The sequence below is a fragment of the Nothobranchius furzeri genome, chromosome 1, assembly GCF_043380555.1.
Source record: "Nothobranchius furzeri strain GRZ-AD chromosome 1, NfurGRZ-RIMD1, whole genome shotgun sequence".
NCBI classification, from domain to species: Eukaryota; Metazoa; Chordata; class Actinopteri; order Cyprinodontiformes; family Nothobranchiidae; genus Nothobranchius; species Nothobranchius furzeri.
In genome coordinates, this window is record NC_091741.1 from 3,482,576 (window position 1) to 3,554,664 (window position 72,089).

The following is a 72,089-nucleotide window of genomic DNA, read 5'->3' on the forward strand; positions in this document are numbered from 1 at the left end:
AGTCCAGTTACACATTTGTGGGCTTATAACTTGGCTTCTGAATGTCCTAGAGAGGTCAGGCTTGTTTTAGTGTACTCCAATCAACAGCCCCTACAACCACAAAAAGGAATGGAGTCATTAGCACTTATGGTTTGTAAATGGCACCCAGAATTATGTTGCACGAAGCACAATTTCACATCATTCTGGGTCCATTTGTGTGTAAACAAGGTCCAATCAGGCTGAAACGCTACAAGAAGGTAGAATCTATTGAGTTGTAAGTGATCTGAACGTTTCATGATGATCGCACTTTCCTATAGGGGGTCAAACCATTTCCAATAAGGTCACCGGGCCTGGTGTCACTTTAAAGAAGTAGTCCAGCTACACCTTTGTGGGCTTATAACTTGGCTTCTGAATATCTTAAAGAGGTCAGGTTTGTTTTAGTGTACTCCAATCAACAGCCTCTACAACCACAAAAAGGAATGGAGTCATTAGCACTTATGGTTTTTAAATGGCACCCAGAATTATGTTGCACGAAGCACAATTTCACATCATTCTGGGTTCATTTGTGTGAAAACAAGGTCCAATCAGGCTGAAACGTTACAGGAAGGTAGAATCTATTGAGTTGTAAGTGATCTGAACGTTTCATGATGATAGCACTTTCCTAAGGGGGTCAAACCATGTCCCAAAGGTCACCGGATCTGGTGTCAATTTAAAGAAGTAGTCCAGTTACACATTTGTGAGCTTATAACTTGGCTTCTGAATTTCCTAGAGAGATCAGGTTTGTTTTAGTGTACTCCAATCAACAGCCCCTACAACCACAAAAAGGAAGGGAGTCATTAGCACTTATGGTTTGTAAACGGCAGCCAGAATTATGTTGCACGAAGCACAATTTCACATCATTCTCGGTCCATTTGTGTGAAAACAAGGTCCAATCAGGCTGAAACGTTATAAGAAGGTAGAATCTATTGAGTTGTAAGTGATCTGAACGTTTCATGATGATAGCACTTTCCTAAGGGGGTCAAACCATGTCCCAAAGGTCACCGGGCCTGGTGTCACTTTAAAGAAGTAGTCCAGTTACAACTTTGTGGGCTTATAACTTGGCTTCTGAATATCCTAAAGAGGTCAGGTTTGTTTTAGTGTACTCCAATCAACAGCCTCTACAACCACAAAAAGGAATGGGGTCATTAGCACTTATGGTTTGTAAATGGCACCCAGAATTATGCTGCACGAAGCACAATTTCACAACATTCTGGGTCCATTTGTGTGAAAACAAGGTCCAATCAGGCTGAAACGTTACAAGAAGGTAGAATCTATTGAGTTGTAAGTGATCTGAACGTTTCATGATGATCGCACATTCCTATAGGGGGTCAAACCATGACCCAAAGGTCACCGGGCCTGGTGTCACTTTAAAGAAGTAGTCCAGTTACACCTTTGTGAGCTAATAACTTGGCTTCTGAATATCCTAAAGAGGTCAGGTTTGTTTTAGTGTACTCCAATAGACAGCCTCTACAACCACAAAACGGAATGGAGTCATTAGCACTTATGGTTTGTAAATGGCACCCAGAATTATGTTGCACGAAGCACAATTTCACATCATTCTGGGTTCATTTGTGTGAAAACAAGGTCCAATCAGGCTGAAACGTTACAGGAAGGTATATTCTATTGAGTTGTAAGTGATCTGAACGTTTCATGATGATAGCACATTCCTATAGGGGGTCAAACCATGTCCCAAAGGTCACCGGATCTGGTGTCAATTTAAAGAAGTAGTCCAGTTACACATTTGTGGGCTTATAACTTGGCTTCTGAATGTCCTAGAGAGATCAGGTTTGTTTTAGTATACTCCAATCAACAGCCCCTACAACCACAAAAAGGAATGGAGTCATTAGCACTTATGGTTTGTAAATGGCACCCAGATTTATGTTGCACGAAGCACAATTTCACATCATTCTGGGTTCATTTGTGTGAAAACAAGGTCCAATCAGGCTGAAACGTTACAGGAAGGTAGAATCTATTGAGTTGTAAGTGATCTGAACGTTTCATGATGATAGCACTTTCCTAAGGGGGTCAAACCATGTCCCAAAGGTCACCGGATCTGGTGTCAATTTAAAGACGTAGTCATGTACCAACATTTGTGGGCTTATAACTTGGCTTCTGAATGTCCTAGAGAGGTCAGGCTTGTTTTAGTGTACTCCAGTTAACAGCCCCCATTACCCCAAAAAGTAATGGAGTCATTAGCACTTATGGTTTTTAAATGGCACCCAGAATTATGTTGCACGAAGCACAATTTCACATCATTCTGGGTTCATTTGTGTGAAAACAAGGTCCAATCAGGCTGAAACGTTACAGGAAGGTAGAATCTATTGAGTTGTAAGTGATCTGAACGTTTCATGATGATAGCACTTTCCTAAGGGGGTCAAACCATGTCCCAAAGGTCACCGGATCTGGTGTCAATTTAAAGAAGTAGTCCAGTTACACATTTGTGGGCTTATAACTTGGCTTCTGAATGTCCTAGAGAGATCAGGTTTGTTTTAGTGTACTCCAATCAACAGCCCCTACAACCACAAAAAGGAATGGAGTCATTAGCACTTATGGTTTGTAAATGGCACCCAGAATTATGCTGCACGAAGCACAATTTCACAACATTCTGGGTCCATTTGTGTGAAAACAAGGTCGAATCAGGCTGAAACGTTACAAGAAGGTAGAATCTATTGAGTTGTAAGTGATCTGAACGTTTCATGATGATCGCATATTCCTATAGGGGGTCAAACCATGTCCCAAAGGTCACCGAGCCTGGTGTCACTTTAAAGAAGTAGTCCAGTTACACCTTTGTGAGCTAATAACTTGGCTTCTGAATATCCTAAAGAGGTCAGGTTTGTTTTAGTGTACTCCAATCAACAGCCTCTACAACCACAAAAAGGAATGGAGTCATTAGCCCTTATGGTTTGTAAATGGCACCCAGAATTATGTTGCACGAAGCACAATTTCACATCATTCTGGGTCCATTTGTGTGAAAACAAGGTCCAATCAGGCTGAAACGTTACAGGAAGGTAGAATCTATTGAGTTGTAAGTGATCTGAACATTTCATGATGATAGCAAATTCCTATAGGGGGTCAAACTATGTCCCAAAGGTCACCGGATCTGGTGTCAATTTAAAGAAGTAGTCCAGTTACACATTTGTGGGCTTATAACTTGGCTTCTGAATGTCCTAGAGAGGTCAGGCTTGTTTTAGTGTACTCCAATCAACAGCCCCTACAACCACAAAAAGGAATGGAGTCATTAGCACTTATGGTTTGTAAATGGCATCCAGAATTATGTTGTACGAAGCAGAATTTCAAATCATTCGGGGTCCATTTGTGTGAAAACAAGGTCCAATCAGGCTGAAACGTTACAGGAAGGTAGAATCTATTGAGTTGTAAGTGATCTGAACGTTTCATGATGATAGCACTTTCCTAAGGGGGTCAAACCATGTCCCAAAGGTCATCGGATCTGGTGTCATTTTAAAGTAGTCCAGTTACACATTTGTGGGCTTATAACTTGGCTTCTGAATGTCCTAGAGAGGTCAGGCTTGTTTTAGTGTACTCCAATTAACAGCCCCTACAACCACAAAAAAGAATGGAGTCATTAGCACTTATGGTTTGTAAATGGCACCCAGAATTATGTTGCACGAAGCACAATTTCACATCATTCTGGGTTTATTTGTGTGAAAACAAGGTCCAATCAGGCTGAAACGTTACAGGAAGGTAGAATCTATTGAGTTGTAAGTGATCTGAACGTTTCATGATGATAGCACTTTCCTAAGGGGGTCAAACCATGTCCCAAAGGTCACCGGATCTGGTGTCAATTTAAAGAAGTAGTCCAGTTACACATTTGTGGGCTTATAACTTGGCTTCTGAATGTCCTAGAGAGATCAGGTTTAATTTAGTGTACTCCAATAAACAGCCCCTACAACCACAAAAAGGAATGGAGTCATTAGCACTTGTGGTTTTTAAATGGCACCCAGAATTATGTTGCACGAAGCACAATTTCACATCATTCTGGGTTCATTTGTGTGAAAACAAGGTCCAATCAGGCTGAAACGTTACAGGAAGGTAGAATCTATTGAGTTGTAAGTGATCTGAACGTTTCATGATGATAGCACTTTCCTAAGGGGGTCAAACCATGTCCCAAAGGTCATCGGATCTGGTGTCATTTTAAAGTAGTCCAGTTACACATTTGTGGGCTTATAACTTGGCTTCTGAATGTCCTAGAGAGGTCAGGCTTGTTTTAGTGTACTCCAATTAACAGCCCCTACAACCACAAAAAAGAATGGAGTCATTAGCACTTATGGTTTGTAAATGGCACCCAGAATTATGTTGCACGAAGCACAATTTCACATCATTCTGGGTTTATTTGTGTGAAAACAAGGTCCAATCAGGCTGAAACGTTACAGGAAGGTAGAATCTATTGAGTTGTAAGTGATCTGAACGTTTCATGATGATAGCACTTTCCTAAGGGGGTCAAACCATGTCCCAAAGGTCACCGGATCTGGTGTCAATTTAAAGAAGTAGTCCAGTTACACATTTGTGGGCTTATAACTTGGCTTCTGAATGTCCTAGAGAGATCAGGTTTGTTTTAGTGTACTCCAATCAACAGCCCCTACAACCACAAAAAGGAATGGAGTCATTAGCACTTATGGTTTGTAAATGGCACCCAGAATTATGCTGCACGAAGCACAATTTCACAACATTCTGGGTCCATTTGTGTGAAAACAAGGTCCAATCAGGCTGAAACGTTACAAGAAGGTAGAATCTATTGAGTTGTAAGTGATCTGAACGTTTCATGATGATCGCACATTCCTATAGGGGGTCAAACCATGACCCAAAGGTCACTGGGCCTGGTGTCACTTTAAAGAAGTAGTCCAGTTACACCTTTGTGAGATAATAACTTGGCTTCTGAATATCCTAAAGAGGTCAGGTTTGTTTTAGTGTACTCCAATAGACAGCCTCTACAACCACAAAAAGGAATGGAGTCATTAGCACTTATGGTTTGTAAATGGCACCCAGAATTATGTTGCACGAAGCACAATTTCACATCATTCTGGGTCCATTTGTGTGAAAACAAGGTCCAATCAGGCTGAAACGTTACAGGAAGGTAGATTCTATTGAGTTGTATGTGATCTGAACGTTTCATGATGATAGCACATTCCTATAGGTGGTCAAACCATGTCCCAAAGGTCACCGGATCTGGTGTCAATTTAAAGAAGTAGTCCAGTTACACATTTGTGGGCTTATAACTTGGCTTCTGAATGTCCTAGAGAGATCAGGTTTGTTTTAGTATACTCCAATCAACAGCCCCTACAACCACAAAAAGGAATGGAGTCATTAGCACTTATGGTTTGTAAATGGCACCCAGAATGATGTTGCACGAAGCACAATTTCACATCATTCTGGGTTCATTTGTGTGAAAACAAGGTTCAATCACGCTGAAACATTACAGGAAGGTAGAATCTATTGAGTTGTAAGTGATCTGAACGTTTCATTATGATAGCACTTTCCTAAGGGGGTCAAATCATGTCCCAAAGGTCAACGGATCTGGTGTCAATTTAAAGAAGTAGTCCAGTTACACATTTGTGGGCTTATAACTTGGCTTCTGAATGTCCTAGAGAGATCAGGTTTGTTTTAGTGTACTCCAATCAACAGCCCCTACAACCACAAAAAGGAATGGAGTCATTAGCACTTATGGTTTGTAAATGGCACCCAGAATTATGCTGCACGAAGCACAATTTCACAACATTCTGGGTCCATTTGTGTGAAAACAAGGTCCAATCAGGCTGAAACGTTACAAGAAGGTAGAATCTATTGAGTTGTAAGTGATCTGAACGTTTCATGATGATCGCACATTCCTATAGGGGGTCAAACCATGACCCAAAGGTCACTGGGCCTGGTGTCACTTTAAAGAAGTAGTCCAGTTACACCTTTGTGAGATAATAACTTGGCTTCTGAATATCCTAAAGAGGTCAGGTTTGTTTTAGTGTACTCCAATAGACAGCCTCTACAACCACAAAAAGGAATGGAGTCATTAGCACTTATGGTTTGTAAATGGCACCCAGAATTATGTTGCACGAAGCACAATTTCACATCATTCTGGGTCCATTTGTGTGAAAACAAGGTCCAATCAGGCTGAAACGTTACAGGAAGGTAGATTCTATTGAGTTGTATGTGATCTGAACGTTTCATGATGATAGCACATTCCTATAGGTGGTCAAACCATGTCCCAAAGGTCACCGGATCTGGTGTCAATTTAAAGAAGTAGTCCAGTTACACATTTGTGGGCTTATAACTTGGCTTCTGAATGTCCTAGAGAGATCAGGTTTGTTTTAGTATACTCCAATCAACAGCCCCTACAACCACAAAAAGGAATGGAGTCATTAGCACTTATGGTTTGTAAATGGCACCCAGAATGATGTTGCACGAAGCACAATTTCACATCATTCTGGGTTCATTTGTGTGAAAACAAGGTTCAATCACGCTGAAACATTACAGGAAGGTAGAATCTATTGAGTTGTAAGTGATCTGAACGTTTCATTATGATAGCACTTTCCTAAGGGGGTCAAATCATGTCCCAAAGGTCAACGGATCTGGTGTCAATTTAAAGAAGTAGTCCAGTTACACATTTGTGGGCTTATAACTTGGCTTCTGAATGTCCTAGAGCGATCAGGTTTGTTTTAGAGTACTCCAATCAACAGCCCCTACAACCACAAAAAGGAATGGAGTCATTAGCACTTATGGTTTGTAAATGGCACCCAGAATTATGTTGCACGAAGCACAATTTCACATCATTCTGGGTTCATTTGTGTGAAAACAAGGTCCAATCAGGCTGAAACGTTACAGGAAGGTAGAATCTATTGAGTTGTAAGTGATCTGAACGTTTCATGATGATAGCACTTTCCTAAGGGGGTCAAACCATGTCCCAAAGGTCACCGGGCCTGGTGTCACTTTAAAGAAGTAGTCCAGTTACAACTTTGTGGGCTTATAACTTGGCTTCTGAATATCCTAAAGACGTCAGGTTTGTTTTAGTGTACTCCAATCAACAGCCCCTACAACCACAAAAAGGACTGGAGTCATTAGCACTTATGGTTTTTAAATGGCACCCAGAATTATGTTGCACGAAGCACAATTTCACATCATTCTGGGTTCATTTGTGTGAAAACAAGGTCCAATCAGGCTGAAACGTTACAGGAAGGTAGAATCTATTGAGTTGTAAGTGATCTGAACGTTTCATGATGATCGAACTTTCCTAAGGGGGTCAAACCATGTCCCAAAGGTCACCGGATCTGGTGTCAATTTAAAGAAGTAGTCCAGTTAAACATTTGTGGGCTTATAACTTGGCTTCTGAATGTCCTAGAGAGATCAGGTTTGTTTAAGTGTACTCCAATCAACAGTCCCTACAAACCACAAAAAGGAATGGAGTCATTAGCACTTATGGTTTGTAAATGGCACCCAGAATTATGCTGCACGAAGCACAATTTCACAACATTCTGGGTCCATTTGTGTGAAAACAAGGTCCAATCAGGCTGAAACATTACAAGAAGGTAGAATCTATTGAGTTGTAAGTGATCTGAACGTTTCATGATGATCGCATATTCCTATAGGGGGTCAAACCATGTCCCAAAGGTCACCGAGCCTGGTGTCACTTTAAAGAAGTAGTCCAGTTACACCTTTGTGAGCTAATAACTTGGCTTCTGAATATCCTAAAGAGGCCAGGTTTGTTTTAGTGTACTCCAATCAACAGCCTCTACAACCACAAAAAGGAATGGAGTCATTAGCCCTTATGGTTTGTAAATGGCACCCAGAATTATGTTGCACGAAGCACAATTTCACATCATTCTGGGTCCATTTGTGTGAAAACAAGGTCCAATCAGGCTGAAACGTTACAGGAAGGTAGAATCTATTGAGTTGTAAGTGATCTGAACGTTTCATGATGATAGCACTTTCCTAAGGGGGTCAAACCATGTCCCAAAGGTCATCGGATCTGGTGTCATTTTAAAGTAGTCCAGTTACACATTTGTGGGCTTATAACTTGGCTTCTGAATGTCCTAGATAGGTCAGGCTTGTTTTACTGTACTCCAATTAACAGCCCCTACAACCACAAAAAAGAATGGAGTCATTAGCACTTATGGTTTGTAAATGGCACCCAGAATTATGTTGCACGAAGCACAATTTCACATCATTCTGGGTTTATTTGTGTGAAAACAAGGTCCATTCAGGCTGAAACGTTACAGGAAGGTAGAATCTATTGAGTTGTAAGTGATCTGAACGTTTCATGATGATAGCACTTTCCTAAGGGGGTCAAACCATGTCCCAAAGGTCACCGGATTTGGTGTCAATTTAAAGAAGTAGTCCAGTTACACATTTGTGGGCTTATAACTTGGCTTCTGAATGTCCTAGAGAGATCAGGTTTGTTTTAGTGTACTCCAATCAACAGCCCCTACAACCACAAAAAGGAATGGAGTCATTAGCACTTATGGTTTGTAAATGGCACCCAGAATTATGCTGCACGAAGCACAATTTCACAACATTCTGGGTCCATTTGTGTGAAAACAAGGTCCAATCAGGCTGAAACGTTACAAGAAGGTAGAATCTATTGAGTTGTAAGTGATCTGAACGTTTCATGATGATCGCACATTCCTATAGGGGGTCAAACCATGACCCAAAGGTCACTGGGCCTGGTGTCACTTTAAAGAAGTAGTCCAGTTACACCTTTGTGAGCTAATAACTTGGCTTCTGAATATCCTAAAGAGGTCAGGTTTGTTTTAGTGTACTCCAATAGACAGCCTCTACAACCACAAAAAGGAATGGAGTCATTAGCACTTATGGTTTGTAAATGGCACCCAGAATTATGTTGCACGAAGCACAATTTCACATCATTCTGGGTCCATTTGTGTGAAAACAAGGTCCAATCAGGCTGAAACATTACAGGAAGGTAGATTCTATTGAGTTGTAAGTGATCTGAACGTTTCATGATGATGGCACGTTCCTATAGGGGGTCAAACCATGTCCCAAAGGTCACCGGATCTGGTGTCAATTTAAAGAAGTAGTCCAGTTACACATTTGTGGGCTTATAACTTGGCTTCTGAATGTCCTAGAGAGATCAGGTTTGTTTTAGTATACTCCAATCAACAGCCCCTACAACCACAAAAAGGAATGGAGTCATTAGCACTTATGGTTTGTAAATGGCACCCAGAATGATGTTGCACGAAGCACAATTTCACATCATTCTGGGTTCATTTGTGTGAAAACAAGGTCCAATCAGGCTGAAACGTTACAGGAAGGTAGAATCTATTGAGTTGTAAGTGATCTGAACGTTTCATGATGATAGCACTTTCCTAAGGGGGTCAAATCATGTCCCAAAGGTCACCGGATCTGGTGTCAATTTAAAGAAGTAGTCCAGTTACACATTTGTCGGCTTATAACTTGGCTTCTGAATGTCCTAGAGCGATCAGGTTTGTTTTAGAGTACTCCAATCAACAGCCCCTACAACCACAAAAAGGAATGGAGTCATTAGCACTTATGGTTTGTAAATGGCACCCAGAATTATGTTGCACGAAGCACAATTTCACATCATTCTGGGTTCATTTGTGTGAAAACAAGGTCCAATCAGGCTGAAACGTTACAGGAAGGTAGAATCTATTGAGTTGTAAGTGATCTGAACGTTTCATGATGATAGCACTTTCCTAAGGGGGTCAAACCATGTCCCAAATGTCACCGGATCTGGTGTCAATTTAAAGACGTAGTCCAGTACCAACATTTGTGGGCTTATAACTTGGCTTCTGAATGTCCTAGAGAGGTCAGGCTTGTTTTAGTGTACTCCAGTTAACAGCCCCCATTACCCCAAAAAGTAATGGAGTCATTAGCACTTATGGTTTTTAAATGGCACCCAGAATTATGTTGCATGAAGCACAATTTCACAACATTCTGGGCCCATTTGTGTGAAAACAAGGTCCAATCAGGCTGAAACGTTACAAGAAGGTAGAATCTATTGAGTTGTAAGTGATCTGAACGTTTCATGATGATAGCACTTTCCTAAGGGGGTCAAACCATGTCCCAAAGGTCACCGGATCTGGTTTCAATTTAAAGAAGTAGTCCAGTTACACATTTGTGGGCTTATAACTTGGCTTCTGAATGTCCTAGAGAGATCAGGTTTGTTTCAGTATACTCCAATAAACAGCCCCTACAACCACAAAAAGGAATGGAGTCATTAGCACTTATGGTTTGTAAATGGCACCCAGAATTATGTTGCACGAAGCACAATTTCACATCATTCTGGGTTCATTTGTGTGAAAACAAGGTCCAATCAGGCTGAAACGTTACACGAAGGTAGAATCTATTGAGTTGTAAGTGATCTGAACGTTTCATGATGATAGCACTTTCCTAAGGGGGTCAAATCATGTCCCAAAGGTCACCGGATCTGGTGTCAATTTAAAGAAGTAGTCCAGTTACACATTTGTTGGCTTATAACTTGGCTTCTGAATGTCCTAGAGCGATCAGGTTTGTTTTAGAGTACTCCAATCAACAGCCCCTACAACCACAAAAAGGAATGGAGTCATTAGCACTTATGGTTTGTAAATGGCACCCAGAATTATGTTGCACGAAGCACAATTTCACATCATTCTGGGTTCATTTGTGTGAAAACAAGGTCCAATCAGGCTGAAACGTTACAGGAAGGTAGAATCTATTGAGTTGTAAGTGATCTGAACGTTTCATGATGATAGCACTTTCCTAAGGGGGTCAAACCATGTCCCAAAGGTCACCGGATCTGGTGTCAATTTAAAGACGTAGTCCAGTACCAACATTTGTGGGCTTATAACTTGGCTTCTGAATGTCCTAGAGAGGTCAGGCTTGTTTTAGTGTACTCCAGTTAACAGCCCCCATTACCCCAAAAAGTAATGGAGTCATTAGCACTTATGGTTTTTAAATGGCACCCAGAATTATGTTGCACGAAGCACAATTTCACATCATTCTGGGTTCATTTGTGTGAAAACAAGGTCCAATCAGGCTGAAACGTTACAGGAAGGTAGAATCTATTGAGTTGTAAGTGATCTGAACGTTTCATGATGATAGCACTTTCCTAAGGGGGTCAAACCATGTCCCAAAGGTCACCGGATCTGGTGTCAATTTAAAGAAGTAGTCCAGTTACACATTTGTGGGCGTATAACTTGGCTTCTGAATGTCCTAGAGAGATCAGGTTTGTTTTAGTGTACTCCAATCAACAGCCCCTACAACCACAAAAAGGAATGGGGTCATTAGCACTTATGGTTTGTAAATGGCACCCAGAATTATGCTGCACGAAGCACAATTTCACAACATTCTGGGTCCATTTGTGTGAAAACAAGGTCCAATCAGGCTGAAACGTTACAAGAAGGTAGAATCTATTGAGTTGTAAGTGATCTGAACGTTTCATGATGATCGCACATTCCTATAGGGGGTCAAACCATGACCCAAAGGTCACCGGGCCTGGTGTCACTTTAAAGAAGTAGTCCAGTTACACCTTTGTGAGCTAATAACTTGGCTTCTGAATATCCTAAAGAGGTCAGGTTTGTTTTAGTGTACTCCAATAGACAGCCTCTACAACCACAAAAAGGAATGGAGTCATTAGCACTTATGGTTTGTAAATGGCACCCAGAATTATGTTGCACGAAGCACAATTTCACATCATTCTGGGTTCATTTGTGTGAAAACAAGGTCCAATCAGGCTGAAACGTTACAGGAAGGTATATTCTATTGAGTTGTAAGTGATCTGAACGTTTCATGATGATAGCACATTCCTATAGGGGGTCAAACCATGTCCCAAAGGTCACCGGATCTGGTGTCAATTTAAAGAAGTAGTCCAGTTACACATTTGTGGGCTTATAACTTGGCTTCTGAATGTCCTAGAGAGATCAGGTTTGTTTTAGTATACTCCAATCAACAGCCCCTACAACCACAAAAAGGAATGGAGTCATTAGCACTTATGGTTTGTAAATGGCACCCAGATTTATGTTGCACGAAGCACAATTTCACATCATTCTGGGTTCATTTGTGTGAAAACAAGGTCCAATCAGGCTGAAACGTTACAGGAAGGTAGAATCTATTGAGTTGTAAGTGATCTGAACGTTTCATGATGATAGCACTTTCCTAAGGGGGTCAAACCATGTCCCAAAGGTCACCGGATCTGGTGTCAATTTAAAGACGTAGTCATGTACCAACATTTGTGGGCTTATAACTTGGCTTCTGAATGTCCTAGAGAGGTCAGGCTTTTTTTAGTGTACTCCAGTTAACAGCCCCCATTACCCCAAAAAGTAATGGAGTCATTAGCACTTATGGTTTTTAAATGGCACCCAGAATTATGTTGCACGAAGCACAATTTCACATCATTCTGGGTTCATTTGTGTGAAAACAAGGTCCAATCAGGCTGAAACGTTACAGGAAGGTAGAATCTATTGAGTTGTAAGTGATCTGAACGTTTCATGATGATAGCACTTTCCTAAGGGGGTCAAACCATGTCCCAAAGGTCACCGGATCTGGTGTCAATTTAAAGAAGTAGTCCAGTTACACATTTGTGGGCTTATAACTTGGCTTCTGAATGTCCTAGAGAGATCAGGTTTGTTTTAGTGTACTCCAATCAACAGCCCCTACAACCACAAAAAGGAATGGAGTCATTAGCACTTATGGTTTGTAAATGGCACCCAGAATTATGCTGCACGAAGCACAATTTCACAACATTCTGGGTCCATTTGTGTGAAAACAAGGTCCAATCAGGCTGAAACGTTACAAGAAGGTAGAATCTATTGAGTTGTAAGTGATCTGAACGTTTCATGATGATCGCACATTCCTATAGGGGGTCAAACCATGACCCAAAGGTCACCGGGCCTGGTGTCACTTTAAAGAAGTAGTCCAGTTACACCTTTGTGAGCTAATAACTTGGCTTCTGAATATCCTAAAGAGGTCAGGTTTGTTTTAGTGTACTCCAATAGACAGCCTCTACAACCACAAAAAGGAATGGAGGCATTAGCACTTATGGTTTGTAAATGGCACCCAGAATTATGTTGCACGAAGCACAATTTCACATCATTCTGGGTCCATTTGTGTGAAAACAAGGTCCAATCAGGCTGAAACGTTACAGGAAGGTATATTCTATTGAGTTGTAAGTGATCTGAACGTTTCATGATGATAGCACATTCCTATAGGGGGTCAAACCATGTCCCAAAGGTCACCGGATCTGGTGTCAATTTAAAGAAGTAGTCCAGTTACACATTTGTGGGCTTATAACTTGGCTTCTGAATGTCCTAGAGCGATCAGGTTTGTTTAAGTGTACTCCAATCAACAGCCCCTACAACCACAAAAAGGAATGGAGTCATTAGCACTTATGGTTTGTAAATGGCACCCAGAATTATGTTGCACGAAGCACAATTTCACATCATTCTGGGTTCATTTGTGTGAAAACAAGGTCCAATCAGGCTGAAACGTTACAGGAAGGTAGAATCTATTGAGTTGTAAGTGATCTGAACGTTTCATGATGATAGCACTTTCCTAAGGGGGTCAAATCATGTCCCAAAGGTCACCGGATCTGGTGTCAATTTAAAGAAGTAGTCCAGTTACACATTTGTGGGCTTATAACTTGGCTTCTGAATATCCTAGAGCGATCAGGTTTGTTTAAGTGTACTCCAATCAACAGCCCCTACAACCACAAAAAGGAATGGAGTCATTAGCACTTATGGTTTGTAAATGGCACCCAGAATTATGTTGCACGAAGCACAATTTCACATCATTCTGGGTTCATTTGTGTGAAAACAAGGTCTAATCAGGCTGAAACGTTACAGGAAGGTAGAATCTATTGAGTTGTAAGTGATCTGAACGTTTCATTATGATAGCACTTTCCTAAGGGGGTCAAACCATGTCCCAAAGGTCACCGGATCTGGTGTCAATTTAAAGAAGTAGTCCAGTTACACATTTGTGGGCTTATAACTTGGCTTCTGAATGTCCAAGAGAGATCAGGTTTGTTTTAGTGTACTCCAATCAACAGCCCCTACAACCACAAAAAGGAATGGGGTCATTAGCACTTATGTTTTGTAAATGGCACCCATAATTATGCTACACGAAGCACAATTTCACAACATTCTGGGTCCATTTGTGTGAAAACAAGGTCCAATCAGGCTGAAACGTTACAAGAAGGTAGAATCTATTGAGTTGTAAGTGATCTGAACGTTTCATGATGATAGCACTTTCCTAAGGGGGTCAAATCATGTCCCAAAGGTCACCGGATCTGGTGTCAATTTAAAGAAGTAGTCCAGTTACACATTTGTGGGCTTATAACTTGGCTTCTGAATGTCCTAGAGCGATCATGTTTGTTTTAGAGTACTCCAATCAACAGCCCCTACAACCACAAAAAGGAATGGAGTCATTAGCACTTATGGTTTGTAAATGGCACCCAGAATTATGCTGCACGAAGCACAATTTCACAAAATTCTGGGTCCATTTGTGTGAAAACAAGGTCCAATCAGGCTGAAACGTTACAAGAAGGTAGAATCTATTGAGTTGTAAGTGATCTGAACGTTTCATGATGATCGCACATTCCTATAGGGGGTCAAACCATGACCCAAAGGTCACCGGGCCTGGTGTCACTTTAAAGAAGTAGTCCAGTTACACCTTTGTGAGCTAATAACTTGGCTTCTGAATATCCTAAAGAGGTCAGGTTTGTTTTAGTGTACTCCAATAGACAGCCTCTACAACCACAAAAAGGAATGGAGTCATTAGCACTTATGGTTTGTAAATGGCACCCAGAATTATGTTGCACGAAGCACAATTTCACATCATTCTGGGTTCATTTGTGTGAAAACAAGGTCCAATCAGGCTGAAACGTTACAGGAAGGTATATTCTATTGAGTTGTAAGTGATCTGAACGTTTCATGATGATAGCACATTCCTATAGGGGGTCAAACCATGTCCCAAAGGTCACCGGATCTGGTGTCAATTTAAAGAAGTAGTCCAGTTACACATTTGTGGGCTTATAACTTGGCTTCTGAATGTCCTAGAGCGATCAGGTTTGTTTAAGTGTACTCCAATCAACAGCCCCTACAACCACAAAAAGGAATGGAGTCATTAGCACTTATGGTTTTTAAATGGCATCCAGAATTATGTTGCACGAAGCACAATTTCACATCATTCTGGGTTCATTTGTGTGAAAACAAGGTCCAATCAGGCTGAAACGTTACAGGAAGGTAGAATCTATTGAGTTGTAAGTGATCTGAACGTTTCATGATGATAGCACTTTCCTAAGGGGGTCAAATCATGTCCCAAAGGTCACCGGATCTGGTGTCAATTTAAAGAAGTAGTCCAGTTACACATTTGTGGGCTTATAACTTGGCTTCTGAATATCCTAGAGCGATCAGGTTTGTTTAAGTGTACTCCAATCAACAGCCCCTACAACCACAAAAAGGAATGGAGTCATTAGCACTTATGGTTTGTAAATGGCACCCAGAATTATGTTGCACGAAGCACAATTTCACATCATTCTGGGTTTTATTTGTGTGAAAACAAGGTCCAATCAGGCTGAAACGTTACAGGAAGGTATATTCTATTGAGTTGTAAGTGATCTGAACGTTTCATGATGATAGCACATTCCTATAGGGGGTCAAACCATGTACCAAAGGTCACCGGATCTGGTGTCAATTTAAAGAAGTAGTCCAGTTACACATTTGTGGGCTTATAACTTGGCTTCTGAATGTCCTAGAGAGATCAGGTTTGTTTTAGTATACTCCAATCAACAGCCCCTACAACCACAAAAAGGAATGGAGTCATTAGCACTTATGGTTTGTAAATGGCACCCAGAATTATGTTGCACGAAGCACAATTTCACATCATTCTGGGTTCATTTGTGTGAAAACAAGGTCTAATCAGGCTGAAACGTTACAGGAAGGTAGAATCTATTGAGTTGTAAGTGATCTGAACGTTTCATTATGATAGGACTTTCCTAAGGGGGTCAAACCATGTCCCAAAGGTCACCGGATCTGGTGTCAATTTAAAGAAGTAGTCCAGTTACACATTTGTGGGCTTATAACTTGGCTTCTGAATGTCCTAGAGAGATCAGGTTTGTTTTAGTGTACTCCAATCAACAGCCCCTACAACCACAAAAAGGAATGGGGTCATTAGCACTTATGGTTTGTAAATGGCACCCAGAATTATGCTGCACGAAGCACAATTTCACAACATTCTGGGTCCATTTGTGTGAAAACAAGGTCCAATCAGGCTGAAACGTTACAAGAAGGTAGAATCTATTGAGTTGTAAGTGATCTGAACGTTTCATGATGATAGCACTTTCCTAAGGGGGTCAAATCATGTCCCAAAGGTCACCGGATCTGGTGTCAATTTAAAGAAGTAGTCCAGTTACACATTTGTGGGCTTATAACTTGGCTTCTGAATGTCCTAGAGCGATCAGGTTTGTTTTAGAGTACTCCAATCAACAGCCCCTACAACCACAAAAAGGAATGGAGTCATTAGCACTTATGGTTTGTAAATGGCACCCAGAATTATGTTGCACGAAGCACAATTTCACATCATTCTGGGTTCATTTGTCCTTCTGCTGGTGATAGGGGCTGTTAATTGGAGTCATTTAAACCCAACCTGACCTCTCTAGGACATTCAGAAGCCAAGTTATGAGCCTCCAAAGGTTTATCCGGACATTTTTCTTTAAGGCAGAAGTGATCCGCTGACCTTTGTGACATCATCTGACCCCCTTAGGAATGTGCTGTCATCATGAAACGTGCAGATCACTTACAACTCAATAGATTCTACCTTCCTGTGGTGTTTCAGCCAGATTGGTCCTTGTTTGAGGGAACTGGAACCAAAATTATGTGAAATTGTGCTTGGTGCAACATAATTCTGTGTGTGCCATTTAAAAACTGTACATCCTATCCACTCCACTCCTTCTGTTATCGATACAGACCATTAATTGGAGTATCTTAAAACAAATTTGACCTCTCTAGGACATTCATAAGCCAAGTTATGAGCCTCCAAAGGTGTATCCGGACATTTTTCTTTAGGTGACACCATGCTCGGTGACCTTTGGGCCATGGTTTGACCCCCTTAGGAAGGTGCTATCATCATGAAAAGTTCAGATCACTTATAACTCAATAGATTCTACCTTTCTGTGGTGTTTCAGCCTGATTGAAGCTCTTTTTCAGAGAACTGGATCCATAATAATGTGAAATTGTGCTTGGTGCAACATAGGTCTGGGGTCTGGGTCCCATTTAAACCCCATAAGTGCTATTGACTTGATTCCTTTTTCTGGTAGTAGGGGCTGTTAATTGGAGTATTTTAAAACAGACCTGATCTCTCTAGGACATTCAGAAGAAAAGTTATAAGCCCACAAATGTGTGATACGAACGACGCCTTTAAAGAACAAGTGATCCGATGACCTTTGTGACACCATTTGACCATCTTAGGAATGAGCTATCATCATGAAACGTTCAGATCACTTACAACTCGATAGATTCTACCTTCCTGTAACGTTTCAGCCTGATTGGACCTTGTTTTCACACAAATGAACCCAGAATGATGTGAAATTGTGCTTCGTGCAACATAATTCTGGGTGCCATTTGAAAACCATAAGTGCTAATGACTCCATTCCTTTTTGTGGTTGTAGGGGCTGTTGATTGGAGTATATTAAAACAAACCTGATCTCTCTAGGACATTCAGAAGCCACGTTATAAGCCCACAAATGTGTAACTGGACTACTTCTTTAAATTGACACCAGATCCGGTGACCTTTGGGACATGGTTTGACCCCCTTAGGAAAGTGCTATCATCATGAAACGTTCAGATCACTTACAACTCAATAGATTCTACCTTCTTGTAGCGTTTCAGCCTGATTGGACCTTGTTTTCACACAAATGAACCCAGAATGATGTGAAATTGTGCTTCGTGCAACATAATTCTGGGTGCCATTTAAAAACCATAAGGGCTAATGACTCCATTCCTTTTTGTGGTTGTAGGGGCTGTTGATTGGAGTACACTAAAACAAACCTGATCTCTCTAGGACATTCAGAAGCCAAGTTATAAGCCCACAAATGTGTAACTGGACTACTTCTTTAAATTGACACCAGATCCGGTGACCTTTGGGACATGGTTTGACCCCCTTAGGAAAGTGCTATCATCATGAAACGTTCAGATCACTTACAACTCAGTAGATTCTACCTTCCTGTAACGTTTCAGCCTGATTGGACCTTGTTTTCACACAAATGAACCCAGAATGATGTGAAATTGTGCTTCGTGCAACATAATTCTGGGTGCCATTTACAAACCATAAGTGCTAATGACTCCCTTCCTTTTTGTGGTTGTAGGGGCTGTTGATTGGAGTACATTAAAAAATACCTGATCTCTCTAGGACATTCAGAAGCAAAGTTAGAAGCCCACAAATGTGTAACTGGACTACTTCTTTAAAATTGACACCAGATCCGGTGATCTTTGGGACATGGTTTGACCCCCTTAGGAAAGTGCTATCATCATGAAACGTTCAGATCTTTTACAACTCAGTAGATTCTACCTTCCTGTAACGTTTCAGCCTGATTGGACCTTGTTTTCACACAAATGGACCCAGAATGATGTGAAATTGTGCTTCGTGCAACATAATTCTGGGTGCCATTTACAAACCATAAGTGCTAATGACTCCATTCCTTTTTGAGGTTGTAGGGGCTGTTGATTGGAGTACACTAAAACAAACCTGATCTCCCTAGGACATTCAGAAGCCAAGTTATATGCCCTCAAAGGTGTAACTGGACTACTTCTTTAAATTGACACCAGGCCCGGTGACCTTTGGGACATGGTTTGACCCCCTATTGGAATGTGCGATCATCATGAAACGTTCAGATCACTTACAACTCAATAGATTCTACCTTCTTGTAACGTTTCAGCCTGATTGGACCTTGTTTTCACACAAATGGACCCAGAATGATGTGAAATTGTGCTTCGTGCAACATAATTCTGGGTGCCATTTAAAAACCATAAGTGCTAATGACTCCATTCCTTTTTGAGGTTGCAGGGGCTGTTGATTGGAGTACACTAAAACAAACCTGATCTCTCTAGGACATTCAGAAGCCAAGTTATAAGCCCTCAAAGGTGTAACTGGACTACTTCTTTAAAGTGACACCAGGCCCGGTGACCTTTGGGACATGGTTTGACCCCCTATAGGAATGTGCGATAATCACGAAACGTTCAGATCACTTACAACTCAATAGATTCTACCTTCTTGTAACGTTTCAGCCTGATTGGACCTTGTTTTCACACAAATGGACCCAGAATGATGTGAAATTGTGCTTCGTGCAACATAATTCTGGGTGCCATTTACAAACCATAAGTGCTAATGACTCCATTCCTTTTTGTGGTTGTAGGGGCTGTTGATTGGAGTACACTAAAACAAACCTAACCTCTCTAGGACATTCAGAAGCCAAGTTATAAGCCCACAAATGTGTAACTGGACTACTTCTTTAAAGAGACACCAGGCCCGGTGACCTTTGGGACATGGTTTGACCCCCTTAGGAAAGTGCTATCATCATGAAACGTTCAGATCACTTACAACTCAGTAGATTCTACCTTCCTGTAACGTTTCAGCCTGATTGGACCTTGTTTTCACAAAAATGGACCCAGAATGATGTGAAATTGTGCTTCGTGCAACATAATTCTGGGTGCCATTTACAAACCTTAAGTGCTAATGACTCCATTCCTTTTTGTGGTTGTAGGGGCTGTTTATTGGAGTACACTAAAACAAACCTGATCTCTCTAGGACATTCAGAAGCCAAGTTATAAGCCCACAAATGTGTAACTGGACTACTTCTTTAAATTGACACCAGATCCGGTGACCTTTGGGACATGGTTTGACCCCCTTAGGAAAGTGCTATCATCATGAAACGTTCAGATCACTTACAACTCAGTAGATTCTACCTTCCTGTAACGTTTCAGCCTGTTTGGACCTTGTTTTCACACAAATGAACCCAGAATGATGTGAAATTGTGCTTCGTGCAACATAATTCTGGGTGCCATTTACAAACCATAAGTGCTAATGACTCCATTCCTTTTTGAGGTTGTAGGGGCTGTTGATTGGAGTACACTAAAACAAACCTGATCTCCCTAGGACATTCAGAAGCCAAGTTATATGCCCTCAAAGGTGTAACTGGACTACTTCTTTAAATTGACACCAGGCCTGGTGACCTTTGGGACATGGTTTGACCCCCTATTGGAATGTGCGATCATCATGAAACGTTCAGATCACTTACAACTCAATAGATTCTACCTTCTTGTAACGTTTCAGCCTGATTGGACCTTGTTTTCACACAAATGAACCCAGAATGATGTGAAATTGTGCTTAGTGCAGCATAATTCTGGGTGCCATTTAAAAACCATAAGTGCTAATGACTCCATTCCTTTTTGAGGTTGTAGGGGATGTTGATTGGAGTACACTAAAACAAACCTGATCTCTCTAGGATATTCAGAAGCCAAGTTATAAGCCCACAAAGGTGTAACTGGACTACTTCTTTAAATTGACACCAGATCAGGTGACCTTTGGGACATGGTTTGACCCCCTTAGGAAAGTGCTATCATCATGAAACGTTCAGATCACTTACAACTCAATAGATTCTACCTTCTTGTAGCGTTTCAGCCTGATTGGACCTTGTTTTCACACAAATGAACCCAGAATGATGTGAAATTGTGCTTAGTGCAGCATAATTCTGGGTGCCATTTAAAAACCATAAGTGCTAATGACTCCATTCCTTTTTGAGGTTGTAGGGGATGTTGATTGGAGTACACTAAAACAAACCTGATCTCTCTAGGATATTCAGAAGCCAAGTTATAAGCCCACAAAGGTGTAACTGGACTACTTCTTTAAATTGACACCAGATCAGGTGACCTTTGGGACATGGTTTGACCCCCTTAGGAAAGTGCTATCATCATGAAACGTTCAGATCACTTACAACTCAATAGATTCTACCTTCTTGTAGCGTTTCAGCCTGATTGGACCTTGTTTTCACACAAATGAACACAGAATGATGTGAAATTGTGCTTCGTGCAACACAATTCCTTTTGGGCTACTTTTACAACATTCAAAAGTAGCCCAAAATGAATGCTTCATTAATTGAAGAATTCAGTTTGGGTTACTTTAGAAGAAAACCCAAATTGGAGACCTCCATTTTGGGTTACTTTTGAAGAAGCCCCAAAATGGAGGCCTCCATTTCCTCCATTTTGGGTTACTTTAGAAGAAGACCCAAATTGGAGGCCTCCATTTTGGGTTACTTTTGAAGAAGCCCCAAAATGGAGGCCTCCATTTCCTCCATTTTGGGTTACTTTAGAAGAAGACCCAAATTGGAGGCCTCCATTTTGGGTTACTTTTGAAGAAGCCCCAAAATGGAGGCCTCCATTTCCTCCATTTTGGGTTACTTTAGAAGAAGACCCAAATTGGAGGCCTCCATTTTGGGTTACTTTTGAAGAAGCCCCAAAATGAAGGCCTCCACTTCCTCCATTTTGGGTTACTTTAGAAGAAGACCCAAATTGGAGGCCTCCATTTTGGGTTACTTTTGAAGAAGCACCAAAATGGAGGCCTACATTTCGGGCTTCTTTTGCATGTAGTTGAAAGTAACCCAAATTGAAGGCTTCCTTAATTGAAAAATTCAGTTTGGGTTACTTTAGAAGAAGACCCAAAATGGAGGCCTCCATCTTGGGTTACTTTTGAAGAAGCCCCAAAATGGAGGCCTCCATTTCCTCCATTTTGGGTTACTTTAGAAGAAGACCCAAATTGGAGGCCTCCATTTTGGGTTACTTTTGAAGAAGCACCAAAATTGAGTCTCCATTTCAGGTCTGGTGACCTTTGTGACTTCATTTGACCCTGTTAGGGTAACGTTCAGATCACTTACAACTCCATAGACTATACGTTCATGTGATGTTTCAGCCTTATTGGACCTTGTTTTCGCACAAATGGACCCAGAAATATGTGAAATTGTGCTTTGTGCAACATAATTCTGGGTGCCATTTAAAGACCATAAGTGCTTATGACTCCATTCCTTTTTGTGGTAGTAGGGGCTGTTAATTGGAGCATTTTAAAACCAACATGACCTCTCTAGGATATTCAGAAGCCAAGTTATAAGCCCACAAAGGTGTGTTACGAACCACACCTTTAAAGAAGAAGTGATCCAATGACCTTTGTGACAACATTTGACCCCCTAAGGAATGTGCAATCATCATGAAACACATGATTCATTTACAACTCAATAGATTGTACCTTCCTGTGATGTTTCAGCCTGATTGAAGCTTTTTTCAGAGAGCTGGACCCATAATAATGTGAACTTGTGCTTGGTGCAACATAGGTCTGGGTGCCATTTAAAAACTGTACATCCTATCCACTCCATTCATTCTGTTCTAGATACAGACCATTCATTGGAGTATTTTAAAACAAGCCTGACCTCTCTAGGATATTCATAAGCCAAGTTATAAGCCCACAAAGGTGTAACCAGACACCTGACTATATCTGCTTGGACAAGCGTCCCGTAAGGGTGCTCGAAAAGGTCCGACGGCATCGATTTCGACGTGCGTCGATGAGATGGTAGCCGGGATGCACCACCCCAAATTTCGTGGGGCTACGCCAAACCGAATTCAAACGGCGGCCCAAAAGTGTGAAAATTTAGCTCAGGCTTCATTTGCGGCCTTCTGCCACTTGAGCCCCTTTTTGGCCGCCGTTCGGCCCACGTTGGTCCGAGGCGCACGAAAATTTTTTTGGTGCATCCCAGCACTGGTCCGAACCACAGATTTCGAAATCGTGCCGGTCGCATTGTGGTAAGCGACCGTTTGGGGCCTGAGGGCGGTTTTCCCTCCATTTTGCCATGTGCTCGGCAAATTGGCATTTCTCAACCGATTTTCACCAAACAAACATCGATTTGGCATGCCGCCGTCACCCCGATCTAGCCCAGGCAGTTTGGTAGCCGTAGCTCATTGTTCCGGTGCTGTTCTGGGTCAGAGGTCAGAGAAAATGATGGATTTGGGCTGTTTTGGGGCTGAAAAACAGGGTTCTCCTCAACCTAGAGACTTGAAACTGAGAATGTTTCTTTAAATAGCTGACAGCTACAACATATGCAGTTTTCAAGTTGCTGGCTTATTCAGAAGGGTCAAGGTTCACAGCCTCTTGGTACAAGCAGAGAAAATGATGGATTTGGGCTGTTTTGGAGCTGAAAAACAGGGTTCTGCTCAACCTAGAGAGTTGACACTTGCACATTTCCTTTAGATAGCTGACAGCTACCACATACGTCGAGCTCGTGCCGGTCGCAACGTGCTAAGCGTCCGTTTGGGGCCTGAGGGCAGTTTTCCCTCCATTTTGCCATGTGCTCGGCAAAGTGGCGTTTCTCAACCGATTTTCACCAAACAAACGTCGATTTGGCATGCCGCCGTCACCCCGAGCTAGCCCAGGCAGTTTGGTAGCCGTAGCTCTTTGTTTCGGTGCTTTTCCGAACCCCAGGTCGCCAGAGGTCACGCTCTTTTTGGCCACAGCTCCTCAAGGGAACGCCCGATCCGTCCCGTTTTTGGAGAGGTGGTCCCCGTGGTGCCAAGCAATCATAATCCGCTGTCAAAATTGAAAAAAAAAATGTTGTGTCTGAGTTTGGCCAAAAAATGCCCTCTTAGACCCATCGCCTCAAAGAGGACTTGTGTTTTTCTGGTAGAAAGTGGAAAGAAAAAGTTCTGCTGGTGCCAGCGATGCCATCTTCGGATATGTTGTTCGGGGGCCAAGCACAAGTCCATCCGAGGTGGTTTGGTGGCAAAATATTTTGTGGTTCCGGAGATATAGCCCCCCAAAGTGCGCGATTTTTGCAAGTTTACAATGGCGCAATTCTAGCGCCGTGAGGGCTATCAAAAAGACAAGTAGATTTTTGCGCTCGTACCGGACTTCCGAACCAGAGAGTGTAAACAATTTTTGACTGCGCCCCCTAGTGGCCGAACTTGGTCAGTGAGCGACGTAGCGTGACGCAACTAAAATATTATGATTCGGCATGTCCTTCTTTACAACATATGTGAATTTCATGTCCCTACGTGGAATTTAACTATTTTTAATGAATTAAAAGAGACCGGCAAAACCCTAGGCCCGAAACCACGATTTTTAGACCCTTTTAGGCTGCCGTTCGGCCATCGTTGATCCAAGGCGCCCGAAAACTCTTCTGGTGCATCCCAGCACTGGCCCGAAACACATACGTCGAGTTCGTGCCGGTCGCATCGTGTTAAGCGTCCGTTTGGGGCCGTACGGCACTTTTCCCGCCTTTTCTGCCATGTGCTCGGCAAAGTGGCATTTCTCAACCGATTTTCACCAAACAAACGTCGATTTGGCATGCCGCCGTCACCCAGAGCTAGCTCAGGCAGTTTGGTAGCCGTAGCTCGTTGTTCTGGTGCTGTTCTGGGTCAGAGGTCAGAAAAAAGATGGATTTCAGCTAAAAACGGGGTTCTCTTCAACCTCCAGACTTGACACTGATACTGTGTGCTCCTTGACCTCACAGGTCCATCATGTGTTAATTTCAGACAGATTGGAGCTTGTATCACAGGTTTTTCAACCAGAAATATGTGAAATTGTGCTTGGTGCGACATATTTCTGGGTGCCATTTAAAAACCATAAGTGCTGACGACTCCATTCCTTCTGCTGGTGATAGGGGCTGTTAATTGGAGTCATTTAAACCCAACCTGACCTCTCTAGGACATTCAGAAGCCAAGTTCTGAGCCTCCAAAGGTGTATCCGGACATTTGTCTTTAAGGCAGAAATGATCCGGTGACCTTTGGGACATCATCTGACCCCCTTAGGAATGTGCTATCATGATGAAATGTACAGATAACTTACAACTCAATAGATTCTACCGTCCTGTTGTGTTTCAGCCAGATTGGACCTTGTTTTCACACAAAAGGAACCAATATTATGTGAAAATGTGCTTTGTGCGACATATTTCAGGGTGCTGTTTAAAGACCGTAAGTGCTAATGACTCCATTCCTTCTGCTGGTGATAGGGGCTGTTAATTGGAGTCATTTAAACCCAACCTGACCTCTCTAGGACATTCAGAAGTCAAGTTATGAGCCTCCAAAGGTGTATACGGACATTTTTCTTTAAGGCAGAAGTGATCCGGTGACCTTTGTGACATCATCTGACCCCCTTAGGAATGTGCTGTCATCATGAAACGTGCAGATCACTTACAACTCAATAGATTCTACCTTCCTGTGGTGTTTCAGCCAGATTGGACCTTGTTTGAGGGAACTGGAACCAAAATTATGTGAAATTGTGCTTGGTGCAACATAATTCTGTGTGTGCCATTTAAAAACTGTACATCCTATCCACTCCACTCCTTCTGTTATCGATACAGACCATTAATTGGAGTATCTTAAAACAAATTTGACCTCTCTAGGACATTCATAAGCCAAGTTATGAGCCTCCAAAGGTGTATCCGGACATTTTTCTTTAGGTGACACCATGCTCGGTGACCTTTGGGCCATGGTTTTACCCCCTTAGGAAGGTGCTATCATCATGAAAAGTTCAGATCACTTACAACTCAATAGATTCTACCTTTCTGTGGTGTTTCAGCCTTATTGAAGCTTTTTTCAGAGAACTGGACCCATAATAATGTGAAATTGTGCTTGGTGCAACATAGGTCTGGGGTCTGGGTCCCATTTAAACCCCATAAGCGCTATTGACTTGATTCCTTTTTCTGGTAGTAGGGGCTGTTAATTGGAGTATTTTAAAACAGACCTGATCTCTCTAGGACATTCAGAAGAAAAGTTATAAGCCCACAAATGTGTGATACGAACGACGCCTTCGTCTTCGTCTTCGTCTTCGTCTTCCTCCGCTTATCCGGGTCCGGGTCGCGGGGGCAGCATCCCAATTAGGGAGCTCCAGGCCGTCCTCTCCCCGGCCTTGTCCACCAGCTCCTCCGGCAGGACCCCAAGGCGTTCCCGGACCAGATTGGAGATGTAACCTCTCCAACGTGTCCTGGGTCGACCCGGGGGCCTTCTGCCGGCAGGACATGCCCGAAACACCTCCCCGGGGAGGCGTCCAGGAGGCATCCTGACCAGATGCCCAAACCACCTCAACTGGCTCCTTTCGATCCGGAGGAGCAGCAGTTCTACTCCGAGTCCCTCCCGAATGTCCGAGCTCCTCACCCTATCTCTAAGGCTGAGCCCGGCCACCCTACGGAGGAAACTCATTTCGGCCGCTTGTATCCGCAATCTCGTTCTTTCGGTCATTAGCCAAAGCTCATGACCATAGGTGAGGATTGGGACGTAGATCGACTGGTAAATCGAGAGCCTGGCTTTCTGGCTCAGCTCCCTCTTCCCCACGACAGATCGGCTCAGCGCCCGCATCACTGCAGACGCCGAACCAATCCGCCTGTCGATCTCCCGATCCCTCCTACCCTCACTCGTGAACAAGACCCCGAGATACTTAAACTCCTCCACTTGAGGTAGGACCTCTCCCCCGACCCGGAGGTGGCAAGCCACCCTTTTCCGGTCGAGAACCATGGTCTCAGATTTGGAGGTGCTGATCCTCATCCCAGCCGCTTCACATTCAGCCGCGAACCTACCCAGCAAGAGCTGAAGGTCAGAGCTGGATGAAGCTAGGAGGACCACATCATCCGCAACAAGCAGAGACAAGATTCTCCTGCCACCAACTCGACACACTCCACACCACGGCTGCATCTAGAAATTCTGTCCATAAAAGTGATGAACAGAACCGGTGACAAAGGGCAGCCCTGGCGGAGTCCAACCCTCACTGGGAACAGGCTTCTCTGCTGGAGGCGCTCAGTCAGACCGAGTGCTGACATGTTGCAAGACGCTCCTCCGGGCGCGTCTTGCTTGGGCCTCTCTCCTGGAGGCGCTCAGTCAGACCCAGTGTTCACATGTGGCAAGACGCTCCTCGGGGCGCGTCTTGCTTGGGCCTCTCTCCTGGAGGCGCTCAGTCAGACCCAGTGTTGACATGTGGCAAGACGCTCCTCGGGGCGCGTCTTGCTTGGGCCTCCTTCCTGGAGGCGCTCAGTCAGACCGAGTGCTGACATGTGGCAAGACGCTCCTCGGGGCGCATCTTGCTTGGGCTTCTCTCCTGGAGGCCCTCAGTCAGACCCAGTGTTGACATGTGGCAAAACGCTCCTCGGGGCGCGTCTTATTTGGGCCTCTCTCCTGGGGGCCCTCAGTGAGACCCAGTGTTGACATGTGGCAAGACGCTCCTCGGGGCGCGTCTTGCTTGGGCTTCTCTCCTGGAGGCCCTCAGTCAGACCCATTGTTGACATGTGGCAAGACGCTCCTCGGGGCACGTCTTGCTTGGGCCTCTCTCCTGGAGGCGCTCAGTCAGACCTAGTAGTGACATGTGGCAAGACGCTCCTCGGGGCGCGTCTTGCTTGGACCTCCCTCCTGGAGGCGCTCAGTCAGACCGAGTAGTGACATGTGGCAAGACGCTCCTCGGGGCGTGTCTTGCTTGGACCTCTCTCCTGGAGGCGCTCAGTTAGACCGAGTAGTGACATGTGGCAAGACGCTCGTCGGGGCGGGTCTTGCTTGGGCCTCTCTCCTGGAGGCGCTCAGTCAGAACTGGAAGATATGTTGCGTCATAAGCCTCTGATGGTTTACCAGGTGCACGGTCCACTCGAAATCCTAATGCTGTATTTGTAGTACATACACTAAGTCTTCTATGTTGATGTCAGACTAGAGTTTTATTAGAGTTTTACTTTGCAACAATGGGATTCGAGCAATTGATGTGTATATTTTTAATAGTGCACAATGCTACTATTCCTAGGCTGAATGTATGACATGGCTCTTATGTATCATTATGTATCGTTTCCATTAAGTACTAATTTAAATAAAGTCCCTCTGTCCTCAGTGCTAGGTTGTGGGTTTAATACACATTATTATGATCAACCTGTTGAATAGTATAAGCCCCATACAATGTGACGGTCCGTGTGACGGACCGGTGTGTTACGACCCGACTAACGAAACGTACCAGGTGATAACATTGCATCTGCCCATTACAGCGGAGCGAGCGTTTCGCCACACTCCCAAACCAAGGTTAATAGTTGTAGCGCACGCCTTTTCGGACCTCGGTGCACGCGAAACACTGGTGTACACTCACAACATCACGCTCGAGACAGCTCAAGCGTTACGCGAAACAAAGGACGTGTTCAAATCCATAGAGAATATACGGTCTTTAGCGTATGCGTATATAAAGAAGGTCGATGACATTTACAGACCCGGCGGCGTGGGCACCACAGTAGAACAACAAGGTGCTCTCAAGCGCACACAGATACTGGCCGCATTATCACTCGCGATGTCTATCCTGACATACCCGTTTCTGATTTCTATCTATATTAAATTATGACAAGAGCTACTTTAGGTGGTTACGATTACACTCTGACCACGTGCCTTAGTTTCTGCAAGTGACCTATAAATACATTTGCCCACTTGCTCTCACTGCCAATAAAGCGGCTGTACCCACACGTACAACACCCAAGAAAAAAAATTGATCTCGCTGTCTATACTGGGTGTACTCTCAGTAGTCGCAGTTGCTCAGGCCATGGTGGTACGCTCACATAACGCCTCTGAGATACGTTCCATCACACCACCTCCTAGACTACTCGCGAAGGAGTATTCAACACCCCCTTTGTACGAAGACAACCATTATAACGAGCACAGCACAACGCTTGCCGCACGCGAAGACAACATGCAGGAGACAACGCTACCACCTGTCGTGAGAACAACGGATTCGAGTGACAACGATCGCGACTTTGACGAGCACATTACAACACCCTCTGTGCACGAAGACCAGGTGCAGGAGACAACGCTACCACCTGTCGTGAGAAACAAGAGTTTGGTTAACAATGATCATCGCCGTGTCCCATTGTAAACGGGCGCGCCATCGCACACATCGTACATGTGTGTTAACCCACCTGTATGCGACAGACTTTGTGTGTTGCATGACATCGAGATGTATTGACGTCTGTGTCAATACAGGACTCTCTATAAGCCAGGAGCTGGACGCTAACCACCCGTGCATGCGCCACACAAAAGGTATCGTACATGTGTTAACCCACCTGTATGCGACAGACTTTGTGTGTTGCATGACATCGAGATGTATTGACGTCTGTGTCAATACAGGACTCTCTAAGCTGGGAGCTGGACGCTAACGACCCGTGCATGCGCCACACAAAAGGTAACTCGACTAACTACAAAACGCATATTGTGATGTAGAAAGTTGGCTCGACTGTTTGAATCAGCTGCAGCTGCGGTTTACTCACGAAGTGAATCGCACGCTTGTTAGAAGTCTATTCGGAGCACTTAAAAAATACATCGCTCTCATCGAGTTCCGTCTCAGCATTCACCGGCTGATGGGCAAGAGCGTGACATGGGATCGCCAGGAACTTACTTAAGGACTATCATCTCATTTGGCATTTACTCACGGACCCAAGAAACCAGTTCCGAAAAATGGTCGAGAATTATAACTTGTCTAATAGCAACTGGAAGATATGTTGCGTCATAAGCCTCTGATGGTTCACAAGGTGCATGGTCCACTCGAAATCCTAATGCTGTATTTGTAGTACATACACTAAGTCTTCTCTGTTGATGTCAGACTAGAGTTTTATTAGAGTTTTACTTTGCAACAATGGGATTCGAGCAATTGATGTGTATATTTTTAATAGTGCACAATGCTACTATTCCTAGGCTGAATGTACGACATGGCTCTTATGTATCATTATGTATCGTTTCCATTAAGTACTAATGGCATTTACTCACGGACCCAAGAAACCAGTTCCGAAAAATGGTCGAGAATTATAACTTGTCTAATAGCAACTGGAAGATATGTTGCGTCATAAGCCTCTGATGGTTCACAAGGTGCACGGTCCACTCTAAATCCTAATGCTGTATTTGTAGTACATACACTAAGTCTTCTCTGTTGATGTCAGACTAGAGTTTTATTAACGTTTTACTTTGCAACAATGGGATTCGAGCAATTGATGTGTATATTTTTAATAGTGCACAATGCTACTATTCCTAGGCTGAATGTGTGACATGGCTCTTATGTATCATTATGTATCGTTTCCATTAAGTACTAATTTAAATAAAGTCCCTCTGTCCTCAGTGCTAGGTTGTGGGTTTAAGTGGCAAGACGCTCCTCGGGGCGCATATTGCTTGGGCCTCTCTCCTGGATGCCCTCTGTCAGACCGAGTGTTGACATGTGGCAAGACTCTCCTCGGGGCGCGTCTTGCTTGGGCTTCTCTCATGGAGGCCGTCAGTCAGACCCAGTGTTGACATATGTCAAGACGCTCCTCGGGGCGTGTCTTGCTTGGGCCTCTCTCCTGGAGGCGCTCAGTCAGACCCAGTGTTGACATGTGGCAAGACGCTCCTCGGGGCGCGTCTTGCTTGGGCTTCTCTCCTGGAGGCCCTCAGTCAGACCCATTGTTGACATGTGGCAAGACGCTCCTCGGGGCACGTCTTGCTTGGGCCTCTCTCCTGGAGGCGCTCAAACAGACCCAGTAGTGACATGTGGCAAGACGCTCCTCTGGGCGCGTCTTGCTGGGGCTTCTCTCATGGAGGCACTCAGTCAGACCCAGTGTTGACATGTGGCAAGACGCTCCTCGGGGCGCGTCTTGCTTGGACCTCTCTCCCTGAGGCGCTCAGTAAGACCGAGTAGTGACATGTGGCAAGACGCTCCTCGGGGCGCGTCTTGCTTGGGCCTCTCTCATGGAGGCCCTCTGTCAGACCCAGTGTTGACATGTGTCAAGACGCTCCTCGGGGGGCGTCTTGCTTTGGCCTCTCTCCTGGAGGCACTCAGTCAGACCGAGTGCTGACATGTGGCAAGAAGCTCCTCGGGGCGCGTCTTGCTTGGACTTCTCTCCCGGAGGCCCTCAGTAAGAACCATTGTTGACATGTGGCAAGACGCTCCTCGGGACGCGTCTTGCTTGGGCCTCTCTCCAGAAGGCCCTCAATCAGACCCAGTGTTGACACGTGGCAAGACGCTCCTCGGGGCGCGTCTTGCTTGGGCCTCTCTCCTGGAGGCGCTCAGTCAGACTGAGTAGTGACATGTGGCCTGACGCTCCTCGGGGCGCGTGTTGCTTGGGCCTCTCTCCTGGAGGCGCTCAGTCAGACCAAGTGGTGACATGTGGCAAGACAATCCTCGGGGCGCATCTTGCTTGGGCCTCTCTCCTGGAGGCTCTCTGTCAGACCCAGTGTTGACATGTGGCAAGACACTCCTCGGGGCGCGTCTTGCTTGGGCCTCTCTCATGGAGGCCCTCTGTCAGACCCAGTGTTGACATGTGTCAAGACGCTCCTCGGGGCGCGTCTTGCTTTGGCCTCTCTCCTGGAGGCGCTCAGTCAGACCCATTGTTGACATGTGGCAAGACGCTCCTCGGGGCACGTCTTGCTTGGGCCTCTCTCCTGGAGGCGCTCAGTCAGACCTAGTAGTGACATGTGGCAAGACGCTCCTCGGGGCGCGTCTTGCTTGGACCTCCCTCCTGGAGGCGCTCAGTCAGACCGAGTAGTGACATGTGGCAAGACGCTCCTCGGGGCGTGTCTTGCTTGGACCTCTCTCCTGGAGGCGCTCAGTTAGACCGAGTAGTGACATGTGGCAAGACGCTCGTCGGGGCGGGTCTTGCTTGGGCCTCTCTCCTGGAGGCGCTCAGTCAGAACTGGAAGATATGTTGCGTCATAAGCCTCTGATGGTTCACCAGGTGCACGGTCCACTCGAAATCCTAATGCTGTATTTGTAGTACATACACTAAGTCTTCTCTGTTGATGTCAGACTAGAGTTTTATTAGAGTTTTACTTTGCAACAATGGGATTCGAGCAATTGATGTGTATATTTTTAATAGTGCACAATGCTACTATTCCTAGGCTGAATGTATGACATGGCTCTTATGTATCATTATGTATCGTTTCCATTAAGTACTAATTTAAATAAAGTCCCTCTGTCCTCAGTGCTAGGTTGTGGGTTTAATACACATTATTATGATCAACCTGTTGAATAGTATAAGCCCCATACAATGTGACGGTCCGTGTGACGGACCGGTGTGTTACGACCCGACTAACGAAACGTACCAGGTGATAACATTGCATCTGCCCATTACAGCGGAGCGAGCGTTTCGCCACACTCCCAAACCAAGGTTAATAGTTGTAGCGCACGCCTTTTCGGACCTCGGTGCACGCGAAACACTGGTGTACACTCACAACATCACGCTCGAGACAGCTCAAGCGTTACGCGAAACAAAGGACGTGTTCAAATCCATAGAGAATATACGGTCTTTAGCGTATGCGTATATAAAGAAGGTCGATGACATTTACAGACCCGGCGGCGTGGGCACCACAGTAGAACAACAAGGTGCTCTCAAGCGCACACAGATACTGGCCGCATTATCACTCGCGATGTCTATCCTGACATACCCGTTTCTGATTTCTATCTATATTAAATTATGACAAGAGCTACTTTAGGTGGTTACGATTACACTCTGACCACGTGCCTTAGTTTCTGCAAGTGACCTATAAATACATTTGCCCACTTGCTCTCACTGCCAATAAAGCGGCTGTACCCACACGTACAACACCCAAGAAAAAAAATTGATCTCGCTGTCTATACTGGGTGTACTCTCAGTAGTCGCAGTTGCTCAGGCCATGGTGGTACGCTCACATAACGCCTCTGAGATACGTTCCATCACACCACCTCCTAGACTACTCGCGAAGGAGTATTCAACACCCCCTTTGTACGAAGACAACCATTATAACGAGCACAGCACAACGCTTGCCGCACGCGAAGACAACATGCAGGAGACAACGCTACCACCTGTCGTGAGAACAACGGATTCGAGTGACAACGATCGCGACTTTGACGAGCACATTACAACACCCTCTGTGCACGAAGACCAGGTGCAGGAGACAACGCTACCACCTGTTGTGAGAAACAAGAGTTTGGTTAACAATGATCATCGCCGTGTCCCATTGTAAACGGGCGCGCCATCGCACACATCGTACATGTGTGTTAACCCACCTGTATGCGACAGACTTTGTGTGTTGCATGACATCGAGATGTATTGACGTCTGTGTCAATACAGGACTCTCTATAAGCCAGGAGCTGGACGCTAACCACCCGTGCATGCGCCACACAAAAGGTATCGTACATGTGTTAACCCACCTGTATGCGACAGACTTTGTGTGTTGCATGACATCGAGATGTATTGACGTCTGTGTCAATACAGGACTCTCTAAGCTGGGAGCTGGACGCTAACGACCCGTGCATGCGCCACACAAAAGGTAACTCGACTAACTACAAAACGCATATTGTGATGTAGAAAGTTGGCGCGACTGTTTGAATCAGCTGCAGCTGCGGTTTACTCACGAAGTGAATCGCACGCTTGTTAGAAGTCTATTCGGAGCACTTAAAAAATACATCGCTCTCATCGAGTTCCGTCTCAGCATTCACCGGCTGATGGGCAAGAGCGTGACATGGGATCGCCAGGAACTTACTTAAGGACTATCATCTCATTTGGCATTTACTCACGGACCCAAGAAACCAGTTCCGAAAAATGGTCGAGAATTATAACTTGTCTAATAGCAACTGGAAGATATGTTGCGTCATAAGCCTCTGATGGTTCACAAGGTGCATGGTCCACTCGAAATCCTAATGCTGTATTTGTAGTACATACACTAAGTCTTCTCTGTTGATGTCAGACTAGAGTTTTATTAGAGTTTTACTTTGCAACAATGGGATTCGAGCAATTGATGTGTATATTTTTAATAGTGCACAATGCTACTATTCCTAGGCTGAATGTACGACATGGCTCTTATGTATCATTATGTATCGTTTCCATTAAGTACTAATGGCATTTACTCACGGACCCAAGAAACCAGTTCCGAAAAATGGTCGAGAATTATAACTTGTCTAATAGCAACTGGAAGATATGTTGCGTCATAAGCCTCTGATGGTTCACAAGGTGCACGGTCCACTCTAAATCCTAATGCTGTATTTGTAGTACATACACTAAGTCTTCTCTGTTGATGTCAGACTAGAGTTTTATTAGAGTTTTACTTTGCAACAATGGGATTCGAGCAATTGATGTGTATATTTTTAATAGTGCACAATGCTACTATTCCTAGGCTGAATGTGTGACATGGCTCTTATGTATCATTATGTATCGTTTCCATTAAGTACTAATTTAAATAAAGTCCCTCTGTCCTCAGTGCTAGGTTGTGGGTTTAAGTGGCAAGACGCTCCTCGGGGCGCATATTGCTTGGGCCTCTCTCCTGGATGCCCTCTGTCAGACCGAGTGTTGACATGTGGCAAGACTCTCCTCGGGGCGCGTCTTGCTTGGGCTTCTCTCATGGAGGCCGCCAGTCAGACCCAGTGTTGACATATGTCAAGACGCTCCTCGGGGCGTGTATTGCTTGGGCCTCTCTCCTGGAGGCGCTCAGTCAGACCCAGTGTTGACATGTGGCAAGATGCTCCTCGGGGCGCGTCTTGCTTGGGCTTCTCTCCTGGAGGCCCTCAGTCAGACCCATTGTTGACATGTGGAAAGACGCTCCTCGGGGCACGTCTTGCTTGGGCCTCTCTCCTGGAGGCGCTCAAACAGACCGAGTAGTGACATGTGGCAAGACGCTCCTCTGGGCGCGTCTTGCTGGGGCTTCTCTCATGGAGGCACTCAGTCAGACCCAGTGTTGACATGTGGCAAGACGCTCCTCGGGGCGCGTCTTGCTTGGACCTCTCTCCCTGAGGCGCTCAGTAAGACCGAGTAGTGACATGTGGCAAGACGCTCCTCGGGGCGCGTCTTGCTTGGGCCTCTCTCATGGAGGCCCTCTGTCAGACCCAGTGTTGACATGTGTCAAGACGCTCCTCGGGGGGCGTCTTGCTTTGGCCTCTCTCCTGGAGGCACTCAGTCAGACCGAGTGCTGACATGTGGCAAGAAGCTCCTCGGGGCGCGTCTTGCTTGGACTTCTCTTCCGGAGGCCCTCAGTAAGAACCATTGTTGACATGTGGCAAGACGCTCCTCGGGACGCGTCTTGCTTGGGCCTCTCTCCAGAAGGCCCTCAATCAGACCCAGTGTTGACACGTGGCAAGACGCTCCTCGGGGCGCGTCTTGCTTGGGCCTCTCTCCTGGAGGCGCTCAGTCAGACTGAGTAGTGACATGTGGCCTGACGCTCCTCGGGGCGCGTGTTGCTTGGGCCTCTCTCCTGGAGGCGCTCAGTCAGACCAAGTGGTGACATGTGGCAAGACAATCCTCGGGGCGCATCTTGCTTGGGCCTCTCTCCTGGAGGCTCTCTGTCAGACCCAGTGTTGACATGTGGCAAGACACTCCTCGGGGCGCGTCTTGCTTGGGCCTCTCTCATGGAGGCCCTCTGTCAGACCCAGTGTTGACATGTGTCAAGACGCTCCTCGGGGCGCGTCTTGCTTTGGCCTCTCTCCTGGAGGCGCTCAGTCAGACCGAGTGCTGACATGTGGCAAGAAGCTCCTCGGGGCGCGTCTTGCTTGGGCTTCTCTCCTGGAGGCCCTCAGTAAGACCCATTGTTGACATGTGGCAAGACGCTCCTCGGGGCGCGTCCTGATTGGGCCTCTCTCCTGGAGGCGCTCAGTCAGACTGAGTAGTGACATGTGGCCTGACGCTCCTCGGGGCGCGTGTTGCTTGGGCCTCTCTCCTGCAGGCGCTCAGTCAGACCAAGTGGTGACATGTGGCAAGACACTCCTCGGGGCGCGTCTTGCTTGGACTTCTCTCCTGGAGGCCCTCTGTCATACCCAGTGTTGACATGTGTCAAGACGCTCCTCGGGGCGTGTCTTGCTTGGGCTTCTCTCCTGGAGGCCCTCAGTCAGACCCATTGTTGGCATGTGGCAAGACACTCCTCGGGGTGCGTCTTGCTTGGGCCTCTCTCCTGGAGGCGCTCAGTCAGACCGAGTGCTGACATGTGGCAAGACGCTCCTCGGGCCGCGTGTTGCTTGGGCTTCTCTCCTGGAGGCCCTCAGTCAGACCCATTGTTGACATGTGGCCTGACGCTCCTCGGGGCGCGTGTTGCTTGGGCCTCTCTCCTGGAGGCGTTCAGTCAGACCAAGTGGTGACATGTGGCAAGACACTCCTCGGGGCGCGTCTTGCTTGGGCCTCTCTCCTGGAGGCCCTCTGTCATACCCAGTGTTGACATGTGTCAAGACGCTCCTCGGGGCGCGTCTTGCTTGGGCTTCTCTCCTGGAGGCCCTCAGTCAGACCCATTGTTGGCATGTGGCAAGACGCTCCTCGGGGCGCGTCTTGCTTGGGCCTCTCTCCTGGAGGCGCTCAGTCAGACCGAGTGCTGACATGTGGCAAGACGCTCCTCGGGCCGCGTGTTGCTTGGGCTTCTCTCCTGGAGGCCCTCAGTCAGACCCATTGTTGACATGTGGCAAGACGCTCCTCGGGGTGCGTCTTGCTTGGGCCTCTCTCCTGGAGGCGCTCAGTCAGACCGAGTGCTGACATGTGGCAAGACGCTCCTCGGGGCGCGTCTTGCTTGGGCCTCTCTCCTGGAGGCGCTCAGTCAGACTGAGTAGTGACATGTGGCCTGACGATCCTCGGGGCACGTCTTGCTTGGGCCTCTCTCCTGGAGGCGCTCAGTCAGACCCATTGGTGACATGTGGCAAGACACTCCTCGGGGCGCGTCTTGCTTGGGCCTCTCTCGTTGAGGCCCTCTGTCAGACCCAGTTTTGACATGTGTCAAGACGCTCCTCGGGGCGCGTCTTGCTTGGGCTTCTCTCCTGGAGGCCCTCAGTCAGACCCAGTGTTGACATGTGTCAAGACGCTCCTCGGGGCGCGTCTTGCTTTGGCCTCTCTCCTGGAGGCGCTCAGTCAGACCGAGTGCTGACATGTGGCAAGAAGCTCCTCGGGGCGCGTCTTGCTTGGGCTTCTCTCCTGGAGGCCCTCAGTAAGACCCATTGTTGACATGTGGCAAGACGCTCCTCGGGGCGCGTCCTGATTGGGCCTCTCTCCTGGAGGCGCTCAGTCAGACCGAGTGCTGACATGTGGCAAGACGCTCCTCGGGCCGCGTGTTGCTTGGGCTTCTCTCCTGGAGGCCCTCAGTCAGACCCATTGTTGACATGTGGCCTGACGCTCCTCGGGGCGCGTGGTGCTTGGGCCTCTCTCCTGGAGGCGCTCAGTCAGACCAAGTGGTGACATGTGGCAAGACACTCCTCGGGGCGCGTCTTGCTTGGGCCTCTCTCCTGGAGGCCCTCTGTCATACCCAGTGTTGACATGTGTCAAGACACTCCTCGGGGCGCGTCTTGCTTGGGCTTCTCTCCTGGAGGCCCTCAGTCAGACCCATTGTTGGCATGTGGCAAGACGCTCCTCGGGGCGCGTCTTGCTTGGGCCTCTCTCCTGGAGGCGCTCAGTCAGACCGAGTGCTGACATGTGGCAAGACGCTCCTCGGGCCGCGTGTTGCTTGGGCTTCTCTCCTGGAGGCCCTCAGTCAGACCCATTGTTGACATGTGGCAAGACGCTCCTCGGGGCGCGTCTTGCTTGGGCCTCTCTCCTGGAGGCGCTCAGTCAGACTGAGTAGTGACATGTGGCCTGACGATCCTCGGGGCACGTCTTGCTTGGGCCTCTCTCCTGGAGGCACTCAGTCAGACCCAGTGGTGACATGTGGCAAGACACTCCTCGGGGCGCGTCTTGCTTGGGCCTCTCTCGTGGAGGCCCTCTGTCAGACCCAGTTTTGACATGTGTCAAGACGCTCCTCGGGGCGCGTCTTGCTTGGGCTTCTCTCCTGGAGGCCCTCAGTCAGACCCATTGTTGACATGTGGCAAGACGCTCCTCAGGGCGCGTCTTGCTTGGGCTTCTCTCCTGGAGGCGCTCAGACAGACCCAGTGTTGACATGTGACAAGACGCTCCTCGGGGCGCGTCTTGCTTGGGCCTCTCTCCTGGAGGCGCTCAGTCAGAACCAGAGGTGACATGTGGCAAGACGCTCCTCGGGGCGCGTCTTGCTTGGTCCTATCTAATGGAGGCCCACAGTAAGACCCATTGTTGACATCTGGAAAGAAGCTCCTCGGGGCGCGTCTTGCTTTGGCTTCTCTCCTGAAGGCCCTCAGTCAGACCCATTGTTGACATGTGGCAAGACGCTCCTCGGGGCGCGTCTTGCTGGGGCTTCTCTCATGGAGGCACTCAGTCAGACCCAGTGTTGACATGTGGCAAGACGCTCCTCGGGGCGCGTGTTGCTTGAACCTCTCTCCTGGAGGCGCTTAGTCAGACCGAGTAGTGACATGTGGCAAGACGCTCCTCTGGGCGCGTCTTGCTGGGGCTTCTCTCATGGAGGCACTCAGTCAGACCCAGTGTTGACATGTGGCAAGACGCTCCTCGGGGCGCGTCTTGCTTGGACCTCTCTCCCTGAGGCGCTCAGTAAGACCGAGTAGTGACATGTGGCAAGACGCTCCTCGGGGCGCGTCTTGCTTGGGCCTCTCTCATGGAGGCCCTCTGTCAGACCCAGTGTTGACATGTGTCAAGACGCTCCTCGGGGGGCGTCTTGCTTTGGCCTCTCTCCTGGAGGCACTCAGTCAGACCGAGTGCTGACATGTGGCAAGAAGCTCCTCGGGGCGCGTCTTGCTTGGACTTCTCTCCCGGAAGCCCTCAGTAAGAACTATTGTTGACATGTGGCAAGACGCTCCTCGGGACGCGTCTTGCTTGGGCCTCTCTCCAGAAGGCCCTCAATCAGACCCAGTGTTGACACGTGGCAAGACGCTCCTCGGGGCGCGTCTTGCTTGGGCCTCTCTCCTGGAGGCGCTCAGTCAGACTGAGTAGTGACATGTGGCCTGACGCTCCTCGGGGCGCGTGTTGCTTGGGCCTCTCTCCTGGAGGCGCTCAGTCAGACCAAGTGGTGACATGTGGCAAGACAATCCTCGGGGCGCATCTTGCTTGGGCCTCTCTCCTGGAGGCTCTCTGTCAGACCCAGTGTTGACATGTGGCAAGACACTCCTCGGGGCGCGTCTTGCTTGGGCCTCTCTCATGGAGGCCCTCTGTCAGACCCAGTGTTGACATGTGTCAAGACGCTCCTCGGGGCGCGTCTTGCTTTGGCCTCTCTCCTGGAGGCGCTCAGTCAGACCGAGTGCTGACATGTGGCAAGAAGCTCCTCGGGGCGCGTCTTGCTTGGGCTTCTCTCCTGGAGGCCCTCAGTAAGACCCATTGTTGACATGTGGCAAGACGCTCCTCGGGGCGCGTCCTGATTGGGCCTCTCTCCTGGAGGCGCTCAGTCAGACTGAGTAGTGACATGTGGCCTGACGCTCCTCGGGGCGCGTGTTGCTTGGGCCTCTCTCCTGCAGGCGCTCAGTCAGACCAAGTGGTGACATGTGGCAAGACACTCCTCGGGGCGCGTCTTGCTTGGACTTCTCTCCTGGAGGCCCTCTGTCATACCCAGTGTTGACATGTGTCAAGACGCTCCTCGGGGCGTGTCTTGCTTGGGCTTCTCTCCTGGAGGCCCTCAGTCAGACCCATTGTTGGCATGTGGCAAGACGCTCCTCGGGGTGCGTCTTGCTTGGGCCTCTCTCCTGGAGGCGCTCAGTCAGACCGAGTGCTGACATGTGGCAAGACGCTCCTCGGGCCGCGTGTTGCTTGGGCTTCTCTCCTGGAGGCCCTCAGTCAGACCCATTGTTGACATGTGGCCTGACGCTCCTCGGGGCGCGTGTTGCTTGGGCCTCTCTCCTGGAGGCGTTCAGTCAGACCAAGTGGTGACATGTGGCAAGACACTCCTCGGGGCGCGTCTTGCTTGGGCCTCTCTCCTGGAGGCCCTCTGTCATACCCAGTGTTGACATGTGTCAAGACGCTCCTCGGGGCGCGTCTTGCTTGGGCTTCTCTCCTGGAGGCCCTCAGTCAGACCCATTGTTGGCATGTGGCAAGACGCTCCTCGGGGCGCGTCTTGCTTGGGCCTCTCTCCTGGAGGCGCTCAGTCAGACCGAGTGCTGACATGTGGCAAGACGCTCCTCGGGCCGCGTGTTGCTTGGGCTTCTCTCCTGGAGGCCCTCAGTCAGACCCATTGTTGACATGTGGCAAGACGCTCCTCGGGGTGCGTCTTGCTTGGGCCTCTCTCCTGGAGGCGCTCAGTCAGACCGAGTGCTGACATGTGGCAAGACGCTCCTCGGGGCGCGTCTTGCTTGGGCCTCTCTCCTGGAGGCGCTCAGTCAGACTGAGTAGTGACATGTGGCCTGACGATCCTCGGGGCACGTCTTGCTTGGGCCTCTCTCCTGGAGGCGCTCAGTCAGACCCATTGGTGACATGTGGCAAGACACTCCTCGGGGCGCGTCTTGCTTGGGCCTCTCTCGTTGAGGCCCTCTGTCAGACCCAGTTTTGACATGTGTCAAGACGCTCCTCGGGGCGCGTCTTGCTTGGGCTTCTCTCCTGGAGGCCCTCAGTCAGACCCAGTGTTGACATGTGTCAAGACGCTCCTCGGGGCGCGTCTTGCTTTGGCCTCTCTCCTGGAGGCGCTCAGTCAGACCGAGTGCTGACATGTGGCAAGAAGCTCCTCGGGGCGCGTCTTGCTTGGGCTTCTCTCCTGGAGGCCCTCAGTAAGACCCATTGTTGACATGTGGCAAGACGCTCCTCGGGGCGCGTCCTGATTGGGCCTCTCTCCTGGAGGCGCTCAGTCAGACCGAGTGCTGACATGTGGCAAGACGCTCCTCGGGCCGCGTGTTGCTTGGGCTTCTCTCCTGGAGGCCCTCAGTCAGACCCATTGTTGACATGTGGCCTGACGCTCCTCGGGGCGCGTGGTGCTTGGGCCTCTCTCCTGGAGGCGCTCAGTCAGACCAAGTGGTGACATGTGGCAAGACACTCCTCGGGGCGCGTCTTGCTTGGGCCTCTCTCCTGGAGGCCCTCTGTCATACCCAGTGTTGACATGTGTCAAGACACTCCTCGGGGCGCGTCTTGCTTGGGCTTCTCTCCTGGAGGCCCTCAGTCAGACCCATTGTTGGCATGTGGCAAGACGCTCCTCGGGGCGCGTCTTGCTTGGGCCTCTCTCCTGGAGGCGCTCAGTCAGACCGAGTGCTGACATGTGGCAAGACGCTCCTCGGGCCGCGTGTTGCTTGGGCTTCTCTCCTGGAGGCCCTCAGTCAGACCCATTGTTGACATGTGGCAAGACGCTCCTCGGGGCGCGTCTTGCTTGGGCCTCTCTCCTGGAGGCGCTCAGTCAGACTGAGTAGTGACATGTGGCCTAACGATCCTCGGGGCACGTCTTGCTTGGGCCTCTCTCCTGGAGGCGCTCAGTCAGACCCAGTGGTGACATGTGGCAAGACACTCCTCGGGGCGCGTCTTGCTTGGGCCTCTCTCGTGGAGGCCCTCTGTCAGACCCAGTTTTGACATGTGTCAAGACGCTCCTCGGGGCGCGTCTTGCTTTGGCTTCTCTCCTGGAGGCCCTCAGTCAGACCCATTGTTGACATGTGGCAAGACGCTCCTCGGGGCGCGTCTTGCTGGGGCTTCTCTCATGGAGGCACTCAGTCAGACCCAGTGTTGACATGTGGCAAGACGCTCCTCGGGGCGCGTGTTGCTTGAACCTCTCTCCTGGAGGCGCTTAGTCAGACCGAGTAGTGACATGTGGCAAGACGCTCCTCGGGGCGCGTCTTGCTGGGGCCTCTCTCCTGGAGGCGCTCAGTCAGACCCAGTGTTGACATGTGTCAAGACGCTCCTCGGGCGTTTCTTGCTTGCGCCTCTCTCCTGGAGGCGCTCAGTCAGACCCAGAGGTGACATGTGGCAAGACGCTCCTTGGGCCTCTCTCCTGGAGGCGCTCAGTCAGACCCAGTGTTGACATGTGGCCAGACGCTCCTCGGGGCACGTCTTGCTTGGGCCTCTCTCCTGGAGGTGCTCAGTCAGACCCAGTGTTGACATGTGGCAAGACACTCCTCGGGGCGCGTCTTGCTTGGGCCTCTCTCATGGAGGCCCTCTGTCAGACCCAGTGTTGACATGTGTCAAGACGCTCCTCGGGGCGCGTCTTGCTTTGGCCTCTCTCCTGGAGGCGCTCAGTCAGACCCATTGTTGACATGTGGCAAGACGCTCCTCGGGGCACGTCTTGCTTGGGCCTCTCTCCTGGAGGCGCTCAGTCAGACCTAGTAGTGACATGTGGCAAGACGCTCCTCGGGGCGCGTCTTGCTTGGACCTCCCTCCTGGAGGCGCTCAGTCAGACCGAGTAGTGACATGTGGCAAGACGCTCCTCGGGGCGTGTCTTGCTTGGACCTCTCTCCTGGAGGCGCTCAGTTAGACCGAGTAGTGACATGTGGCAAGACGCTCGTCGGGGCGGGTCTTGCTTGGGCCTCTCTCCTGGAGGCGCTCAGTCAGAACTGGAAGATATGTTGCGTCATAAGCCTCTGATGGTTCACCAGGTGCACGGTCCACTCGAAATCCTAATGCTGTATTTGTAGTACATACACTAAGTCTTCTCTGTTGATGTCAGACTAGAGTTTTATTAGAGTTTTACTTTGCAACAATGGGATTCGAGCAATTGATGTGTATATTTTTAATAGTGCACAATGCTACTATTCCTAGGCTGAATGTATGACATGGCTCTTATGTATCATTATGTATCGTTTCCATTAAGTACTAATTTAAATAAAGTCCCTCTGTCCTCAGTGCTAGGTTGTGGGTTTAATACACATTATTATGATCAACCTGTTGAATAGTATAAGCCCCATACAATGTGACGGTCCGTGTGACGGACCGGTGTGTTACGACCCGACTAACGAAACGTACCAGGTGATAACATTGCATCTGCCCATTACAGCGGAGCGAGCGTTTCGCCACACTCCCAAACCAAGGTTAATAGTTGTAGCGCACGCCTTTTCGGACCTCGGTGCACGCGAAACACTGGTGTACACTCACAACATCACGCTCGAGACAGCTCAAGCGTTACGCGAAACAAAGGACGTGTTCAAATCCATAGAGAATATACGGTCTTTAGCGTATGCGTATATAAAGAAGGTCGATGACATTTACAGACCCGGCGGCGTGGGCACCACAGTAGAACAACAAGGTGCTCTCAAGCGCACACAGATACTGGCCGCATTATCACTCGCGATGTCTATCCTGACATACCCGTTTCTGATTTCTATCTATATTAAATTATGACAAGAGCTACTTTAGGTGGTTACGATTACACTCTGACCACGTGCCTTAGTTTCTGCAAGTGACCTATAAATACATTTGCCCACTTGCTCTCACTGCCAATAAAGCGGCTGTACCCACACGTACAACACCCAAGAAAAAAAATTGATCTCGCTGTCTATACTGGGTGTACTCTCAGTAGTCGCAGTTGCTCAGGCCATGGTGGTACGCTCACATAACGCCTCTGAGATACGTTCCATCACACCACCTCCTAGACTACTCGCGAAGGAGTATTCAACACCCCCTTTGTACGAAGACAACCATTATAACGAGCACAGCACAACGCTTGCCGCATGCGAAGACAACATGCAGGAGACAACGCTACCACCTGTCGTGAGAACAACGGATTCGAGTGACAACGATCGCGACTTTGACGAGCACATTACAACACCCTCTGTGCACGAAGACCAGGTGCAGGAGACAACGCTACCACCTGTCGTGAGAAACAAGAGTTTGGTTAACAATGATCATCGCCGTGTCCCATTGTAAACGGGCGCGCCATCGCACACATCGTACATGTGTGTTAACCCACCTGTATGCGACAGACTTTGTGTGTTGCATGACATCGAGATGTATTGACGTCTGTGTCAATACAGGACTCTCTATAAGCCAGGAGCTGGACGCTAACGACCCGTGCATGCGCCACACAAAAGGTATCGTACATGTGTTAACCCACCTGTATGCGACAGACTTTGTGTGTTGCATGACATCGAGATGTATTGACGTCTGTGTCAATACAGGACTCTCTAAGCTGGGAGCTGGACGCTAACGACCCGTGCATGCGCCACACAAAAGGTAACTCGACTAACTACAAAACGCATATTGTGATGTAGAAAGTTGGCTCGACTGTTTGAATCAGCTGCAGCTGCGGTTTACTCACGAAGTGAATCGCACGCTTGTTAGAAGTCTATTCGGAGCACTTAAAAAATACATCGCTCTCATCGAGTTCCGTCTCAGCATTCACCGGCTGATGGGCAAGAGCGTGACATGGGATCGCCAGGAACTTACTTAAGGACTATCATCTCATTTGGCATTTACTCACGGACCCAAGAAACCAGTTCCGAAAAATGGTCGAGAATTATAACTTGTCTAATAGCAACTGGAAGATATGTTGCGTCATAAGCCTCTGATGGTTCACAAGGTGCATGGTCCACTCGAAATCCTAATGCTGTATTTGTAGTACATACACTAAGTCTTCTCTGTTGATGTCAGACTAGAGTTTTATTAGAGTTTTACTTTGCAACAATGGGATTCGAGCAATTGATGTGTATATTTTTAATAGTGCACAATGCTACTATTCCTAGGCTGAATGTACGACATGGCTCTTATGTATCATTATGTATCGTTTCCATTAAGTACTAATGGCATTTACTCACGGACCCAAGAAACCAGTTCCGAAAAATGGTCGAGAATTATAACTTGTCTAATAGCAACTGGAAGATATGTTGCGTCATAAGCCTCTGATGGTTCACAAGGTGCACGGTCCACTCTAAATCCTAATGCTGTATTTGTAGTACATACACTAAGTCTTCTCTGTTGATGTCAGACTAGAGTTTTATTAGAGTTTTACTTTGCAACAATGGGATTCGAGCAATTGATGTGTATATTTTTAATAGTGCACAATGCTACTATTCCTAGGCTGAATGTGTGACATGGCTCTTATGTATCATTATGTATCGTTTCCATTAAGTACTAATTTAAATAAAGTCCCTCTGTCCTCAGTGCTAGGTTGTGGGTTTAAGTGGCAAGACGCTCCTCGGGGCGCATATTGCTTGGGCCTCTCTCCTGGATGCCCTCTGTCAGACCGAGTGTTGACATGTGGCAAGACTCTCCTCGGGGCGCGTCTTGCTTGGGCTTCTCTCATGGAGGCCGTCAGTCAGACCCAGTGTTGACATGTGGCAAGATGCTCCTCGGGGCGCGTCTTGCTTGGGCTTCTCTCCTGGAGGCCCTCAGTCAGACCCATTGTTGACATGTGGAAAGACGCTCCTCGGGGCACGTCTTGCTTGGGCCTCTCTCCTGGAGGCGCTCAAACAGACCGAGTAGTGACATGTGGCAAGACGCTCCTCTGGGCGCGTCTTGCTGGGGCTTCTCTCATGGAGGCACTCAGTCAGACCCAGTGTTGACATGTGGCAAGACGCTCCTCGGGGCGCGTCTTGCTTGGACCTCTCTCCCTGAGGCGCTCAGTAAGACCGAGTAGTGACATGTGGCAAGACGCTCCTCGGGGCGCGTCTTGCTTGGGCCTCTCTCATGGAGGCCCTCTGTCAGACCCAGTGTTGACATGTGTCAAGACGCTCCTCGGGGGGCGTCTTGCTTTGGCCTCTCTCCTGGAGGCACTCAGTCAGACCGAGTGCTGACATGTGGCAAGAAGCTCCTCGGGGCGCGTCTTGCTTGGACTTCTCTCCCGGAGGCCCTCAGTAAGAACCATTGTTGACATGTGGCAAGACGCTCCTCGGGACGCGTCTTGCTTGGGCCTCTCTCCAGAAGGCCCTCAATCAGACCCAGTGTTGACACGTGGCAAGACGCTCCTCGGGGCGCGTCTTGCTTGGGCTTCTCTCCTGGAGGCCCTCAGTCAGACCCATTGTTGACATGTGGAAAGACGCTCCTCGGGGCACGTCTTGCTTGGGCCTCTCTCCTGGAGGCGCTCAAACAGACCGAGTAGTGACATGTGGCAAGACGCTCCTCTGGGCGCGTCTTGCTGGGGCTTCTCTCATGGAGGCACTCAGTCAGACCCAGTGTTGACATGTGGCAAGACGCTCCTCGGGGCGCGTCTTGCTTGGACCTCTCTCCCTGAGGCGCTCAGTAAGACCGAGTAGTGACATGTGGCAAGACGCTCCTCGGGGCGCGTCTTGCTTGGGCCTCTCTCATGGAGGCCCTCTGTCAGACCCAGTGTTGACATGTGTCAAGACGCTCCTCGGGGGGCGTCTTGCTTTGGCCTCTCTCCTGGAGGCACTCAGTCAGACCGAGTGCTGACATGTGGCAAGAAGCTCCTCGGGGCGCGTCTTGCTTGGACTTCTCTCCCGGAGGCCCTCAGTAAGAACCATTGTTGACATGTGGCAAGACGCTCCTCGGGACGCGTCTTGCTTGGGCCTCTCTCCAGAAGGCCCTCAATCAGACCCAGTGTTGACACGTGGCAAGACGCTCCTCGGGGCGCGTCTTGCTTGGGCCTCTCTCCTGGAGGCGCTCAGTCAGACTGAGTAGTGACATGTGGCCTGACGCTCCTCGGGGCGCGTGTTGCTTGGGCCTCTCTCCTGGAGGCGCTCAGTCAGACCAAGTGGTGACATGTGGCAAGACAATCCTCTGGGCGCATCTTGCTTGGGCCTCTCTCCTGGAGGCTCTCTGTCAGACCCAGTGTTGACATGTGGCAAGACACTCCTCGGGGCGCGTCTTGCTTGGGCCTCTCTCATGGAGGCCCTCTGTCAGACCCAGTGTTGACATGTGTCAAGACGCTCCTCGGGGCGCGTCTTGCTTTGGCCTCTCTCCTGGAGGCGCTCAGTCAGACCGAGTGCTGACATGTGGCAAGAAGCTCCTCGGGGCGCGTCTTGCTTGGGCTTCTCTCCTGGAGGCCCTCAGTCAGACCCATTGTTGACATGTGGCAAGACGCTCCTCGGGGTGCGTCTTGCTTGGGCCTCTCTCCTGGAGGCGCTCAGTCAGACCGAGTGCTGACATGTGGCAAGACGCTCCTCGGGGCGCGTCTTGCTTGGGCCTCTCTCCTGGAGGCGCTCAGTCAGACTGAGTAGTGACATGTGGCCTGACGATCCTCGGGGCACGTCTTGCTTGGGCCTCTCTCCTGGAGGCGCTCAGTCAGACCCAGTGGTGACATGTGGCAAGACACTCCTCGGGGCGCGTCTTGCTTGGGCCTCTCTCGTTGAGGCCCTCTGTCAGACCCAGTTTTGACATGTGTCAAGACGCTCCTCGGGGCGCGTCTTGCTTGGGCTTCTCTCCTGGAGGCCCTCAGTCAGACCCAGTGTTGACATGTGTCAAGACGCTCCTCGGGGCGCGTCTTGCTTTGGCCTCTCTCCTGGAGGCGCTCAGTCAGACCGAGTGCTGACATGTGGCAAGAAGCTCCTCGGGGCGCGTCTTGCTTGGGCTTCTCTCCTGGAGGCCCTCAGTCAGACCCATTGTTGACATGTGGCCTGACGCTCCTCGGGGCGCGTGGTGCTTGGGCCTCTCTCCTGGAGGCGCTCAGTCAGACCAAGTGGTGACATGTGGCAAGACACTCCTCGGGGCGCATCTTGCTTGGGCCTCTCTCCTGGAGGCCCTCTGTCATACCCAGTGTTGACATGTGTCAAGACACTCCTCGGGGCGCGTCTTGCTTGGGCTTCTCTCCTGGAGGCCCTCAGTCAGACCCATTGTTGGCATGTGGCAAGACGCTCCTCGGGGCGCGTCTTGCTTGGGCCTCTCTCCTGGAGGCGCTCAGTCAGACCGAGTGCTGACATGTGGCAAGACGCTCCTCGGGCCGCGTGTTGCTTGGGCTTCTCTCCTGGAGGCCCTCAGTCAGACCCATTGTTGACATGTGGCAAGACGCTCCTCGGGGCGCGTCTTGCTTGGGCCTCTCTCCTGGAGGCGCTCAGTCAGACTGAGTAGTGACATGTGGCCTGACGATCCTCGGGGCACGTCTTGCTTGGGCCTCTCTCCTGGAGGCGCTCAGTCAGACCCAGTGGTGACATGTGGCAAGACACTCCTCGGGGCGCGTCTTGCTTGGGCCTCTCTCGTGGAGGCCCTCTGTCAGACCCAGTTTTGACATGTGTCAAGACACTCCTCGGGGCGCGTCTTGCTTGGGCTTCTCTCCTGGAGGCCCTCAGTCAGACCCATTGTTGACATGTGGCAAGACGCTCCTCGGGGCGCGTCTTGCTTGGGCTTCTCTCCTGGAGGCGCTCAGACAGACCCAGTGTTGACATGTGACAAGACGCTCCTCGGGGCGCGTCTTGCTTGGGCCTCTCTCCTGGAGGCGCTCAGTCAGAACCAGAGGTGACATGTGGCAAGACGCTCCTCGGGGCGCGTCTTGCTTGGTCCTATCTAATGGAGGCCCACAGTAAGACCCATTGTTGACATCTGGAAAGAAGCTCCTCGGGGCGCGTCTTGCTTTGGCTTCTCTCCTGGAGGCCCTCAGTCAGACCCATTGTTGACATGTGGCAAGACGCTCCTCGGGGCGCGTCTTGCTGGGGCTTCTCTCATGGAGGCACTCAGTCAGACCCAGTGTTGACATGTGGCAAGACGCTCCTCGGGGCGCGTGTTGCTTGAACCTCTCTCCTGGAGGCGCTTAGTCAGACCGAGTAGTGACATGTGGCAAGACGCTCCTCGGGGCGCGTCTTGCTGGGGCCTCTCTCCTGGAGGCGCTCAGTCAGACCCAGTGTTGACATGTGTCAAGACGCTCCTCGGGCGTTTCTTGCTTGCGCCTCTCTCCTGGAGGCGCTCAGTCAGACCCAGAGGTGACATGTGGCAAGACGCTCCTTGGGCCTCTCTCCTGGAGGCGCTCAGTCAGACCCAGTGTTGACATGTGGCCAGACGCTCCTCGGGGCACGTCTTGCTTGGGCCTCTCTCCTGGAGGTGCTCAGTCAGACCCAGTGTTGACATGTGGCAAGACACTCCTCGGGGCGCGTCTTGCTTGGGCCTCTCTCATGGAGGCCCTCTGTCAGACCCAGTGTTGACATGTGTCAAGACGCTCCTCGGGGCGCGTCTTGCTTTGGCCTCTCTCCTGGAGGCGCTCAGTCAGACCCATTGTTGACATGTGGCAAGACGCTCCTCGGGGCACGTCTTGCTTGGGCCTCTCTCCTGGAGGCGCTCAGTCAGACCTAGTAGTGACATGTGGCAAGACGCTCCTCGGGGCGCGTCTTGCTTGGACCTCCCTCCTGGAGGCGCTCAGTCAGACCGAGTAGCGACATGTGGCAAGACGCTCCTCGGGGCGTGTCTTGCTTGGACCTCTCTCCTGGAGGCGCTCAGTTAGACCGAGTAGTGACATGTGGCAAGACGCTCGTCGGGGCGGGTCTTGCTTGGGCCTCTCTCCTGGAGGCGCTCAGTCAGAACTGGAAGATATGTTGCGTCATAAGCCTCTGATGGTTCACCAGGTGCACGGTCCACTCGAAATCCTAATGCTGTATTTGTAGTACATACACTAAGTCTTCTCTGTTGATGTCAGACTAGAGTTTTATTAGAGTTTTACTTTGCAACAATGGGATTCGAGCAATTGATGTGTATATTTTTAATAGTGCACAATGCTACTATTCCTAGGCTGAATGTATGACATGGCTCTTATGTATCATTATGTATCGTTTCCATTAAGTACTAATTTAAATAAAGTCCCTCTGTCCTCAGTGCTAGGTTGTGGGTTTAATACACATTATTATGATCAACCTGTTGAATAGTATAAGCCCCATACAATGTGACGGTCCGTGTGACGGACCGGTGTGTTACGACCCGACTAACGAAACGTACCAGGTGATAACATTGCATCTGCCCATTACAGCGGAGCGAGCGTTTCGCCACACTCCCAAACCAAGGTTAATAGTTGTAGCGCACGCCTTTTCGGACCTCGGTGCACGCGAAACACTGGTGTACACTCACAACATCACGCTCGAGACAGCTCAAGCGTTACGCGAAACAAAGCACGTGTTCAAATCCATAGAGAATATACGGTCTTTAGCGTATGCGTATATAAAGAAGGTCGATGACATTTACAGACCCGGCGGCGTGGGCACCACAGTAGAACAACAAGGTGCTCTCAAGCGCACACAGATACTGGCCGCATTATCACTCGCGATGTCTATCCTGACATACCCGTTTCTGATTTCTATCTATATTAAATTATGACAAGAGCTACTTTAGGTGGTTACGATTACACTCTGACCACGTGCCTTAGTTTCTGCAAGTGACCTATAAATACATTTGCCCACTTGCTCTCACTGCCAATAAAGCGGCTGTACCCACACGTACAACACCCAAGAAAAAAAATTGATCTCGCTGTCTATACTGGGTGTACTCTCAGTAGTCGCAGTTGCTCAGGCCATGGTGGTACGCTCACATAACGCCTCTGAGATACGTTCCATCACACCACCTCCTAGACTACTCGCGAAGGAGTATTCAACACCCCCTTTGTACGAAGACAACCATTATAACGAGCACAGCACAACGCTTGCCGCACGCGAAGACAACATGCAGGAGACAACGCTACCACCTGTCGTGAGAACAACGGATTCGAGTGACAACGATCGCGACTTTGACGAGCACATTACAACACCCTCTGTGCACGAAGACCAGGTGCAGGAGACAACGCTACCACCTGTCGTGAGAAACAAGAGTTTGGTTAACAATGATCATCGCCGTGTCCCATTGTAAACGGGCGCGCCATCGCACACATCGTACATGTGTGTTAACCCACCTGTATGCGACAGACTTTGTGTGTTGCATGACATCGAGATGTATTGACGTCTGTGTCAATACAGGACTCTCTATAAGCCAGGAGCTGGACGCTAACCACCCGTGCATGCGCCACACAAAAGGTATCGTACATGTGTTAACCCACCTGTATGCGACAGACTTTGTGTGTTGCATGACATTGAGATGTATTGACGTCTGTGTCAATACAGGACTCTCTAAGCTGGGAGCTGGACGCTAACGACCCGTGCATGCGCCACACAAAAGGTAACTCGACTAACTACAAAACGCATATTGTGATGTAGAAAGTTGGCTCGACTGTTTGAATCAGCTGCAGCTGCGGTTTACTCACGAAGTGAATCGCACGCTTGTTAGAAGTCTATTCGGAGCACTTAAAAAATACATCGCTCTCATCGAGTTCCGTCTCAGCATTCACCGGCTGATGGGCAAGAGCGTGACATGGGATCGCCAGGAACTTACTTAAGGACTATCATCTCATTTGGCATTTACTCACGGACCCAAGAAACCAGTTCCGAAAAATGGTCGAGAATTATAACTTGTCTAATAGCAACTGGAAGATATGTTGCGTCATAAGCCTCTGATGGTTCACAAGGTGCATGGTCCACTCGAAATCCTAATGCTGTATTTGTAGTACATACACTAAGTCTTCTCTGTTGATGTCAGACTAGAGTTTTATTAGAGTTTTACTTTGCAACAATGGGATTCGAGCAATTGATGTGTATATTTTTAATAGTGCACAATGCTACTATTCCTAGGCTGAATGTACGACATGGCTCTTATGTATCATTATGTATCGTTTCCATTAAGTACTAATGGCATTTACTCACGGACCCAAGAAACCAGTTCCGAAAAATGGTCGAGAATTATAACTTGTCTAATAGCAACTGGAAGATATGTTGCGTCATAAGCCTCTGATGGTTCACAAGGTGCACGGTCCACTCTAAATCCTAATGCTGTATTTGTAGTACATACACTAAGTCTTCTCTGTTGATGTCAGACTAGAGTTTTATTAGAGTTTTACTTTGCAACAATGGGATTCGAGCAATTGATGTGTATATTTTTAATAGTGCACAATGCTACTATTCCTAGGCTGAATGTGTGACATGGCTCTTATGTATCATTATGTATCGTTTCCATTAAGTACTAATTTAAATAAAGTCCCTCTGTCCTCAGTGCTAGGTTGTGGGTTTAAGTGGCAAGACGCTCCTCGGGGCGCATATTGCTTGGGCCTCTCTCCTGGATGCCCTCTGTCAGACCGAGTGTTGACATGTGGCAAGACTCTCCTCGGGGCGCGTCTTGCTTGGGCTTCTCTCATGGAGGCCGTCAGTCAGACCCAGTGTTGACATGTGGCAAGATGCTCCTCGGGGCGCGTCTTGCTTGGGCTTCTCTCCTGGAGGCCCTCAGTCAGACCCATTGTTGACATGTGGAAAGACGCTCCTCGGGGCACGTCTTGCTTGGGCCTCTCTCCTGGAGGCGCTCAAACAGACCGAGTAGTGACATGTGGCAAGACGCTCCTCTGGGCGCGTCTTGCTGGGGCTTCTCTCATGGAGGCACTCAGTCAGACCCAGTGTTGACATGTGGCAAGACGCTCCTCGGGGCGCGTCTTGCTTGGACCTCTCTCCCTGAGGCGCTCAGTAAGACCGAGTAGTGACATGTGGCAAGACGCTCCTCGGGGCGCGTCTTGCTTGGGCCTCTCTCATGGAGGCCCTCTGTCAGACCCAGTGTTGACATGTGTCAAGACGCTCCTCGGGGGGCGTCTTGCTTTGGCCTCTCTCCTGGAGGCACTCAGTCAGACCGAGTGCTGACATGTGGCAAGAAGCTCCTCGGGGCGCGTCTTGCTTGGACTTCTCTCCCGGAGGCCCTCAGTAAGAACCATTGTTGACATGTGGCAAGACGCTCCTCGGGACGCGTCTTGCTTGGGCCTCTCTCCAGAAGGCCCTCAATCAGACCCAGTGTTGACACGTGGCAAGACGCTCCTCGGGGCGCGTCTTGCTTGGGCTTCTCTCCTGGAGGCCCTCAGTCAGACCCATTGTTGACATGTGGAAAGACGCTCCTCGGGGCACGTCTTGCTTGGGCCTCTCTCCTGGAGGCGCTCAAACAGACCGAGTAGTGACATGTGGCAAGACGCTCCTCTGGGCGCGTCTTGCTGGGGCTTCTCTCATGGAGGCACTCAGTCAGACCCAGTGTTGACATGTGGCAAGACGCTCCTCGGGGCGCGTCTTGCTTGGACCTCTCTCCCTGAGGCGCTCAGTAAGACCGAGTAGTGACATGTGGCAAGACGCTCCTCGGGGCGCGTCTTGCTTGGGCCTCTCTCATGGAGGCCCTCTGTCAGACCCAGTGTTGACATGTGTCAAGACGCTCCTCGGGGGGCGTCTTGCTTTGGCCTCTCTCCTGGAGGCACTCAGTCAGACCGAGTGCTGACATGTGGCAAGAAGCTCCTCGGGGCGCGTCTTGCTTGGACTTCTCTCCCGGAGGCCCTCAGTAAGAACCATTGTTGACATGTGGCAAGACGCTCCTCGGGACGCGTCTTGCTTGGGCCTCTCTCCAGAAGGCCCTCAATCAGACCCAGTGTTGACACGTGGCAAGACGCTCCTCGGGGCGCGTCTTGCTTGGGCCTCTCTCCTGGAGGCGCTCAGTCAGACTGAGTAGTGACATGTGGCCTGACGCTCCTCGGGGCGCGTGTTGCTTGGGCCTCTCTCCTGGAGGCGCTCAGTCAGACCAAGTGGTGACATGTGGCAAGACAATCCTCGGGGCGCATCTTGCTTGGGCCTCTCTCCTGGAGGCTCTCTGTCAGACCCAGTGTTGACATGTGGCAAGACACTCCTCGGGGCGCGTCTTGCTTGGGCCTCTCTCATGGAGGCCCTCTGTCAGACCCAGTGTTGACATGTGTCAAGACGCTCCTCGGGGCGCGTCTTGCTTTGGCCTCTCTCCTGGAGGCGCTCAGTCAGACCGAGTGCTGACATGTGGCAAGAAGCTCCTCGGGGCGCGTCTTGCTTGGGCTTCTCTCCTGGAGGCCCTCAGTCAGACCCATTGTTGACATGTGGCAAGACGCTCCTCGGGGTGCGTCTTGCTTGGGCCTCTCTCCTGGAGGCGCTCAGTCAGACCGAGTGCTGACATGTGGCAAGACGCTCCTCGGGGCGCGTCTTGCTTGGGCCTCTCTCCTGGAGGCGCTCAGTCAGACTGAGTAGTGACATGTGGCCTGACGATCCTCGGGGCACGTCTTGCTTGGGCCTCTCTCCTGGAGGCGCTCAGTCAGACCCAGTGGTGACATGTGTCAAGACGCTCCTCGGGGCGCGTCTTGCTTTGGCCTCTCTCCTGGAGGCGCTCAGTCAGACCGAGTGCTGACATGTGGCAAGAAGCTCCTCGGGGCGCGTCTTGCTTGGGCTTCTCTCCTGGAGGCCCTCAGTCAGACCCATTGTTGACATGTGGCCTGACGCTCCTCGGGGCGCGTGGTGCTTGGGCCTCTCTCCTGGAGGCGCTCAGTCAGACCAAGTGGTGACATGTGGCAAGACACTCCTCGGGGCGCGTCTTGCTTGGGCCTCTCTCCTGGAGGCCCTCTGTCATACCCAGTGTTGACATGTGTCAAGACACTCCTCGGGGCGCGTCTTGCTTGGGCTTCTCTCCTGGAGGCCCTCAGTCAGACCCATTGTTGGCATGTGGCAAGACGCTCCTCGGGGCGCGTCTTGCTTGGGCCTCTCTCCTGGAGGCGCTCAGTCAGACCGAGTGCTGACATGTGGCAAGACGCTCCTCGGGCCGCGTGTTGCTTGGGCTTCTCTCCTGGAGGCCCTCAGTCAGACCCATTGTTGACATGTGGCAAGACGCTCCTCGGGGCGCGTCTTGCTTGGGCCTCTCTCCTGGAGGCGCTCAGTCAGACTGAGTAGTGACATGTGGCCTGACGATCCTCGGGGCACGTCTTGCTTGGGCCTCTCTCCTGGAGGCGCTCAGTCAGACCCAGTGGTGACATGTGGCAAGACACTCCTCGGGGCGCGTCTTGCTTGGGCCTCTCTCGTGGAGGCCCTCTGTCAGACCCAGTTTTGACATGTGTCAAGACGCTCCTCGGGGCGCGTCTTGCTTGGGCTTCTCTCCTGGAGGCCCTCAGTCAGACCCATTGTTGACATGTGGCAAGACGCTCCTCGGGGCGCGTCTTGCTTGGGCTTCTCTCCTGGAGGCGCTCAGACAGACCCAGTGTTGACATGTGACAAGACGCTCCTCGGGGCGCGTCTTGCTTGGGCCTCTCTCCTGGAGGCGCTCAGTCAGAACCAGAGGTGACATGTGGCAAGACGCTCCTCGGGGCGCGTCTTGCTTGGTCCTATCTAATGGAGGCCCACAGTAAGACCCATTGTTGACATCTGGAAAGAAGCTCCTCGGGGCGCGTCTTGCTTTGGCTTCTCTCCTGGAGGCCCTCAGTCAGACCCATTGTTGACATGTGGCAAGACGCTCCTCGGGGCGCGTCTTGCTGGGGCTTCTCTCATGGAGGCACTCAGTCAGACCCAGTGTTGACATGTGGCAAGACGCTCCTCGGGGCGCGTGTTGCTTGAACCTCTCTCCTGGAGGCGCTTAGTCAGACCGAGTAGTGACATGTGGCAAGACGCTCCTCGGGGCGCGTCTTGCTGGGGCCTCTCTCCTGGAGGCGCTCAGTCAGACCCAGTGTTGACATGTGTCAAGACGCTCCTCGGGCGTTTCTTGCTTGCGCCTCTCTCCTGGAGGCGCTCAGTCAGACCCAGAGGTGACATGTGGCAAGACGCTCCTTGGGCCTCTCTCCTGGAGGCGCTCAGTCAGACCCAGTGTTGACATGTGGCCAGACGCTCCTCGGGGCACGTCTTGCTTGGGCCTCTCTCCTGGAGGTGCTCAGTCAGACCCAGTGTTGACATGTGGCAAGACACTCCTCGGGGCGCGTCTTGCTTGGGCCTCTCTCATGGAGGCCCTCTGTCAGACCCAGTGTTGACATGTGTCAAGACGCTCCTCGGGGCGCGTCTTGCTTTGGCCTCTCTCCTGGAGGCGCTCAGTCAGACCCATTGTTGACATGTGGCAAGACGCTCCTCGGGGCACGTCTTGCTTGGGCCTCTCTCCTGGAGGCGCTCAGTCAGACCTAGTAGTGACATGTGGCAAGACGCTCCTCGGGGCGCGTCTTGCTTGGACCTCCCTCCTGGAGGCGCTCAGTCAGACCGAGTAGCGACATGTGGCAAGACGCTCCTCGGGGCGTGTCTTGCTTGGACCTCTCTCCTGGAGGCGCTCAGTTAGACCGAGTAGTGACATGTGGCAAGACGCTCGTCGGGGCGGGTCTTGCTTGGGCCTCTCTCCTGGAGGCGCTCAGTCAGAACTGGAAGATATGTTGCGTCATAAGCCTCTGATGGTTCACCAGGTGCACGGTCCACTCGAAATCCTAATGCTGTATTTGTAGTACATACACTAAGTCTTCTCTGTTGATGTCAGACTAGAGTTTTATTAGAGTTTTACTTTGCAACAATGGGATTCGAGCAATTGATGTGTATATTTTTAATAGTGCACAATGCTACTATTCCTAGGCTGAATGTATGACATGGCTCTTATGTATCATTATGTATCGTTTCCATTAAGTACTAATTTAAATAAAGTCCCTCTGTCCTCAGTGCTAGGTTGTGGGTTTAATACACATTATTATGATCAACCTGTTGAATAGTATAAGCCCCATACAATGTGACGGTCCGTGTGACGGACCGGTGTGTTACGACCCGACTAACGAAACGTACCAGGTGATAACATTGCATCTGCCCATTACAGCGGAGCGAGCGTTTCGCCACACTCCCAAACCAAGGTTAATAGTTGTAGCGCACGCCTTTTCGGACCTCGGTGCACGCGAAACACTGGTGTACACTCACAACATCACGCTCGAGACAGCTCAAGCGTTACGCGAAACAAAGGACGTGTTCAAATCCATAGAGAATATACGGTCTTTAGCGTATGCGTATATAAAGAAGGTCGATGACATTTACAGACCCGGCGGCGTGGGCACCACAGTAGAACAACAAGGTGCTCTCAAGCGCACACAGATACTGGCCGCATTATCACTCGCGATGTCTATCCTGACATACCCGTTTCTGATTTCTATCTATATTAAATTATGACAAGAGCTACTTTAGGTGGTTACGATTACACTCTGACCACGTGCCTTAGTTTCTGCAAGTGACCTATAAATACATTTGCCCACTTGCTCTCACTGCCAATAAAGCGGCTGTACCCACACGTACAACACCCAAGAAAAAAAATTTATCTCGCTGTCTATACTGGGTGTACTCTCAGTAGTCGCAGTTGCTCAGGCCATGGTGGTACGCTCACATAACGCCTCTGAGATACGTTCCATCACACCACCTCCTAGACTACTCGCGAAGGAGTATTCAACACCCCCTTTGTACGAAGACAACCATTATAACGAGCACAGCACAACGCTTGCCGCACGCGAAGACAACATGCAGGAGACAACGCTACCACCTGTCGTGAGAACAACGGATTCGAGTGACAACGATCGCGACTTTGACGAGCACATTACAACACCCTCTGTGCACGAAGACCAGGTGCAGGAGACAACGCTACCACCTGTCGTGAGAAACAAGAGTTTGGTTAACAATGATCATCGCCGTGTCCCATTGTAAACGGGCGCGCCATCGCACACATCGTACATGTGTGTTAACCCACCTGTATGCGACAGACTTTGTGTGTTGCATGACATCGAGATGTATTGACGTCTGTGTCAATACAGGACTCTCTATAAGCCAGGAGCTGGACGCTAACCACCCGTGCATGCGCCACACAAAAGGTATCGTACATGTGTTAACCCACCTGTATGCGACAGACTTTGTGTGTTGCATGACATTGAGATGTATTGACGTCTGTGTCAATACAGGACTCTCTAAGCTGGGAGCTGGACGCTAACGACCCGTGCATGCGCCACACAAAAGGTAACTCGACTAACTACAAAACGCATATTGTGATGTAGAAAGTTGGCTCGACTGTTTGAATCAGCTGCAGCTGCCGTTTACTCACGAAGTGAATCGCACGCTTGTTAGAAGTCTATTCGGAGCACTTAAAAAATACATCGCTCTCATCGAGTTCCGTCTCAGCATTCACCGGCTGATGGGCAAGAGCGTGACATGGGATCGCCAGGAACTTACTTAAGGACTATCATCTCATTTGGCATTTACTCACGGACCCAAGAAACCAGTTCCGAAAAATGGTCGAGAATTATAACTTGTCTAATAGCAACTGGAAGATATGTTGCGTCATAAGCCTCTGATGGTTCACAAGGTGCATGGTCCACTCGAAATCCTAATGCTGTATTTGTAGTACATACACTAAGTCTTCTCTGTTGATGTCAGACTAGAGTTTTATTAGAGTTTTACTTTGCAACAATGGGATTCGAGCAATTGATGTGTATATTTTTAATAGTGCACAATGCTACTATTCCTAGGCTGAATGTACGACATGGCTCTTATGTATCATTATGTATCGTTTCCATTAAGTACTAATGGCATTTACTCACGGACCCAAGAAACCAGTTCCGAAAAATGGTCGAGAATTATAACTTGTCTAATAGCAACTGGAAGATATGTTGCGTCATAAGCCTCTGATGGTTCACAAGGTGCACGGTCCACTCTAAATCCTAATGCTGTATTTGTAGTACATACACTAAGTCTTCTCTGTTGATGTCAGACTAGAGTTTTATTAGAGTTTTACTTTGCAACAATGGGATTCGAGCAATTGATGTGTATATTTTTAATAGTGCACAATGCTACTATTCCTAGGCTGAATGTGTGACATGGCTCTTATGTATCATTATGTATCGTTTCCATTAAGTACTAATTTAAATAAAGTCCCTCTGTCCTCAGTGCTAGGTTGTGGGTTTAAGTGGCAAGACGCTCCTCGGGGCGCATATTGCTTGGGCCTCTCTCCTGGATGCCCTCTGTCAGACCGAGTGTTGACATGTGGCAAGACTCTCCTCGGGGCGCGTCTTGCTTGGGCTTCTCTCATGGAGGCCGTCAGTCAGACCCAGTGTTGACATGTGGCAAGATGCTCCTCGGGGCGCGTCTTGCTTGGGCTTCTCTCCTGGAGGCCCTCAGTCAGACCCATTGTTGACATGTGGAAAGACGCTCCTCGGGGCACGTCTTGCTTGGGCCTCTCTCCTGGAGGCGCTCAAACAGACCGAGTAGTGACATGTGGCAAGACGCTCCTCTGGGCGCGTCTTGCTGGGGCTTCTCTCATGGAGGCACTCAGTCAGACCCAGTGTTGACATGTGGCAAGACGCTCCTCGGGGCGCGTCTTGCTTGGACCTCTCTCCCTGAGGCGCTCAGTAAGACCGAGTAGTGACATGTGGCAAGACGCTCCTCGGGGCGCGTCTTGCTTGGGCCTCTCTCATGGAGGCCCTCTGTCAGACCCAGTGTTGACATGTGTCAAGACGCTCCTCGGGGGGCGTCTTGCTTTGGCCTCTCTCCTGGAGGCACTCAGTCAGACCGAGTGCTGACATGTGGCAAGAAGCTCCTCGGGGCGCGTCTTGCTTGGACTTCTCTCCCGGAGGCCCTCAGTAAGAACCATTGTTGACATGTGGCAAGACGCTCCTCGGGACGCGTCTTGCTTGGGCCTCTCTCCAGAAGGCCCTCAATCAGACCCAGTGTTGACACGTGGCAAGACGCTCCTCGGGGCGCGTCTTGCTTGGGCTTCTCTCCTGGAGGCCCTCAGTCAGACCCATTGTTGACATGTGGAAAGACGCTCCTCGGGGCACGTCTTGCTTGGGCCTCTCTCCTGGAGGCGCTCAAACAGACCGAGTAGTGACATGTGGCAAGACGCTCCTCTGGGCGCGTCTTGCTGGGGCTTCTCTCATGGAGGCACTCAGTCAGACCCAGTGTTGACATGTGGCAAGACGCTCCTCGGGGCGCGTCTTGCTTGGACCTCTCTCCCTGAGGCGCTCAGTAAGACCGAGTAGTGACATGTGGCAAGACGCTCCTCGGGGCGCGTCTTGCTTGGGCCTCTCTCATGGAGGCCCTCTGTCAGACCCAGTGTTGACATGTGTCAAGACGCTCCTCGGGGGGCGTCTTGCTTTGGCCTCTCTCCTGGAGGCACTCAGTCAGACCGAGTGCTGACATGTGGCAAGAAGCTCCTCGGGGCGCGTCTTGCTTGGACTTCTCTCCCGGAGGCCCTCAGTAAGAACCATTGTTGACATGTGGCAAGACGCTCCTCGGGACGCGTCTTGCTTGGGCCTCTCTCCAGAAGGCCCTCAATCAGACCCAGTGTTGACACGTGGCAAGACGCTCCTCGGGGCGCGTCTTGCTTGGGCCTCTCTCCTGGAGGCGCTCAGTCAGACTGAGTAGTGACATGTGGCCTGACGCTCCTCGGGGCGCGTGTTGCTTGGGCCTCTCTCCTGGAGGCGCTCAGTCAGACCAAGTGGTGACATGTGGCAAGACAATCCTCGGGGCGCATCTTGCTTGGGCCTCTCTCCTGGAGGCTCTCTGTCAGACCCAGTGTTGACATGTGGCAAGACACTCCTCGGGGCGCGTCTTGCTTGGGCCTCTCTCATGGAGGCCCTCTGTCAGACCCAGTGTTGACATGTGTCAAGACGCTCCTCGGGGCGCGTCTTGCTTTGGCCTCTCTCCTGGAGGCGCTCAGTCAGACCGAGTGCTGACATGTGGCAAGAAGCTCCTCGGGGCGCGTCTTGCTTGGGCTTCTCTCCTGGAGGCCCTCAGTAAGACCCATTGTTGACATGTGGCAAGACGCTCCTCGGGGCGCGTCCTGATTGGGCCTCTCTCCTGGAGGCGCTCAGTCAGACTGAGTAGTGACATGTGGCCTGACGCTCCTCGGGGCGCGTGTTGCTTGGGCCTCTCTCCTGCAGGCGCTCAGTCAGACCAAGTGGTGACATGTGGCAAGACACTCCTCGGGGCGCGTCTTGCTTGGACTTCTCTCCTGGAGGCCCTCTGTCATACCCAGTGTTGACATGTGTCAAGACGCTCCTCGGGGCGTGTCTTGCTTGGGCTTCTCTCCTGGAGGCCCTCAGTCAGACCCATTGTTGGCATGTGGCAAGACGCTCCTCGGGGTGCGTCTTGCTTGGGCCTCTCTCCTGGAGGCGCTCAGTCAGACCGAGTGCTGACATGTGGCAAGACGCTCCTCGGGCCGCGTGTTGCTTGGGCTTCTCTCCTGGAGGCCCTCAGTCAGACCCATTGTTGACATGTGGCCTGACGCTCCTCGGGGCGCGTGTTGCTTGGGCCTCTCTCCTGGAGGCGTTCAGTCAGACCAAGTGGTGACATGTGGCAAGACACTCCTCGGGGCGCGTCTTGCTTGGGCCTCTCTCCTGGAGGCCCTCTGTCATACCCAGTGTTGACATGTGTCAAGACGCTCCTCGGGGCGCGTCTTGCTTGGGCTTCTCTCCTGGAGGCCCTCAGTCAGACCCATTGTTGGCATGTGGCAAGACGCTCCTCGGGGCGCGTCTTGCTTGGGCCTCTCTCCTGGAGGCGCTCAGTCAGACCGAGTGCTGACATGTGGCAAGACGCTCCTCGGGCCGCGTGTTGCTTGGGCTTCTCTCCTGGAGGCCCTCAGTCAGACCCATTGTTGACATGTGGCAAGACGCTCCTCGGGGTGCGTCTTGCTTGGGCCTCTCTCCTGGAGGCGCTCAGTCAGACCGAGTGCTGACATGTGGCAAGACGCTCCTCGGGGCGCGTCTTGCTTGGGCCTCTCTCCTGGAGGCGCTCAGTCAGACTGAGTAGTGACATGTGGCCTGACGATCCTCGGGGCACGTCTTGCTTGGGCCTCTCTCCTGGAGGCGCTCAGTCAGACCCAGTGGTGACATGTGGCAAGACACTCCTCGGGGCGCGTCTTGCTTGGGCCTCTCTCGTTGAGGCCCTCTGTCAGACCCAGTTTTGACATGTGTCAAGACGCTCCTCAGGGCGCGTCTTGCTTGGGCTTCTCTCCTGGAGGCCCTCAGTCAGACCCAGTGTTGACATGTGTCAAGACGCTCCTCGGGGCGCGTCTTGCTTTGGCCTCTCTCCTGGAGGCGCTCAGTCAGACCGAGTGCTGACATGTGGCAAGAAGCTCCTCGGGGCGCGTCTTGCTTGGGCTTCTCTCCTGGAGGCCCTCAGTAAGACCCATTGTTGACATGTGGCAAGACGCTCCTCGGGGCGCGTCCTGATTGGGCCTCTCTCCTGGAGGCGCTCAGTCAGACCGAGTGCTGACATGTGGCAAGACGCTCCTCGGGCCGCGTGTTGCTTGGGCTTCTCTCCTGGAGGCCCTCAGTCAGACCCATTGTTGACATGTGGCCTGACGCTCCTCGGGGCGCGTGGTGCTTGGGCCTCGCGCGTCTTGCTGGGTCTGTGTCAATACAGGACTCTCTAAGCTGGGAGCTGGACGCTAACGACCCGTGCATGCGCCACACAAAAGGTAACTCGACTAACTACAAAACGCATATTGTGATGTAGAAAGTTGGCTCGACTGTTTGAATCAGCTGCAGCTGCGGTTTACTCACGAAGTGAATCGCACGCTTGTTAGAAGTCTATTCGGAGCACTTAAAAAATACATCGCTCTCATCGAGTTCCGTCTCAGCATTCACCGGCTGATGGGCAAGAGCGTGACATGGGATCGCCAGGAACTTACTTAAGGACTATCATCTCATTTGGCATTTACTCACGGACCATAGAAACCAGTTCCGAAAAATGGTCGAGAATTATAACTTGTCTAATAGCAACTGGAAGATATGTTGCGTCATAAGCCTCTGATGGTTCACAAGGTGCACGGTCCACTCGAAATCCTAATGTTGTATTTGTAGTACATACACTAAGTCTTCTCTGTTGATGTCAGACTAGAGTTTTATTAGAGTTTTACTTTGCAACAATGGGATTCGAGCAATTGATCTGTATATTTTTAATAATGCACAATGCTACTATTCCTAGGCTGAATGTATGACATGGCTCTTATGTATCATTATGTATCGTTTCCATTAAGTACTAATTTAAATAAAGTCCCTCTGTCCTCAGTGCTAGGTTGTGGGTTTAATACACATTATTATGATCAACCTGTTGAATAGTATAATAACAATATTCCTGTAAAAGTCATTTAGTAATGAACAACCTCAGTTCTGTGAAAGCACATCATGTCTCTGATGTGTACACTGCAGGCCTGACCGGGGTTTGCATGCAAGGGCCTGTGTGTGTGTGTGTGTGTGTGTGTGTGCGTGCGTGTGTGTGTGTGTGTGTGTGTGTGTGTGTGTGTGTGTGTGTGAAACAAATAAAGATAAATATAGCTAGTGCGGCCACGAGCGGTCGTGCAGGGTAGAGGCTGCGCGAAAACGCCTCTAAAAACAAGCGCGTGCCCACGCCCGATCCGTGGAAGCACGTAGACCTAGCAAACGTACTAGCAGAAATCAACGATCGCACACGGGTCATTGAGTGTGTACAGGGTTCGTCTGCGTGTGTGGCATTGGGCAATCTAGCGGCAACCGTGTGGCCTGAAGGCGGAACCGGCCAACCCGTCGCCCTCACCATCGTTGCGCTTCGAGATGAACTATTGCTAAAGATGATCGTCCTCATCAACCACGGCGCTACCAGAGTAGCTCGTAACGAAGACCCTCTCCGCGACCTCGCGGCCAGTGTGCGCAGTGTACAGCAAATGACAAACGATGTTGCGAGCGATATATCGGAAAAACTTTGCACTGACGCGACGGTCGCCACTGCAGGTTGTGTGAGTCTCGCGCAAAGTGCCATATCAAACGTGCGCAAGCTAGTGACAAGCAACTTCACCAGATCCGTAGATTCTGCATACGCTTGAATACCAACGAAAGTATCGAGAGATAACACCGACACGAGTTGCGCGACGGCGCTGGCTGCAGTCGCTACAACACTGGATTTATTAATCAACGTAATTGTGATCGTAATGGCGTATCGAGTGTGCACCAGAAACTACAACCATTACTACAGAAAACTGGCATGAGGGTCGCGGTCTAACGTTATGTTGGTGTCTCGCATCGACCGTCGACGGCCGTTTTCCAGCGGCTGAAAATGGCACAGTTGACGAAATGGAAACGCCGACCGTCCATAGTGCACTCTCGCAAGTTCCAACCGCACCATCTCAGGAGACAGACCACAGAGTCATATTAGCGGAGGGTAGATAGAAAATGCGCAAACCGCCGCAACCGCCCATATACATACTATACGAGTTCAACATAGAGTGGAGTAAGAAGTTACTACCGATTGTATTTACAACGTGCAAGCAGCTGGTGTGTGACGCTTTACTTGATTATCACAGAGGTTGCGATGTCCTGTGTTCCACGAGCGCATGGAAACAAGTGAACGAACTTCTACGGACCGTACTGTTGGGGTATGAGCGAGCTGTAAAATCAATACACGCTAGACACGCGGACTTTGCCGCATTACTGGACACGCATATCGCCACAACAAAACCGGGTCAAGTGTTCGGGGCGTCACCGCGCTCGACTATACACGTCTTGGCCTACCACGAGTACATGAGCCCACAAGATCCTAAGCGAGGTAGAAGCCGTTGTGTCTACCCAACGCAAATTCAGCACAGCCGTGCGCGCTAAGACAAGTCCCTCTAGATTGCTGGAAACTTTGGAAACGTGGAAGGCTGGCGTGTACGCGCTTTCTACACATCTCAACGGTATGATCGCGATACTCTCGGCCGCACAACAACTAATGGTCATGTGTTCGGAAGGTCTGATCAGGTCTGACATGACCGGTTGTCAATCGACGTCGAGCGTGCACTCACACACGGATATCCTGGCGTACAGTAAAGCGACAGCGACCTCTACGCTCACGTTGATCGCCGATGTTTCGAAGGGCAATCGAGTGTGTTGGCTGACGAAAGCTATGGTGACCGACGGTCGCGTCGACTACAATGTGCCTCATTGCGACTGGAGAGGCGTATGTGATCCTTTGCAAATCGACAACACCACCGCGGTCGAGTGCGAAGTCACGGTCGGTGGCGTGTTGTCCTTACTGTGCCCCATACAATGTGACGGTCCGTGTCACGGACCGGTGTGTTACGACCCGACTAACGAAACGTACCAGGTGATAACATTGCATCTGCCCATTACAGCGGAACGAGCGTTTCGCCACACTCCCAAACCAAGGTTAATAGTTGTAGCGCACGCCCTTTCGGACCTCGGTGCACGCGAAACACTGGCGTACACTCACAAAATCACGCTCGAGACAGCTCAAGTGTTACGCAAAACAAAGGACGTGTTCAAATCCATAGAGAATATACGGTCTTTAGCGTATGCGTATATAAAGAAGGTCGATGACATTTACAGACCCGGCGGCGTGGGCACCACAGTAGAACAACAAGGAGCTCTCAAGCGCACACAGATACTGGCCGCATTATCACTCGCGATATCTATCCTGACATGCCCGTTTCTGATTTCTATGTTAATTAAATTATGACAAGAGCTACGGTGGTTACGATTACACTCTGACCACGTGCCTTAGTTTCTGCTAGTGACCTATAAATACATTTGACCACTTGCTCTCACTGCCATTAAAGCGGCTGTACCCACACGTACAACACCCAAGTAAAAAAATGATCTCGCTGTCTGTACTGGGTGTACTCTCAGTAGTCGCAGTTGCTCAGGCCATGGTGGTACGCTCACATAACGCCTCTGAGATACGTCCCATCACACCACCTCCTACACTACTCGCGAAGGAGTATTCAACACCCCCTTTGTACGAAGACAACCATTATAACGAGCACAGCACAACGCTTGCCGCACGCGAAGACAACATGCAGGAGACAACGCTACCACCTGTCGTGAGAACAACGGATTCGAGTGACAACGATCGCGACTATGACGAGCACATTACAGCACCCTCTGTGCACGAAGACCAGGTGCAGGAGACAACGCTACCACCTGTCGTGAGAAACAAGAGTTTGGTTAACAATGATCATCGTCGTGTCCCATTGTAAACTGGGCGTGCCATCGCACACATCGTACATGTGTGTTAACCCACCTGTATGCGACAGACTTTGTGTGTTGCATGACATCGAGATGTATTGACGTCTGTGTCAATACAGGACTCTCTATAAGCCGGGAGCTGGACGCTAACGACCCGTGCATGCGCCACACAAAAGGTATCGTACATGTGTTAACCCACCTGTATGCGACAGACTTTGTGTGTTGCATGACATCGAGATGTATTGACGTCTGTGTCAATACAGGACTCTCTAAGCTGGGAGCTGGACGCTAACGACCCGTGCATGCGCCACACAAAAGGTAACTCGACTAACTACAAAACGAATATTGTGATGTAGAATGTTGGCTCGACTGTTTGAATCAGCTGCAGCTGCGGTTTACTCACGAAGTGAATCGCACGCTTGTTAGAAGTACATTCGGAGCACTTAAAAAATACATCGCTCTCATCGAGTTCCGTCTCAGCGTTCACCGGCTGATGGGCAAGAGCGTGACATGGGATCGCAAGGAACTTACTTAAGGACTATCATCTCATTTGGCATTTACTCACAGACCCAAGAAACCAGTTCCAAAAAATGGTCCAGAATTATAACTTGTCTAATAGCAACTGGAAGATATGTTGCGTCATAAGCCTCTGATGGTTCACAAGGTGCACGGTCCACTCGAAATCCTAATGCTGTATTTGTAGTGCATACACTAAGTCTTCTCTGTTGATGTCAGACTAGAGTTTTATTAGAGTTTTACTTTGCAACAATGGGATTCGAGCAATTGATGTGTATATTTTTAATAGTGCACAATGCTACTATTCCTAGGCTGAATGTATGACATGGCTCTTGTGTATCATTATGTATCGTTTCCATTAAGTACTAATTTAAATAAAGTCCCTCTGTCCTCAGTGCTAGGTTGTGGGTTTAATACACATTATTATGATCAACCTGTTGAATAGTATAATAACAATATTCCTGTAAAAGTCATTTAGTAACGAACAACCTCAGTTCTGTGAAAGAACATCATGTCTCTGATGTGTACACTGCAGGCCTGACCGGTCTTGCTGGGGCCTCCCTCCTGGAGGCCCTCAGTCAGACCCATTGTTGACATGTGGCAAGACGCTCCTCGGGGCGCATATTGCTTGGGCCTCTCTCCTGGAGGCGCTCAGTCAGAACCAGAGGTGACATGTGGCAAGACGCTCCTCGGGGCGCGTCTTGCTTGGGCCTCTCTCCTGGAGGCCCTCTGTCAGACCCAGTGTTGACATGTGGCAAGACGCTCCTCCGGGCGCATCTTGCTTGGGCCTCTCTCCTGGAGGCCCTCAGTAAGACCCATTGTTGACATGTGGCAAGACGCTCCTCGGGGCGCGTATTGCTTGGGCCTCTCTCCAGAAGGCCCTCAATAAGACCCAGTGTTGACATGTGGCAAGACGCTCCACGGGGCGCGTCTTGCTTGGGCTTCTCTACTGGAGGCCCTCAGTCAGACACATTGTTGACATGTGGCAAGACGCTCCTCGGGGCGCGTCTTGCTTGGGCCCCTCTCCTGGAGGCCCTCAGTCAGACCCATTGTTGACATGTGGCAAGACGCTCCACGGGCGCGTCTTGCTTGGGCTTCTCTCCTGGAGGCCCTCAGTCAGACCCATTGTTGACATGTGGCAAGACGCTCCTCGGGGCACGTCTTGCTTGGGCCTCTCTCCTGGAGGCGCTCAGTCAGACCGAGTAGTGACATGTGGCAAGACGCTCCTCGGGGCGCGTCTTGCTTGGACCTCTCTCCTGGAGGCGCTCAGTTAGACCGAGTAGTGACATGTCCCAAGACGCTCCTCGGGGCGCGTCTTGCTTGGGCCTCTCTCATGGAGGCCCTCTGTCAGACCCAGTGTTGACATGTGGCAAGACGCTCCTCGGGGCGCGTCTTGCTTGGGCCTCTCTCCTGGAGGCGCTCAGTCAGAACCAGAGGTGACATGTGGCAAGAAGCTCCTCGGGGTGCGTCTTGCTTGGGCCTCTCTCCTGGAGGCCCTCTGTCAGACCCAGTGTTGACATGTGGCAAAACGCTCCTCCGGGCGCATCTTTCGTGGGCCTCTCTCCTGGAGGCCCTCAGTAAGACCCATTGTATACATGTGGCAAGACGCTCCTCGGGGCGCGTCTTGCTTGGGCCTCTCTCCAGAAGGCCCTCAATCAGACCCAGTGTTGACATGTGGCAAGACGCTCCTCGGGGCGCGTCTTGCTTGGGCTTCTCTCATGGAGGCCCTCAGTCAGACCCAGTGTTGACATGTGTCAAGACGCTCCTCGGGGCGTGTCTTGCTTGGGCCTCTCTCCTGGAGGCGCTCAAACAGACCGAGTAGTGACATGTGGCAAGACGCTCCTCGGGGCGCGTCTTGCTGGGGCTTCTCTCATGGAGGCACTCAGTCAGATCCAGTGTTGACATGTGGCAAGACGCTCCTCGGGGCGTGTCTTGCTTGGACCTCTCTCCCTGAGGCGCTCAGTCAGACCGAGTAGTGACATGTGGCAAGACGCTCCTCGGGGCGCGTCTTGCTTGGACCTCTCTCCCTGAGGCGCTCAGTCAGACCCAGTGTTGACATTTGGCAAGACACTCCTCGGGGCGCGTCTTGCTTGGGCCTCTCTCATGGAGGCCCTCTGTCAGACCCAGTGTTGACATGTGTCAAGACGCTCCTCGGGGGGCGTCTTGCTTTGGCCTCTCTCCTGGAGGCGCACAGTCTGACCGAGTGCTGACATGTGGCAAGAAGCTCCTCGGGGCGCGTCTTGCTTGGGCTTCTCACCTGGAGGCCCTCAGTAAGAACCATTGTTGACATGTTGCAAGACCCTCCTTGGGGCGCGTCTTGCTTGGGCCTCTCTCCAGAAGGCCCTCAATCAGACCCAGTGTTGACACGTGGCAAGACGCTCCTCGGGGCGCGTCTTGCTTGGGCCTCTCTCCTGGAGGCGCTCAGTCAGACCAAGTGGTGACATGTGGCAAGACACTCCTCGGGGCGCGTCTTGCTTGGGCCTCTCTCCTGGAGGCCCTCTGTCAGACCCAGTGTTGACATGTGGCAAGACACTCCTCGGGGCGCGTCTTGCTTGGGCCTCTCTCATGGAGGCCCTCTGTCAGACCCAGTGTTGACATGTGTCAAGACGCTCCTCGTGGCGCGTCTTGCTTTGGCCTCTCTCCTGGAGGCGCTCAGTCAGACCGAGTGCTGACATGCGACAAGAAGCTCCTCGGAGCGCGTCTTGCTTGGGCTTCTCTCCTGGAGGCCCTCAGTAAGACCCATTGTTGACATGTGGCAAGACGCTCCTCGTGGTGCGTCTTGCTTGGGCCTCTCTCCAGAAGGCCCTCAATCAGACCCAGTGTTGACACGTGGCAAGACGCTCCTCGGGGCGCGTCTTGCTTGGGCCTCTCTCCTTGAGGCGTTCAGTCAGACTGAGTAGTGACATGTGGCCTGACGCTCCTCGGGGCGCGTCTTGCCTGGGCCTCTCTCCTGGAGGCGCTCAGTCAGACCCAGTGGTGACATGTGGCAAGACACTCCTCGGGGCGCGTCTTTCTTGGGCCCCTCTCCTGGAGGCCCTCTGTCAGACCCAGTGTTGACATGTGTCAAGACGCTCCACGGGGCGCGTCTTGCTTGGGCTTCTCTCCTGGAGGCCCTCAGTCAGACCCATTGTTGACATGTGGCAAGACGCTCCTCGGGGCGCGTCTTGCTTGGGCCTCTCTCCTGGAGGCGCTCAGTCAGAACCAGAGGTGACATGTGGCAAGACGCTCCTCGGGGCGCGTCTTGCTTGGGCCTCTCTCCTGGAGGCCCTCTGTCAGACCCAGTGTTGACATGTGGCAAGACGCTCCTCCGGGCGCATCTTGCTTGGGCCTCTCTCCTGGAGGCCCTCAGTAAGACCCATTGTTGACATGTGGCAAGACGCTCCTCGGGGCGCGTATTGCTTGGGCCTCTCTCCAGAAGGCCCTCAATAAGACCCAGTGTTGACATGTGGCAAGACGCTCCAAGGGGCGCGTCTTGCTTGGGCTTCTCTCCTGGAGGCCCTCAGTCAGACCCATTGTTGACATGTGGCAAGACGCTCCTCGGGGCGCGTCTTGCTTGGGCCTCTCTCCTGGAGGCGCTCAGTCAGACCCAGTGTTGACATGTGGCAAGACGCTCCACGGGGCGCGTCTTGCTTGGGCTTCTCTCCTGGAGGCCCTCAGTCAGACCCATTGTTGACATGTGGCAAGACGCTCCTCGGGGCACGTCTTGCTTGGGCCTCTCTCCTGGAGGCGCTCAGTCAGACCGAGTAGTGACATGTGGCAAGACGCTCCTCGGGGCGCGTCTTGCTTGGACCTCTCTCCTGGAGGCGCTCAGTTAGACCGAGTAGTGACATGTCGCAAGACGCTCCTCGGGGCGCGTCTTGCTTGGGCCTCTCTCATGGAGGCCCTCTGTCAGACCCAGTGTTGACATGTGGCAAGACGGTCCTCGGGGCGCGTCTTGCTTGGGCCTCTCTCCTGGAGGCGCTCAGTCAGAACCAGAGGTAACATGTGGCAAGACGCTCCTCGGGGTGCGTCTTGCTTGGGCCTCTCTCCTGGAGGCCCTCTGTCAGACACAGTGTTGACATGTGGCAAAACGCTCCTCCGGGCGCATCTTGCTTGGGCCTCTCTCCTGGAGGCCCTCAGTAAGACCCATTGTATACATGTGGCAAGACGCTCCTCGGGGCGCGTCTTGCTTGGGCCTCTCTCCAGAAGGCCCTCAATCAGACCCAGTGTTGACATGTGGCAAGACGCTCCTCGGGGCGCGTCTTGCTTGGGCTTCTCTCATGGAGGCACTCAGTCAGACCCAGTGTTGACATGTGTCAAGACGCTCCTCGGGGCGTGTCTTGCTTGGGCCTCTCTCCTGGAGGCGCTCAAACAGACCGAGTAGTGACATGTGGCAAGACGCTCCTCAGGGCGCGTCTTGCTGGGGTTTCTCTCATGGAGGCCCTCTGTCAGACCCAGTGTTGACATGTGGCAAGACACTCCTCGGGGCGCGTCTTGCTTGGGCCTCTCTCATGGAGGCCCTCTGTCAGACCCAGTGTTGACATGTGTCAAGACGCTCCTCGTGGCGCGTCTTGCTTTGGCCTCTCTCCTGGAGGCGCTCAGTCAGACCGAGTGCTGTCATGCGACAAGAAGCTCCTCGGAGCGCGTCTTGCTTGGGCTTCTCTCCTGGAGGCCCTCAGTAAGACCCATTGTTGACATGTGGCAAGACGCTCCTCGTGGTGCGTCTTGCTTGGGCCTCTCTCCAGAAGGCCCTCAATCAGACCCAGTGTTGACACGTGGCAAGACGCTCCTCGGGGCGCGTCTTGCTTGGGCCTCTCTCCTTGAGGCGTTCAGTCAGACTGAGTAGTGACATGTGGCCTGACGCTCCTCGGGGCGCGTCTTGCCTGGGCCTCTCTCCTGGAGGCGCTCAGTCAGACCCAGTGGTGACATGTGGCAAGACACTCCTCGGGGCGCGTCTTTCTTGGGCCCCTCTCCTGGAGGCCCTCTGTCAGACCCAGTGTTGACATGTGTCAAGACGCTCCTCGGGGCGCGTATTGCTTGGGCCTCTCTCCTGGAGGCGCTCAGTCAGAACCAGAGGTGACATGTGGCAAGACGCTCCTCGGGGCGCGTCTTGCTTGGGCCTCTCTCCTGGAGGCCCTCTGTCAGACCCAGTGTTGACATGTGGCAAGACGCTCCTCCGGGCGCATCTTGCTTGGGCCTCTCTCCTGGAGGCCCTCAGTAAGACCCATTGTTGACATGTGGCAAGACGCTCCTCGGGGCGCGTATTGCTTGGGCCTCTCTCCAGAAGGCCCTCAATAAGACCCAGTGTTGACATGTGGCAAGACGCTCCACGGGGCGCGTCTTGCTTGGGCTTCTCTCCTGGAGGCCCTCAGTCAGACCCATTGTTGACATGTGGCAAGACGCTCCTCGGGGCGCGTCTTGCTTGGGCCTCTCTCCTGGAGGCGCTCAGTCAGACCCAGTGTTGACATGTGGCAAGACGCTCCACGGGGCGCGTCTTGCTTGGGCTTCTCTCCTGGAGGCCCTCAGTCAGACCCATTGTTGACATGTGGCAAGACGCTCCTCGGGGCACGTCTTGCTTGGGCCTCTCTCCTGGAGGCGCTCAGTCAGACCGAGTAGTGACATGTGGCAAGACGCTCCTCGGGGCGCGTCTTGCTTGGACCTCTCTCCTGGAGGCGCTCAGTTAGACCGAGTAGTGACATGTCGCAAGACGCTCCTCGGGGCGCGTCTTGCTTGGGCCTCTCTCATGGAGGCCCTCTGTCAGACCCAGTGTTGACATGTGGCAAGACGCTCCTCGGGGCGCGTCTTGCTTGGGCCTCTCTCCTGGAGGCGCTCAGTCAGAACCAGAGGTGACATGTGGCAAGACGCTCCTCGGGGTGCGTCTTGCTTGGGCCTCTCTCCTGGAGGCCCTCTGTCAGACACAGTGTTGACATGTGGCAAAACGCTCCTCCAGGCGCATCTTGCTTGGGCCTCTCTCCTGGAGGCCCTCAGTAAGACCCATTGTATACATGTGGCAAGACGCTCCTCGGGGCGCGTCTTGCTTGGGCCTCTCTCCAGAAGGCCCTCAATCAGACCCAGTGTTGACATGTGGCAAGACGCTCCTCGGGGCGCGTCTTTCTTGGGCTTCTCTCATGGAGGCCCTCAGTCAGACCCAGTGTTGACATGTGTCAAGACGCTCCTCGGGGCGTGTCT